Source organism: Oncorhynchus masou, chromosome 12 (assembly GCF_036934945.1).
Source record: "Oncorhynchus masou masou isolate Uvic2021 chromosome 12, UVic_Omas_1.1, whole genome shotgun sequence".
Taxonomy (NCBI): domain Eukaryota; kingdom Metazoa; phylum Chordata; class Actinopteri; order Salmoniformes; family Salmonidae; genus Oncorhynchus; species Oncorhynchus masou.
This window is the reverse complement of record NC_088223.1, coordinates 20,942,489-21,014,577: the sequence shown is the minus strand read 5'-3', so window position 1 is coordinate 21,014,577 and position 72,089 is coordinate 20,942,489. Positions and strand designations below refer to the sequence as shown.

At 41.2% G+C, this 72,089-nt stretch overlaps 2 protein-coding genes across 4 annotated transcripts; one reads left to right on the top strand and one right to left on the bottom strand.

Annotated features, from left to right (window-relative positions):
- The first annotated feature begins 40,013 nt into the window (after positions 1 to 40,013).
- Positions 40,014 to 63,343, top strand: ndrg1a (N-myc downstream regulated 1a). 2 transcript variants are annotated; one of them, XM_064979867.1, is made up of 16 exons: positions 40,014 to 40,150; positions 52,685 to 52,756; positions 52,927 to 52,962; positions 55,707 to 55,812; positions 56,168 to 56,288; positions 56,819 to 56,881; positions 57,755 to 57,815; positions 58,214 to 58,300; positions 58,494 to 58,538; positions 58,719 to 58,822; positions 59,213 to 59,275; positions 59,840 to 59,891; positions 60,354 to 60,401; positions 60,965 to 61,000; positions 61,299 to 61,350; positions 62,014 to 63,343. In XM_064979867.1, the coding sequence occupies exons 2-16, from the start codon at positions 52,700 to 52,702 to the stop codon at positions 62,226 to 62,228; spliced, it is 1,146 nt and encodes a 381-aa protein (XP_064835939.1). In that variant the 5' UTR covers positions 40,014 to 40,150; positions 52,685 to 52,699; the 3' UTR covers positions 62,229 to 63,343. The 2 variants fall into 2 exon arrangements, with proteins under 2 accessions (XP_064835939.1, XP_064835940.1); XM_064979868.1 differs by lacking the exons at positions 40,014 to 40,150; positions 52,685 to 52,756; positions 52,927 to 52,962 and adding an exon at positions 54,765 to 54,923.
- ccn4a (cellular communication network factor 4a) lies at positions 63,304 to 71,189 on the bottom strand. 2 transcript variants are annotated; one of them, XM_064979870.1, is made up of 5 exons: positions 70,932 to 71,189; positions 67,515 to 67,797; positions 66,801 to 67,055; positions 64,917 to 65,110; positions 63,304 to 64,755 (listed from the first exon to the last, which is right to left on the bottom strand). In XM_064979870.1, the coding sequence occupies exons 1-5, from the start codon at positions 70,977 to 70,979 to the stop codon at positions 64,450 to 64,452; spliced, it is 1,086 nt and encodes a 361-aa protein (XP_064835942.1). In that variant the 5' UTR covers positions 70,980 to 71,189; the 3' UTR covers positions 63,304 to 64,449. The 2 variants fall into 2 exon arrangements, with proteins under 2 accessions (XP_064835942.1, XP_064835943.1); XM_064979871.1 differs by lacking the exon at positions 70,932 to 71,189 and having other exon boundaries at positions 67,538 to 67,751.
- Positions 71,190 to 72,089: the final 900 nt, after the last annotated feature.

Sequence of the window (72,089 nt, the reverse complement as noted above, 5' to 3'; positions counted from 1 at the left end):
AAATAATTATATGTAATTAATATATTTTTAAAAATAGTCTGCTTTCATTTGAACTTCACATTAGTGGTCATGGGGCATTTACATGGAAATGACCCTTTGCACAGCATGACGTCAGACATTAGACTGTGGTGAAACCAGAGAAAACATGAACAGCCAAAATGTCCTGGAGCATGTGTTGTGTACATGTGTTGTGTACATGTGTTGTGTACATGTCTTGAGTACATGTGTTGAGTACATGTGTTGTGTACATGTGTTGTGTACATGTGTTGAGTACATGTGTTGTGTACATGTGTTGTGTACATGTGTTGTGTATATGTCTTGAGTACATGTGTTGAGTACATGTGTTGTGTACATGTGTTGTGTACATGTGTTGTGTACATGTGTTGAGTACATGTGTTGTGTACATGTGTTGTGTACATGTCTTGAGTACATGTGTTGAGTACATGTGTTGTGTACATGTGTTGTGTACATGTGTTGTGTACATGTGTTGAGTACATGTGTTGTGTACATGTGTTGTGTACATGTGTTGTGTATATGTCTTGAGTACATGTGTTGAGTACATGTGTTGTGTACATGTGTTGTGTATATGTCTTGAGTACATGTGTTGTGTACATGTGTTGTGTACATGTGTTGTGTACATGTGTTGAGTACATGTGTTGTGTACATGTGTTGTGTACATGTGTTGTGTATATGTCTTGAGTACATGTGTTGAGTACATGTGTTGTGTACATGTGTTGTGTACATGTGTTGTGTACATGTGTTGAGTACATGTGTTGTGTACATGTGTTGTGTACATGTCTTGAGTACATGTGTTGAGTACATGTGTTGTGTACATGTGTTGTGTACATGTGTTGTGTACATGTGTTGAGTACATGTGTTGTGTACATGTGTTGTGTACATGTGTTGTGTATATGTCTTGAGTACATGTGTTGAGTACATGTGTTGTGTACATGTGTTGTGTATATGTCTTGAGTACATGTGTTGTGTACATGTGTTGTGTACATGTGTTGTGTACATGTGTTGAGTACATGTGTTGTGTACATGTGTTGTGTACATGTGTTGTGTATATGTCTTGAGTACATGTGTTGAGTACATGTGTTGTGTACATGTGTTGTGTACATGTGTTGTGTACATGTGTTGAGTACATGTGTTGTGTACATGTGTTGTGTACATGTGTTGTGTATATGTCTTGAGTACATGTGTTGAGTACATGTGTTGTGTACATGTGTTGTGTATATGTCTTGAGTACATGTGTTGAGTACATGTGTTGTGTACATGTGTTGTGTAAAAATCTGTCGTTCTGCCCATGAACAGGCAGTTAACCCACAGTTCCTAGGCTGTCATTGAAAATAAGATTTTGTTCTTAACTGACTTGCCTGGTTAAATAAAGGTAAAATAAATAAATAAACATTTGTTGTGTACCGTCTGAAACCAAAGCGTTGTCAAAAATTTACAGAACCAAGTCCATTCCACCACCCCATCCTGTTACTACCTACCTACCTAGAAAAGCCTGCTGTTTCTCATATTACTCAATGTGACTTTGTTGAGCTTGCCTCGCTTAATGGACCAATAGAGTAGTCCCAAAACCCTGCTCATCTTCCATTCCAGACACACAAGATCAAACTAGCTCAACATATTTAAAAGATTTCAAATAGTATTTGATTTTGAACCAAGGTCTGAATCTGATACATTGGATAACAGCAATCTGGCCAATTTGAATGAATCCTGGTGATATGACAGCAGGGAGGTCTGACCCCACTGTGGGACGTTTCACTATGGCAACTTCTTGTCATCTTCATCCAATCTTTTCAACTTCCACATCCTTTCCAGCAAGCATAGAGTTGTCCCAATAATATGTCCTTTCTCCTGAAGTGTGCACACTTCACTAATTCCCACAAACCTAGAAGCATTAGATTGGTGGAGGCATGGGCTGGTGGGAGTTTCAACTATTTTTCTTATATCAGTCATTTCAAATCAGTGAATGGATGTGATATAGACCTAAATGAGGAAGGGAGGAAGGAGAGACGTTGACTCCGTAGTGTAAAACAGTCTCACAAACATGCAGCCAACCCAATGGTGGTGCACAAGGGGTTAACCCAGCCACCCATCCTCTGCATGTAACATTATATAAACAAAATGTTCTCATATTTTACAAAATGAATACACTGAAATGTCCTACAAAAATTAAGAACATTTTATAAATGGGGCCCAAAAACTGGCGTCACCTAACGAGAGCCTAGTTAAGACATTGCTTCCTCATCATCATCATCGCCACCACCATACCAGCCTGCTTTATACACAGCCCTAAAGGAGGTCCTCCCTAGTGTCCTGTTATCCCTGGTTATACACACAGAGAGTACCACTAACACCGCTGGGGACAAACTGTTTTTATTAGAGTCAGTGGCGCTAGGCTGGGGTTGGAGAAAGTACCATGTTTTGCCCACTAGATGCCCTTTCATCTATTTTGCTGGTTTCTTGTGTGTATTTAATGGATTACAACATTTTCTTTGCAACTTTGGGTAGAAAACAAATAGCTTTTGCTCATCGTGAAAATAAATGTTGGGGTCAACCACACAGGTCAAGCCAGTCCTCCATGAAAGGAATTCAGTTCGCAAATTGATGGACGTCATGACTCATGATGCCTAAGTCAATAAATTACATTCAATGGGAAAAGATATGCTGCAACGGGTAAACTGGTGAGAGACTCAGAGACAGAGACGCAGGCAGGCAAATTATTAGAACATTACTGGCATTTACAATTAATTAAACAGATGGATTTTGATGGGTATTTTTGTATTATTATGCTAATTAGATTTCCACGCGTACATTGACTCATACCATTACAAAACACTATACATTGTATGTTTGGGACTTTTACCATTGAAGACTATAACATTGAAATCATTAGAACTGCTATAGCCCAATGGTTTAGTAACTGACTTGCTTAGTTAAATAAATATTTTAAAAATTACTTGCTTAGTTAAATAAATATTTAAAAATATAAAATGCACAGGACTTGGAGATGACAATGGATATTTCTCTGTAGTTTTATTATAGTTTACTAATGTGATGAGTTCAAGCCGGTTCAAGCCCAACAGTAGTTCATTTCCTGTCCAACATTTACATCTCGTGATGAATTGTTAAATCACATTCAATCGAATGTTAGGATGGAGAACGCTATACAAAGCAGGATTGCCTAAACTATACACAGGAAAGAAAAAAAGCATTTTTTCAATTATAGGCTAAAGCTGTGAGTGGCAAGGCAGCACCTCACAGCATTCCCAATGTTACAGTCCTGTGAATGTCTAATACATATTTAGTGGATGCAAATGCAACAGAATCCCTTGTTATACAGAACACATTCGCTGGGACGATGGAAGAGATGAGTGAGGTGAACATAATTTCACTGAGGTCAGGCCCTTTGTATATAACGACATTTAAATACCAAAAAAAAGGTTGTGGAAAATAGCTGACCAACCAACTTAAATCATCCATTTGATAAAACTGTAGTTATTTAGGGATAATGGAAGAAAGAAAAAACCTGTTATGATATAATTTATAAAAATAAATTCTTAAAGAGTACAAAACATAATGACTACAACAAGACATGAGGTGATGAATCAAAAGGTTTTAAATCTTCCCTTTCCTTGATATTGCAGCCATTGAAACTTAGGTCTTACATTGAACTTTGTTTTTGTATAGATACCCAAATTATCATATAATTAGATTTGGACCATCCTACTTTTATTGCTAATTAGATTTGAACAAAGAACGAATCTGATTTATATGTCTACGAAATATAGCATCAACCTGTAATAAAAAACACCAGCTGGCTACAAATGTCCAAGTTATTCTTAGATGTTTTCTTTAAATGAGAGGTTCCAGCTGTATCAACAGACATTTATAAACGCATACATTGACATTGTCTAGGTTATAGATTAACAATATATACACAAATGTTACAAATTTAATCAGGGATGGGAGCATATGAATGCGTATAAGTAGCTTATTAAGTTGTTATAAACTTTAATGAGGCAAAAACGACTTAAAAGTGCATAATGTGAAGTGAAAAACATATTTTTCTCCATGTAAAATGGTGATCATCATAAGCATATGCAGGCACAGGGTACTACTACACGTACAGGTGTGCATTCCAGGTTAACTAGGCCTATAGGACCTTTTCATACCAGGATAAGGTGGTAAACAGCGGGGCGGGGCCCCGAGGAAATGGCCCTCAGACTTATCTTAGTTTCATTGATTCATTATATGGTTATTTTAAAACAATAATGGTCGAAATCATCAATGCAAGATCTATCCCTGAAGTTCAGGACATCTTCGTAAGCACGTCTTATAATTCACATGTCATTTGATAAAACAGTCAGTGGAGTCCACGTTGTTTTGTAATCATCGAGTCGGCTTTCAATATTGTTGGCTCAAATATACTATTTATTTTCTTTCATTCTACTCAAATAACTGTATTAGACCGTAATAGATCAATAAGCCTTACATGAGAAAAACGACTGTTTTTTAAAACCTTCCTTCTACATATAGCCAGTAGTCTAAATCGTTTGAAAATAATATACATTTGAAGTTAATTTAATATGTAATTTTGGTTTTGTAAGCCTATACGGAATAAATTTTAAACGTACTTACGTATCCAGTCTACTAAATATTTATCCAAGGGATTATCTAATGTGGCTAGACTACTACTTTCTACAAAACTGGAGCTTGAAGGCCCTACCTATAGTCCAAATAGTCTCCCTCATTTAGGTCTATCAGTTCCATTGTCCAGGGGTAAAAGGCTTACTGATGAGGCTACCTGTACCATTCACATGCAGCAAATCGTTTATCACAGGGCCATAACATTGAAACGTTTGGAAATCATAGTTTTGACCTAGCCCCGACCCATCCACAGATTATTTACATTTTTGTTCACAGTTTGTCTGTCTTTAGGGACAGGGGTCGAAACCAGAGGTACTCAACTCTTCTCCCACGAGGTCAGGAGCCTGCTGGTTTTCTGTTCTACCTGATAATATTGATGTATTTTTCTTAAATGTAACCTTTATTTAATCTAGGCAAGTCAGTTAAGAACAAATTCGTATTTACAATGACAGTGTCCTACATTGTCCTACAGTGTCCTACCCGTATTTACAATGACAGTGTCCTACCTGTCCTACAGTGTCCTACCTTTCCTAACATCAACATACAGTACCAGTCAAAGGTTTGGACACACCTACTCATTCAAGTTTTTCTTTGTTTTTACTATTTTCTACATTGTAGAATAGTGAAGACATCAAAACTATGAAATAACACATATGGAATCATGCAGTAACCAAAAAAGTATTCTCTCAACCAGTCACCTGGAATGCATAGTCCCAATAAGCGCAAACCAGATGGGATGGAGTATCACTGCAGAATGCTGTGGTAGTCGTGCTGGTTAAATGTGCCTTGAATTCTGAATATATCATTGTTAGTGTCACAAGCAAAGCACCCCCACACCATCACACCTCCTCCTCCATGCTTCATGGTGGGAACCATACATGCAGAGGTAATCTGTTCTCCTACTCTGCATCTCACAAAGACACGGCACTTGGAACCAAAAATTGCGAATTTGGACTCATCAGACCAAAGGACAGATTTCCACATTTATTTGGCCTGCAATTTCTTAGGCTGGTAACTAATGAACTTGTCCTCTGCAGCAGAGGTAACTCTGGGTCTTCCTTTCCTGTGGTGGTCCTCATGAGAGCCAGTTTCATCATAGAGCTTGATAGTTTTTGCGACTGCACTTGAAGAAACGTTCAAGGTTCTTGACATTTTCTGCATTGACTGAACTTCATGTCTTAAAGTAGTGACTGTCATTTCTCTTTGCTTATTTTAGCTGTTCTTGCAATAATATGGACTTGGTCTTTCACCATCATCTTCTGTATACTACCCCTATCTTGTCACAACACAAATGATTGGCTCAAACGCATTAATAAGGAAATAAATTCCACAAATGACAAAACACACCTGTTATTTGAAACCCATTCAGGTGACTACCTCATGAAGCTGGTTGAGAATCTCAAATATAAAATCGATTTGATTTGTTTAACACTTTTTGGTTACTACATGATTCCACGTGTTATTTCATAGTTTGATATATTCACTATTATTCTACAATGTAAAAATGAGAAGATGTGTCCAATCCTTTGACTGGTACACACCTACTCCCCTGCATCTCAGTTGGATTTATAAAACAGGGTGATTTATGGAGCCCAACTTGGCAATGTGGTCGTACATTCCTCTCCCCATGTTAACACTCAGAATCACTTAACACTGAGAACTACAGGACAGTGGAGTCTATATAGTGAGACAGTTTGTGAATCAGAGCTGTTCAGCAAAGGAGAGGGCTATCCTCTGGGTTTACATTTACATCATGTTACTAAACATATGTAGCTAAATATACTGTATATTTAAACATAATATCATTACTTAGGCCTACTACTATTGTATATGTCAAATATATATTAAACACCCCATGCATATATTTAATATGTCCTATGATTAAAGGCCTCAGTGTTCAATGTCTGGCTAATAGTAGTCTTTCTCTTTCCTCATCACATTGTCTTCAAGGTTAGAAGGGGGACATGGTGGTGAGTGATGTGACTGTGGATGTTGGAGTGTACACATTACTCTAAGAAGAATGGATTTTATACATTTGATTTATTTAGATAGTTTTCTGACTGTGACTGACCAATAAATTGCTTGGTTATGTATTTTAAAAGCCCAATAAAATCACACAGGAATGGTACAGAATCAATACACAATAGACACATAGCCAGGGCTGGTAGAGTATAGTTCTATGTCAAAGAAGGTTAAAGTCTTAGTGGAAGATTTATTAAGGTACTGCTACATGGGCCACTTTCAAAGAATTTGTTCTCAAAGGAAATACTCATATGCCTTCACCACCAGTTAGCTACAACTACACAGACAAAATAATTGCATTCATGAGTTTCATTGACAAATATCAATACATTTAAAAAAGGTCAGCCAAAGCAAAAATCTGATTCAAATGATTTTTTCCCGAATGCTGTAAGTACAGAAGTGGTTTGCTCAGACAGAGATGAATATAGTCAGTGACAACTGTGTGGAGTTTTGTTGTTGGGAGTTAAGGGTTTGTGATAGCAACTATTTATAATATTACAATATTATCGACACTATGTTCTAGGATTTCCTAGGATCTTCTATGAAGAACCCCTTATCTACTAATTACTCTTCTGTAGCTTGTGAGCCTAATTGATCAAAGCATGTTGCATGCATGTTCGTGAGAGTGTCAGCTTTACATAGATAACTTTTAATAGCTTTTAATTCTGATTCTACATACGTTTTGTCAACAACAAAAAAGACCCAGCCCCCTTGTCTCACCATCACCGCTCGAGCTCAGCTAATCACATGGTTGACCCAGACACACTAGACGAATCCAATGGTACAACCCGGAAGTCTGTAGCTCAACCACACAATGTTTACAAGGGGTTAAAAGTCTTAAATCATGCCAGGGCAACAGTGGGACACTACCGACTTATAATGGGGAACAATAAAGCATACAAAACGCATGAACAAGTACTGGACAATATCAGCATTTTGAGTAAACAGGCTGCACGATTGTCATATAACTGATTACTTAATAATAACGAAAATTAAATGTCGAACCCTGGTAAAATAAAAATAAGAAAATCCTAAAGAGAAGGACAAACTGTACATGTCCCCCCTCAGTGCTCCGCCCCGCCGTTTAACACCTTCTCTCAGTATGAAAAGGTCCTATAGGCCTAGTTAATGTAGAATGCACACCTTCTTTTGTCCTATTGTTCTAGCAGGACATATATCTAGAGGTCTGGAACTGCATCGTCCCAGGTTAACAGTTCCACTGAGCAAGGTCATGATATCAGTGCTCTGTGTGACACTTGGTGTGAGAAGAACTCTACAACGACAACGATGCAGAACGTAACAGAGAACATCATGGGAACTCTCCTACCTCCACAGGCTCCGTCCAAAGTTGTTCAGCGAAGTAAGAACCAACGTTATGGCAAGAAGAAGAGCACAACCTATCTGGGACTGATTGCTTATGTCATTCAGGACTCTCCAGACAAGATGCTAACATTTACTCAGGTAAAACCAATATATTTGAACACCCAGGGGGTAATTTCAATTGTGTTCTGAAAAGGAATTACTGGTCCTTAATTAATGACGAGTGCTAATATGGAGTGTTATCATTTGTAGTTGATGGACAAGTTGGGAGCTTTCCTCTCAGGAGACAGAAAAGGCATCGAGAACAACATCAGGGTCTGCTTATCATCCCACGATTGTTTTGTCAAGGTATGTCCACAATAATTATATCAACTGTATCAGACCGTACTTATTGTATCTTTCATTCAACCACCCTGAGATCAACAGACATTCATTTGTTTATCGTGTTTATCTATTTCAGGTTCCAGTCAGTCCAGATATGCCACACTCAAAAAAGAACTTCTGGAAATTCGACGAGAGTCAAATAACAGCGAAGATGGCAAGACGCCACTTCAAGGGCATACTGGACATGTTCCCCGAGTTGTCCACCAAAGTGCGAATGGAGGCAGAACAGATATCAGGGCGCTTTGCCGCTGTCTTCTCACCAAAACCAACCCTCGCCAGCCCTCAAATGCAGAATAATAATGAGGTGAACTTTAGCAGTCCTTTCTCCATCGAATCCATCTTGAACAGACACAGTCCTTCTCGTCTGAGCACAAGACCCGCTCCATTGTCGGTTGTGTCCAGCGCGCCAACGGATCAACCGCCATTGCAAGCGGAGAGAAGAGTTGGAACCACGAGGATGAGCCGGGCCTCTCCACTTGCGGAGATGAATCTTGTTCCCCGCGCAGGTGACGGTAATCCCAGCTACACGACAGTGGCAACCACAGTCCACGGAATCATTGGTGATGATGGTGGAAGGCGTATCAAGAACGTGCGCATGTGTGCTGAGCCCTCCTACCTGAAATACTCCAGACCCAACGCTGCTCCTCGTTCTGTCGACCCACCGCGTAACTGTTATTTGAAGTACCCTGTGCCCAGGTCCGCTTGTGATGCTTACCATTTTGGATTGTAACTAACTTTTTTTTTCATTTATTGTCATCGTGCACTGTTAAGTGTTGTGTATCTTTTCAATAAAGTCTATTTGGAAAATAAACTTATGTAATACAATTATTTTCATTGATATGATAACTGGGTAAATTAAAAAGCGCCCTGCTGGGCACAGACATCAGTTCGACCTCTATATTTGATTTACATTTGTTTGAGTTGTTGAATTCAAGGTGAAATCAGCAAAACATTTCACAATGTCTTTGAATTTAGGTTAAAAGTTTATTGAAAAAAAAAACCGAAATGTCATTGCATTGATGACTTTTCTCAAATCCAGTTAGTTTTACACGTTAATTCAACGTCATCACATAGATTTTTGGGGACGAAATGACGTGGAAACAACGTTGATTCAACCAGTTTCGGAACAGTGGGGCAGTACTGTATCCTCATGTTTCTTCCAGACACAAATCAAGAGATATCCATGGCTAAATAGACAATATTTATTCTATACACACTTTCTATCGAAAATCTAATGGCCTATGTTGAATTTTGAACTTGTATTTGAAGTTGCATATCAAGCACTGAATGCTGATTGGCTGACAGCCGTGGTACATCAGACCTATACCATGGGTATGACAAAATATTTATTTTTACTGCTATAATTACGTTGATAACCAGTTTATACTAGCAATAAGGCACCTAGGAGGTTTGTGGTATAAAGTATGGCCAATATACCACGGCTAAGGGCTGTATCCAGGCACTCCACGTTGCGTCCTGCTTTATAACAGCCCTTAGCCGTGGTATGTATTTTGGTCATATATCACACATCCTCGTGCCTTATTGCTTAATTATGCTCTCGAAGCCAGTGTTTGGAGGATATTTTGACCAATATTTGCCAAACCATGCCAATATACCCTCCAACATCGGCTTCGAGGTCATTAGCACTTTTATACCACGGGTTACCAACATATTCAAATAATTGACATATTTTCGTTAAAAACGTTATTTTGATGAATTTATTCATACTATTTCATCCTTCCACAATATATAGTCCCGACACAAATCTAGGGTTGCTAACCAAGCCGGCTGGTTGTTCGTTCTATAGGTTCGGTTGCTGGAGACGTGACGCAGTCGTTCAGTTTCTGTATCTATGGATGCGACCCACTCGTTTGTTCTAAATGTACCATTGCCATACTTGCTGGCAACGTTCTTATGCCTTACTTGCTAGTTAACCAACTACGGCTAATTTACAGTCAAAAGGTGCAGTCAGAATAACAACAAAGTAGCCGCATTTGCTTCAGCTGTTTCCAAGGGACATTTATTTGGAACATATACTGCAAAGGTTTCAAACTCATTCCACAGAGACCCTGGGAGTTTCGCTTCACCCTTGTACTTGATTGATGAATTAAGGTCACCAATTAGTAAGGAACTTCCAATACCTGGTTGTCTAGGGCTTCATTGAAAGGAAAAATCTAAAACCTGCAGACACGAGGCCCTCCATGGAATGAGTTGGACACCCCTGATATACTGCATGCATCAAGTAGGCCTATGCCTTTTAACCATTTCTTATACAAACATTCACATCAATAGATATGGCAAAGTTTTATTTTCCAAGTAAACTTGATTGAAAACATATATATATAAATAGAATAACACGTTTAACATGTTATTATATATATAACATGTAACATGTATATATATAACATGTATATATATATATATAAATGTTAAACATGTTAAACGTGTTATTCTATTTGTGTATTTGTGTGATATAGGATTTGTGCAATTTAGTTTTATTTGTGTTTTTTATGTTAGCAATAGGGTCATAGTGTAACAATTAAATTCTCTTTTTTATTTGTATTTATATAGTACAATTTATTTCTATTTGTCTTTGATACTTCTTTTTTATATTTTTTATATTTTTATCTTTTTAAGATTTATTTTTTAAATTTATGAGTCTTATTTTTGTATATATATATTTATAGTTATATAGTTTTAAATGTTATGATTATTTATTTGTGTTGTTCCAAATGTCTGAATAAAAAGAAGGTGCTGAAGGGAGCCATACAAGCTAGAAACGCCACGAACACCTTCGCTGAACACTTCAGCCAATATACGTGGATGGACACTTGTGAGGTAGGATAGTTCCCATGTTGTTGTCTGTTACGTTCTGCATCTTGTTCGTTGTAGAGTTCTTCTCACACCAAGTCACACACAGAGCACTGATAGCAGGACCTTCTCAGATGAACTGTGGACGTGGAATGATGGAGACACTTGACAATGAGCCTGATTGGACAGCTCGGAGTCCATATAAACACATGGATGGGTGGGAGAGGCAGACCAGGAAGAAGGAAGGAGGATGTGGTCAAAGCAAGACATCCACCCAGCCTAAATGGGTTGTTGATCAAAATAACTCGATAAATTCAACATTTGTTCTTTCCCGACATGATTTGATTTAAAACAAACTTTATTAGGATGAATTATAAAAGTAACGGTTCAGGTGGCGGGTGGTAGAGGATGTTGTTTTTCACTTATTCATTAGGCTATGAGGTTCTTTTAAAACAAAACAGATCAAAATGATCCTTCATTTTACTAATAACTGATTGCTAAACAGACAGCTGAAATGTTATTGATAGTTATTACACTATTCCATCTTGGTCAGGTCGTTATTGTAAAAGAGAACATAGTCTCAAGGACTTACCTGGTTAAATAAAATACAAATAAATAAATAGAGTTATGAAATAAAGGACTCGGGTTTTCACTGTCCACTGTTTGGCATTACATTGATCACAAATTAGATGTAAAAAAGTATACTAGACACATAATGAAGTTACATTTAATATGCAGATGTTGTATGTCAGCCTAATATTTATCATAATGCACTCTAAAAATTAGGGGTTCAACAAGGGTTCATCTAAGATCCTCAAAGTTCTTTGAAGAATCTTACGGTTCTTGGCACTGAAAATTGCCCCCAAAAGGTTCTTCAAGAACGCCATAGGAGGTGGGTATCATGAGGAACCTCCTGAGTTGGTGGGGGTTCTGCAGGAACCTAACTGCCCAACTGAAACATTTGGATTTGAATTTGAATGGACAGCAGGTGCAGAAACTTAACTGAAAAAGTGTAAATATCTCCTCAATGTAAGGAAAGGTTTGTCCCTTGCCTGATCTAAATTCATATTGTTTTATGATGATACCCTCAATATTTTCATATTTGTGCAAATATTTCTAAAACCGAAAAAGGCCACAATTCAATGGATATTGATCAACAAAGGAATCTTGGCTTGTGCTATGGGACAATACCAAATGTGTTTTCTGAGGTATCTGGTCTCCAGGGGTGTTTTGACTGTACTATGTGGGAGGTATCTGGTCTCAAGGGGTGTTTTGACTGTACTATGTGGGAGGTATCTGGTCTCCAGGGGTGTTTTGACTGTACTATGTGGGAGGTATCTGGTCTCCAGGGGTGTTTTGACTGTACTATGTGGGAGGTATCTGGTCTCCAGGGGTGTTTTGACTGTACTTTGTGGGAGGTATTTGAGGACAGCAGCTCTGATCTTGATGAACTTACAGATGTTGTTTCAGACTACGTAAACTTCTATGTTGAGTCAGTTATGCCTACGAGAATCTGTAAAATCTTCCCTAACAATAAGCCTTGGGTATCAAACATCTAAAATACCACTTGTGATAGGAAGACGGCAGTTTATGCTGAGGGTAATAGACAGGCTTTAAGAGATCAAAAGACAGATACTGGTGGACAAGGAGGCACACAAGCAAAGGGTGGAGAGGACCCTCTCCTCAGGAAATGCAAGGGTGGCCTGGCAAGGGATTAAATCCATGGCTAGTGCCTCCCACATAGGCAGGGGAAAAACCAGTGTTGACCTTGGGAGACATGAGGGCCAGAACATGGCTAATGAATGGAATGTTTTCTTCTCAAGATTTGAATCAGGCAACTTTACATCGGAGGTAAAACAAATGGAAGCATCATTACAAATGTTTGAGAGAGTTGTTGTTAAACAGTCTGATGTTTTAAAGTTGTTCAGGGGATATAACACACACAAAAGCCCAGGCCCAGACAAAATAAGTGGACATGTGTTGAAGCACTGTGCTGAACAACTGGCTGGTGTTTTTACAGACATTTTCCAATCCTCACTTGACCAGCAACACATGCTAGTATTGTGGAAAAACTCAATAATTATACCAATTCCTAAAGCATCTAATCCCTCCAGTGCTGAATGACTACCAACCTGTCGCTTTGACAGCCTTAGTAATGAAATGCCTTGAGAAACTTGTGAAAAGTCATATTCTCAGCGTCACCCAGAAACTTCTCGACCCATTTCAGTTTGCCTATCAGCCTAGCAGAGGAGTTGATGATGCCTTTCTTACCCTCCTTAACATGGTCTATAGACATCTAGAGTGTGCCAAATCCCATGTTAGGGTTCTGTTTGGTGACTTTTCTTCTGCCTTCAACAAAATTCAGCCCTGATTCTGGCACGGCGACTCATTTGGGACTTCTGTGGTCCTGTGTGGCTCAGTCGGTAGAGCATGGCGCTTGCAACGCCAAGCGTCGTGGGTTCGATTCCCGCTGGGGCCACCCATATGTAAAAGTAGTGGCCCCAGCCAACTTGTAAGTCGCTTTGGACAAAAGCGTCTGCTAAATGGGATATATATTATTATTATTATTATTATTATTTCTCCTTACATGGGGGGCTGGTTTTGTGGCTGTTGGACTTCCTGAGCCAACGCTCACAGCGAGTAAAAACAGGTCCCCAAGTTTCGGACATACGCAATATCAATACAGGCTCTCCTCAGGGAGGAGGCAGGGTAGCTTAGTGGTTAGAGTGTTGGACTAATAACCCAAAAGGTTGCTAGTTCAAATCCCTAAGCTGACAAGGTATAAAGCTGTTCTTCTGCCCCTGAACAAGGCAGTTAACCCACTGTTCTGAGGCTCTAATTGAAAGTAAGGATTTGTTCTTAACTGACTTGCCAAGGAAAATTAAGGTAAAATAAAACACTTGGTCCTCAAGACCAAACATCTTATTCTCCTAAAACAGTACAGTCCACATTAAAAGATCCCAGCTTTTTGAGAAACTACAGTCTCTGTACTTTTTGTCAATCAGGTCTGCACACTGAAGCTTATTGTCCAGAAGGACACCCAGGTATTTGTATTCCTCTACAATCTCTATATTCTGACCCCTGATAGATGTTGCATAGATGTTGCAAGTGTACAACTTCCTGCACTTTCTCAAAAAGCTGGGATCTTTTAATGTAGACTGCCAAACCAACAAACATCTATTTTACAAAAATTTCATTGAGAGTATTTTAACTTTTTGTATTGTTTGTTGGTTTGGCAATGAGAAAAAATCATCCAGAGAAATATGCTGAGAAAGATTATCACCACAGAAAGGTACTTGGAGTCAAACAGACAGGCTGGATGAGATCTTTAAGCCTCCCAAGGCTCACAAAATCATTTTAGACCCAAGCCACCCCCTGTACCCGGACTTTGAACTCCTCCCCTCTGGGCGCAGGTATAGGGCACCCCTCAGCCAGAAAAACAGAACTAGACAATAATTTGTGCCAAGTGTGATATCCCTCCTAAATGGCTTGGGCTGATGTTCCTATCGACTCAGTAAGACCAGCAGGCTAGTTTAAAAAAATAAATTGTATTGGTATGTAACTGTTATAAAAGTTTTATTGTCAATTTTGTTTTGTATTTAAACACTACGTTAAATGTGTACATGACACTGCAACAAAATTTCCCCATGGGGACAATAAAGTAAGTCAGTAAGTAAGTAAGTCAGTAAGTAAAGAGGTAAGATTATTTATGCTATAAGAACATGTTGATGGCTAGCTGTATTGGGTGCAGATGACTGGAATGCTCACTTTTGTGTCTTTGTCTGTCTGCAGGTATACAGATGAGGAGGCATACAAAGGTATGTCTATTGGTATTGGTATGCTATGCAGATCACATTTACCATCCTCCTCCCTTACAGTTTTTCTCGTTCACATTTACCACAAAAACCAAGGTATGCATACTGCTGTGTGCATGTTTTGTTAATCATCTGTATAATTCCTATTTTTCAGATTCACAGACTTCCCCCCCTACACCTCTGATGAATATAAAAGGAAACCTGCTTGATAAAAATGCACTGCAAAATCATTCTGGCTATAGACACAGAGAACATCAACACAACATCAACCCTGACCCATTGGACTTGGGACTCTGATGCGAGTTTACCTCATATTTGGAGGTTTTCTATGCCACGAAAATCATAATAAACACGGACAACTAAAATGTTGTGTTATTGTTGTATTTGTTATGTGTATTAGTATTATGATTAATAATAGGGGAAGGGGGTAGTTCAAAAACGAACCCCAATATGTTTCTCCAAAGGGTCTTTGAGGATCCATTGAAAGGGGTTCTTTAAAGAACTTATAGGGGTTCCCACACAGAATCCCTAAAGGATACTCCAGAACCCGTTTCTTTTTAGAGTGTAAAGTCTACTCGAATCCCAGAGATTATTTGATTTGGGTAGGCTATTTTCCACAAACAACTACTTTAATAGACGTGTTTGACTAAGAAGTCATTTGTTTCACCTGAGATTACAGTTAGTCTACGGTCTCAATGTTACAGGCACCCATTACAGAACCTTATCAAATATTTCCTCAATAAAGAGAGAAAGTAATGTATTACTCTGACCAGGTAGACTCCAGCTAATAACCTATAAAAAGATTCCACGTGATATTGATAATAAAACAATAACTAAAAAAGATACATAATGGCAAGTTAGAAACAATAAAAAAAATAAAAACATGTATGGATAATATAAGTGGTATAAACGGTTGCAAACTGTTTGTCTTGGCATCTTCCTTACCAGGCCCCTATCACCTGCTCCAATTATGTTTTACCGACACATCTTCCTACTAACCTCTTAAATGCCATTCTACAGGTCAGCCCATGGTCACCAGGTGTCAAAATAACAATGAAAAGGCTTTTCCATTAAAACATTTTACATAATAAACATTTTCCAAACATTTCTATATCTTTATCTCCAATAATAAGAATTTATATTTCAACCAATATCATTTATATACATTCAAATTCAATAATAAACCAACCAAAAACAAGTTAAATACATTTTATTTCATGCAAAACACTTTTTTTTTACTATCCTCTCTTGGCAGATAAGACATTGGTTACAAATATGTCCATCTGTTGGAGAATGTCTACAGATGAAATGATACTGGCAACAGTGGCAAGAACATATTCAAGAGCAAAAATGTACCTCATTTAATTCTGCTCTGTAATTCATTTCATGCAAATCGTCTATAGGTTTCAACTGTGATTGTCCAGCCAGGGCGAGGCAGCACTTCTCAACATTCAAATGTTAACGTCCTGTGAATGTCTAATGCATATTTAGTGGATGCAAATGCCACATAAGCCTTTGTTATACAGAACGCATTACCCGGGACAATGGAACAGATGAGTGAGGTGATTATCTTTAGAATGTGGTATAGGGCCGAACTTAAACATTCAAAATAAACTTTGTGTAGACTTCCCAAATGAAATAATCACGTATCACCAGTTATTTGAGTAAATACAATTTAACATGGACTACTCATTCTCAGGTGCTGTATACAAATACAGCTTTCATAGATTCCCTTGCCTTAACATGGAACCTCAGATCTTACATTGGGCCCATACACAATATAATTGTATTATGAAATTACATTTGGTCTTTACATTAATTTAAAATGTGCATTACCCTGTTATGCATTCCAACATTTGTTTTTGTAATATTACATCTTTATATCTGGAAAATGGACAACCAGAGTGTAACGGCTTTCGTCTGGTGGAAGAGAAGCGGACCAAAATGCAGCGTGGTGGTTATTCATGTTCTTTAATAAAAGGAACTAGACATGAAATAACGAACAACACAATGAACGACCGTGAAAACCTATACAGCCTATCTGGTGAACACAAACACAGAGACAGGAACAACCACCCACGAAATACTCAAAGAATATGGCTGCCTAAATATGGTTCCCAATCAGAGACAACGATAAACACCTGCCTCTGATTGAGAACCACTCCAGACAGCCATAGACTATGCTAGATACCCCCACTAAGCCACACACCCAATACCTAACAAAACCCCAAGACAAAACACACCACAATAAACCCATGTCACACCCTGGCCTGACCAAATAAATAAAGACAAACACAATAAATATACTTCGACCAGGGCGTGACACCTAGTAAGAAAATACATATGTGGGATTCAAAACGTTGAATATACTTGATTTCTCTTGGGTAGGTTTAGGAAAAGTGCATTGGCCTACAAAACGTCTTAGCACAAATAAGTAAACCTATCAGTCCCGAGAGACCAGCAAACATCGTCTTTTCATTTGTCTGACTTCCATTTATCTGCACGTCCAGCCCCTATGCTGTACTTAGCCTCGATATGAAGTGTTTTCCTGTTTCGTTTCAGGACAACCATGATTATGATGTACAACACAATAATTCAATTCACAAGTTTAATTGACAAATTTCAATCAATTAAAAGGCCAGCCAATGCAAAAACCTGATAAAAATGAATTTATATGAATGCTGTAAGTACAGAAATGGTTTGCTCAGAGGGATATGAATATCCAACTTGTCCAACTGTTTGGAATTTTGTTGTTGGGAGTTTTTAGTTTGTGACTATGTTCAGGATTTACTATGATCTTCTATGTAGAAGAACCGCTTACCTTCTAACGACTCATATGTAGCTTGGGTAGCCTCACTAATCATGGTACACGTGCATGTTCGTGAGAGCAACAGTTTTTCATAGATAGCGTTAAATTCTGACTTGACCGAAGTTTTTGTAAAAAAAAAAAAAAGACCCAGCCCCCATGCCCCTTCAGGTTCTGTTCTTGTCTCAAACACTGCTCTAGCTCAGCCCTGTTCATCACATCACAGACTAATGGTTGATGCCAATGGATGGAGAAGACCAAGACAAATCCAAAAGTTACATTCCTAAAGATGGCGCAAAGATGGGATGACCATACAAAACGCATTAACTAGTAATGGCCAATATCATCATTTTGAGTTCACAGGCTTGTGTGTTTGTCATATAATTGTTTACTTAATAACGAAAATTATAGTCGAACACTGAAACTAAAAATATCTTAAAGGGAAGGACAAACTGTACATGTCCCCCCTCAGCGCCCCTCCCCGCCGTTTAACACCTTCTCTCAGTATGAAAAGGTCCTATAGGCCTAGTTAATGTAGAATGCACACCTTCTTTTGTCCTATTGTTCTAGCAGGACATATATCTAGAGGTCTGGAACTGCATCGTCCCAGGTTAACAGTTCCACTGAGCAAGGTCCTGATATCAGTGCTCTGTGTGACACTTGGTGTGAGAAGAACTCTACAACGAAAAAGATGCAGAACGTAACAGAGAACATCATGGGAACTCTCCTACCTCCACAGGCTCCGTCCAAAGTTGTTCAGCGAAGTAAGAACCAACGTTATGGCAAGAAGAAGAGCACAACCTATCTGGGACTGATTGCTTATGTCATTCAGGACTCTCCAGACAAGATGCTAACATTTACTCAGGTAAAACCAATATATTTGATCACCCAGGGTGTAATTTCAATTGTGTTCTGAAAAGGAATTACTGGTCCTTAATTAATGACGAGTGCTAATATGGAGTGTTATCATTTGTAGTTGATGGACAAGTTGGGAGCTTTCCTCTCAGGAGACAGAAAAGGCATCGAGAACAACATCAGGGTCTGCTTATCATCCCACGATTGTTTTGTCAAGGTATGTCCACAATAATTATATCAACTGTATCAGACCGTACTTATTGTATCTTTCATTCAACCACCCTGAGATCAACAGACATTCATTTGTTTATCGTGTTTATCTATTTCAGGTTCCAGTCAGTCAAGATATGCCACACTCAAAAAAGAACTTCTGGAAATTCGACGAGAGTCAAATAACAGCGAAGATGGCAAGACGCCACTTCAAGGGCATACTGGACTTGTTCCCCGAGTTGTCCACCAAAGTGCGAATGGAGGCAGAACAGATATCAGGGCGCTTTGCCGCTGTCTTCTCACCAAAACCAACCCTTGCCAGCCCTCAAATGCAGAATAATAATGAGGTGAACTTCAGCAGTCCTTTCTCCATCGAATCCATCTTGAACAGAGACAGTCCTTCTCGACTGAATCCAAGACCCGCTCCATTGTCGGTTGTGTCCAGCGCGCCAACGGATCAACCGCCATTGCAAGCGGAGAGAAGAGTTGGAACCACGAGGATGAGCCGGGCCTCTCCACTTGCGGAGATGAATCTTGTTTCCCGCGCAGGTGACGGTTATCCCAGCTTCACGACAGTGGCAACCACAGTCCACGGAATCATTGGTGATGATGGTGGAAGGCGTATCAAGAACGTGCGTATGTGTGCTGAGCCCTCCTACCTGAAATACTCCAGACCCAACGCTGCTCCTCGTTTTGTCGACCCACCGCCTAACTGTTATTTGAAGTACCCTATGCCCAGGTACGCTTGTGCTGCTCACCATTTTGGATTGTAACTACCTTTTTTCCATCTATTTTCATTGTGCATTTTTAACTTGTATATATGTTTTCAATAAAGTCTACTTGTAAAATAAAATGATATCATCGAATTATTTACATTTATACGATAACTGCGCCCCACTGGGCACATACATCGACCTCTATTTGGTTGAGTTGTCAAATAACATGAATTCAACGTGAAATCAAGAAAACATTTCACAATGTCGTTGGATTTAGATTGAGTGAGACAAATAAAAAATGCCCTAGGGTGATAACTAAAATCCAGTTGGTTTTCCACGTTAATTCAACGCCAGTACATATATTTTTTGGGCTAAAATGATGCGGAAACAACGTCAATTCCCGTTTGCCCAGTACTGTATATTCTCGTGGTTTTTCCAGGCACCAATCAAGAGATATCCATGGCTTAATAGACAATATTTAGGTCTATACACTTTTTTTTCTATAGAAAATATAATGGCCTATGTTTTTGAATGTATGTTGTTGCACAGTTTGAACCTGTATTCGAAGAAAAATAGCCTAGGCCTATATCATATTAAATAACACAGGAAGCTAAACCACAACAAAGAAGGTGCACTGCACTCTAAATAATAAAATGTTCCCGGAGTATCCATTAGCGGTTCATCAAATGGAAACTGTTGGGGAACCCTTACAAGTTCTTAAAATAACAATTTTAATGGATCCTCGGAGAACCTTTTCAATAACCGTTCGGGGTTCATCAACTACCCCCCTCCCTCCCCTATTATTAATATTATTAATAACACACGTAACAAAAACAACAATAACACAATATTTTAGTTGTTAGTGTTTACTATGATTTATTGTGGCAAAGCAGAATACAAAAATCTAAATAGGAGGTAAACCCCAAGCAGGGCCCCAAGTCCAATGGGTATATCCTGAAAAATCATTCTGGCTATGGATATGGAGAACATCAACACATTAACATCAACATGTCAGAGGATATACCCATTGGACTTAGCCCCATGTACAATGAGTATATCCTCTGGCATGTTGATGTTAATATGTTGATGTTCTCCATATCCATAGCCAGAATGATTTTTCAGTGCATGGTGATCAAACAGGTTTCCTGTTATACTCATCAGAGGTGTAGGAATGGTCTGTGAATCTAAAAAAAAATATGTACAGATGATTAAGAAAACATGCACATGAGAGTATTTATACCCTGGTTCTTGTGGTAAATGTGAATGAAAAACCAGTTGATAATGGTTTTCATACACATGCCTTGTCCATAATGTAGAGGTCTATGGTATTTTCATTGAAGAGGTGAGGGAGAAGTACAAGTGGTAATACAAGTGGTCTGCATAACACACCAATACCAATTGACATACCTTTGTACACCTCCTCGTCTGTATCTGCACCCAATACAGTTAGCCTTCAACATATTCTTATAGCATACATATTCTTACCTCTTTGTTGATTGATATCCAATGAATTGTGTACATTTCCTGTTTGAGAAAGATTTTCACAAATATGAAAAGATAGATGGTATCATCATAAAACAATATGAATTTAGATCATACAATTTACATGTTTAATTTAAGTGCCTGCACCTGCTGTCCTTTCAAATCCAAATGTTTCAGTTGGGCAGCTCCTGCAATAACCCCCACCAACTAAGGAGGTTCCTCGATGAACCCTATGGGGTTCTTGCCGAAAACACTAAGGTTCTTCGAAGAACTTTGAGGATCTTAGAAGAACCCTTGTTGAACCTCTAATTTTTAGAGTGTGCTATGCAAATTCTGCACTTTTATGCATAAAGCCCCTGGCATATGTATTGGAAAAAGTCACAAGTTTAAATTTGTTCCACCTGAGTGAGCCCAATCATAAATGAGACCACTATGATGACACACCCAATGCATTTGATGGAATCATTTTGTCTTCTTCTAATGCCTCTTTAAGGGAAAGTAATCCAAAAGTAACTGAAGGTAATCAATCAGATTACGTTACTGAGTTTGGGTCATCCAAAAGTTATGTTGCTGATTTAAAATGTTTTGCAGGTAACTGTAACGGATCACATTTAGAAAGTAATTGAATGTGGGTATGACCGTTACATTACAAACTAAAAATCTTATTTTTTTAATAAATATTTAAACAATTCTATCAACCCATAGATGGAATCTGCTATAGGAGAAACTGCCACACTTTCTGCCCCCCAAGCGTTTTTGTTGTTTTGTTGATGAAGCAGAGGTGAGGAGTGTAACCCAGATTGGTAAAAAAACATTTGGAGTATAGTTCTGCTGTTTTATGGCGTGTGCAATGATGTCCAATAGGAAAAAGACAAGTGTTTGTTGTTTTACAGTAACTTCTTAGTTGTTTTAATACCGCAAATGTACCTGAAAGTTTTACCATCAAGGATTACAGCTTTAAAGCTTGATTCAATCGAAGGCCTAATACAATGTAGTTCTAGTTGGTTTGCCAAAATCATTTCCCCATTTTTAAAAATGGTTTATAATACTATTTCAGTAGGCATATTCGATCTTGACATGTGCAATTTGCCTGGTTTATGGCCTACACTGTAACTTCATGTAATATGATTAACCACTAGATGACAGTAGTACACATACTTGAACACTTCACAACCTTTAGCAAAGCCCTGACAGAGTAGGCTGTATATTTCAAAAGTCAGTTCAGTCACAAAGCAACTCCTTTGGTAAATATACCATTAAAAAACACATTGTAAATGAGCACTACTTGCTATGCTGCAGTGAATGATATGAATTGCATTCTTTTCAATAAACAATGTAGGTATGTATACACTGTATGAATTTGGAACCATAGACAGCAACTTGCTGGAATATTTGGGCAACCTCAATTCTGACCATTCTACTTTATCAGTGTTCTCTGTTGGCTCCAGTTATCAACACTGTTGAAGGGTTATGTAATTCAAAGTTGACTGAGCACCTGACCACCATCAAGGTTAGCAAATATGGAGTGAGTGAAATCCGTGTTTGCGATTCTATCTAGAGTTGTCTGTGCAGGGTGTATGCTATGTGGTCGGCACCTTGCCGCACTGCACCTAACTGACACATGGACTATAGGCCAGACTATTGTAGAGGGTAGAAGGGCATTGTGTGAGTGTGTGTGTGCCTTTGTGCTTGCAGTCTGTTAGGCTACTTCTGTGGCCCATTCAACTCAGCAAGGTGGCTGACTTGACCTGCAACCCCTTCCAGAAGAGCACTGAACTCTGTCGGGTCAATGCAAAAAGATACAAAGTTCAAGAACTGAAAGGTATGATGGAAACCACTCTAAATATATGCCCCTCTCCACTAGTGAGTGCCAATATAGCATACAGGCCTACACTGTTTGTTGTTCTGACACACCCACTGTTCAGAAGACAGTAGGTTTACTCACCCACAAACCCACATGCCACAGGTGACATGTATCATAAAGTCTACATCCTGCTGTAAAGTCACAATCCAGGATGTTGTGGATCTTAATAACTTTATCTGAGACTTTGGCGGCATGCCAAATGGCACTGTATTCCATACATAGTGCACTACTTTTGACTAGAGCCCTATGGGCCCTGATCAAAAGTAGTGCACTATATAGGGAATAGGGTGCCATTTGGGACAAAGCCTCTATCAGAGTCAGATGTGTATAGTACAACAGCATCTACGCTAACTGGCACATTGTCTGTTCACCTCATAGTCCACAGGAGGGCCTCAGTTGGTTTTATATCCATAAAGCCTTTAATATACCTATTGTGTCTTTGTCTTTCTTGTCTGTCTTACCTTTTAATATTTGTTAAGCACTTTGAATTGCATGTTCTGTAAGTAATGTGCTGTATAAATAAAGTTTGATTGGTTGATTGATACATCTCATGAAAGAGCAGCACAAGGTGATCCTGCCTTTCACTACATGTAGGATATCTTGTTCTATAAGAATGTCAGCTGTTTAATTTCAGAATCAGAACAAAAGGCAGCCAATGACTTTCAAACTATAGATGCCATTTAACAGATGCTTTAATCTAAATCGACTTAGTCATGCGTGTGTACATTTGGGGGGAATTGAACCCACTAACACAAATGATGGAACACTGAATGAGATGTTATGACACCTATTACCATCTTTGTTGAAGTTTATATTGTTACATCACATATTAGCGTTGCATTCCAGCCTGGTATAAGAGACTACCTACATATCAGTATGATGAACAGAGATCTGTAGATATGACATTAGACTATTGATAGTCTTAGCTGCCTCGAGTGAATGTGTGACTTTGGAGGGAGCTAGTCATGGGTCTGCAGTCCGGAGAGGAAGAAAGAGAAGATGATGGTGCTGTCAGTCAGTCAGCACTCTGTGTTCACAGCATACTTCTATTCTATGGATTACTGATGGCTGACCTAGATTGTGACCTCCCTCCCTCCCTCCCTCCCTCCCTCCCTCCCTCCCTCCCTCCCTCCCTCCCTCCCTCCCTCCCTCCCTCCCTCCCTCCCTCCCTCCCTCCCTCCGAGTGATCAACAGAGATTACACACAACAGAGACAACCTTGTTGTGGACTACGTCCCAAATGGCACCCTTTTTCCTGTATCTTGCACTATGTGGTCTTGCTAATGTGATACTGGACATTGTATCGTATTCATGAGATTTGTTTAAGTGTTTCCTGCCAGATGGTCTCTCTCTCTCTCTCTCTCTATCTCTCTCTCTCTCTCTCTCTCTCTCTCTCTCTCTCTCTCTATCTCTCCCACTCAGCTTTTTGTTCCAAATATTTACTTCCCATGCAAACACGATGATCATACCAATAGGATGTTTATAAGGTAAATATGATGACATGTCGTATCAAAAGTACATTTTAGCAAAACAAACATCCATTCCAGATGAATTGGATTAGAAAATAGCCATGGTTATTCCAACGGATTCCCTGGAATTGAACAATCACAGTAAATGGAAGCTATGATGATTAGATATGTAAACTGGCTCAGCCATTAATCTGTTTCCCTGCAATATATACTGTGCAGTTTATTTAATTTAATTTATTTCACTTTTATTTAACTAGGCAAGTCAGTTTAGAACAAATTCTTATTTACAATGACGGCCTACTAAAAGACAAAAGGCCTCCTGCAAGGACGGGGGCTGGGATTAAAAATAAAACATAAGATAAAAATATAGGACAAAACACACATCACGACAAGAGAGACTCCACAACATTACATAAAGAGAGACCTAAGACAACAACGTAGCAGGGTAACAACACATGAAAACACAACATGGTAGCAACACAACATGGCAGCAGCATAACATGGTAGCAGCACAAAACATGGTACAAACATTATTGGGCACAGACAACAGCTTGCAAAGCAGCCACAACTGTCAGTAAGAGTGTCCATGATTGAGTCTTTGAATGAAGAGATAAAACGGTCCAGTGTAAGTGTTTTTTGCAGCTCGTTCCAGTCACTAGTTTCATAGAACTGAAAAGACGAGCGACCCAGGGATGTGGGTGCTTTGGGGACCTTTAACAGAATGTGACTGGCAGAACGGGTGTTGTATGGAGGATGAGGGCTGCAGTAGATATCTCAGAGTGTGGGAGTGAGGCCTAAGAGGGCTTTATAAATAAGCATCAACAAGTGGGTCTTGTGACGGGTTTACAGAGATGTCACGGCCCCTCCTCTGCATTGCAGGGGCGGTTCCTCCTGCAGGCAGAGGAGGGTCGTTAGTGATTGGAGTCACCTGGGCTCAAAGTATTTAAACTGCTTCACTAATCTCTCTTGGCTCTCTGCTCCTCCAGGTAGGATCCTGTTTTGTTTGTTCCTTTGAAGTTTTGCATAGTTTTCACCCAGTCATTCACACATCCCTGCACTTTACATACACCTTACATTATGCTACTTTCACACCTCGTTAATCTTTCTTTGTTTAAAGTTAATAGTCTGGTTTATAATAAAGAATATTTTTGATTGGCCTATACCTGTTCGTGTCCCCTCATTTTTGCCACAGGCTATGAGCCGGCCTGTGACAAGTGGGGGCTCATTCGTGAGAAAGTTAATTGTACTTTAGTCTTACTTTAGTATTTTAGTTTACTTTAACATTTTGTTATAATTGGTTAAGGTTGTCTAGATTGTCTGTCTTATTGTTGATTTGTTTGTTTGTAATTTGGCTTATTTGATTATTATTTTGTAGGTAACTTGGGTTAGTTTAGTTCAGATTGACAAATTATTTTGTTTGAGGGGATGTTTTGGTTGGGCCAATATGGTTGAAGAGAGTTGTCTGTCCCGTGGAAGCCAAGGTCCAGACTGTGAAGCAGTTCTCACAGCCCTCCACAAAGAAAGAACTGATGTGCTTCCTGGGAATGGCGGGGTACTACCGTGCTTTCTGTCAACTTTTCAGTAGCAGTGTCCCCCCTGACCAATCTGTTGAAGGCCAAGGCTGAATGTATCTGGTCCACCAAGTGTCAAGAGGCATTTGATGCAGTTAAGGCTCTTGTGTTTGGCACCTGTATTGGCAGCACCACATTTTGGGAAACTTCAAATTGCAGGTAGACGCCAGTCAAATCATTGCTGGGGCTGTGCTTCTCCAGGAGAATGATAACAATGTTGAGTGTCCAGTCTGTTTCTTCTCCTGGAAATGTAATAAGTATCAGCAAAACTATTCTGTAATTGAGAATTAAGCTTCAGGTCTCATTTGGGCTTTACAGCACTTTGAGGTCTATGTTGGTTCTGGTTTGACCTCTTTAACTGTGTTCACTGACCACAACCCACTTATTTTTCTGAGGTCCCTGCAAAATCCCAACCAGCGCCTGATGCGTTGGGCTTTGTTCTTGCAACCATTCAACCTTGATATTAGACACATTAGTGGTAAGGATAATATCATTGCTGATGCTCTGTCCCGTGCTCCTTTAACCTAGTTTGTATCTTCTCTCTGCTGACCCCTACGGGCTGGCTGCGCTTTTCTCTTAAATTGCTCCCCAGGTACCAGGGCTGCTGAGTTGAGGGGTGGACAGTCAGTTGGGGGACACGGGGCTACTACTTGGAGCCGAGACTGGTATCCTTTTTCGTTGGTGAATTTTATTGTTTTGAATATGTTGGGCTGAAATTTGGGTTTAGGGTGGGACCCTCATTTTAACGGGTGTGAGGGGGGGGGGGGGGGTGTCACGGCCCCTCTGCATTTCAGGGGTGGTTGCTCCTGCAGGCAGAGGAGGGTCGTTAGTGATTGGAGCCACCTGGGCTCCAAGTATTTAAACTGCTTGACTAATCACTCCTGTCTCTCTCTCTGCTCCTCCAGGTAGGATCCTGTTTTGTTTGTTCCTTTGTAGTCATTCACACACAGATTCACGCATCGCTGCACTTTACATACACCTTACATTATGATACTTTCACACCTCATTGATTTTTCTTTGTTTAAATTTAATAGTCTGGTTTATAATAAAGAACCTTTTTGATTGGCCTAAACTTGTTCGTGTCCCCTCATTTTTGCCACAGGCTATGAGCCGGCCTGTGACAGAGATGAGCAGTTTACAGAGTAGTAGTGAGTTCAGTGGTGTGTACTGTAAGGAGCTTTGGTGGAAAATCTGATGGCAGAATGGTAAAAGAACATCTAGCCGCTCGAGAGCACTCTTACCTGCCAATCTACAAATTCCTTCTCTGTAATCTAGCATGGTGGTGGTCTTCTGAATCAGGGTTAGTTTGGCTGCTGGGCTGAAAGAGGAGCGATTACGATTACGAGCAAACCAAGACTTGACTTAATCTTAACCTGCAGCTTTGATATGTGCTGAGAGAAGGACAGTGTACCGCCTAGCCATACTCCCAAGTACTTGTATGAGGTGACTACCTCAAGCTCTAAACCCTCAGAGTTAGTAATCACACCAGTGGGGACACTGGCATTATTCTTAACAATTCACATTACCTTTGTTTTTGAGGTGTTCAGAACAAGGTTTAGGGCAGCGAAAGCTTGTGGGACACCAAGAAAGCTTTGTACAGCATTTAACACAAAATCCGGGGAGGGGCCAGCTGAGTATAAGACTGTGTAATCTGCAAATAAATTGATGAGAGCGCTTCCTACTGCCTGAGCTTTGTTGATGTAAATTGAGAAGAGGGTTACTCCCTTGGTGACAGGCAGTGGCTGAGACAGCAGATGTTCTGACTTTATACACTGCACTCTTTGAGAGGTAGTTAGCAAACCAGTCTACTGTGTCTAGTCTCCCGCATCAAAGTGGGATGCATGCCAGCAAAGCCACTACCACAACACTAAACAATACATCAATTGCACTATAGCAGTGATAGTCCTCAACTTTCTGTTCCTATGAAAGATGTCTGCAGAGTATGATACATTGATAAATTAGCTGCTAAACGCATGTTCTCAATGGTTGCATTACATCCCCTTGTTATGAATTTAGAAATTAGCTTCAACACATGGTAACAACCCCTTAGTGCAAGTACTATTCCGATTGCCTCGAGTGGTTGCACATGCTTGCAGGAGGATAATAAACACCAAACACACACTTTGCTACCCACCCAATAATAGTACTACAGTAAATACGCAGCAGTCACACTGCGCACATCTTTCACGTCAGGAAACGTCTTGTGATTCACACCACTTAGATAAGACGACCCAGCTGCCGTTCAGAGATAAATGGATGTCCCGTCACTGTTCATTTACATTCTAGCTTATGCCACTGCCATTTGCACTCGCCCAAAAAAAGGAAACGTATAAAAGGCCTACATTTGGTTTTAATGAACCAAATGTAGGCGTATGTGTTGCTCACACTTGTCAGTACCCAATACTGCATAGAGACTAATATCCAGTGCTGAAAGATGAAGAGAGCAGAATTGCAATTCTTCTAATTTGAATTATCGATTTGTTTAGGCTTTGACACAAATTGCTTTCAACAACATTAACCAGATAACATGTCTGTACGTCTATAAAAAGCCATTGCTAAGTGGCTTCTATCAATATTAACCACATTTACTGCTTGATTCATGACTTTTAATAACCCTACTTACAATGCTTAATGAATGATAGAAAATACAACCTTTAGTTTATAACACAACAATAAATGTATCCGTGTGTGTATGTATGCGCCCACCTGCACACGAAGGGGAGTAGAAAAACACTTCAAAGCATCTCATGACTGTAAGGTTAGGTTAATGAAATCATTAACAGATCTCTTCTGATATCCAGGCCAAATACTCAAGTGTCCACCGACTCTACATCAAACTATAATCATTAACCTCGGTCACAAGCAAGTTCGGGCAGTTTGTATGCATATTTACTGAATAACATGGAGCTTATAAAAGATAACTAAAACTTAATTGTTTACCTATTTTGAGGGGGAAGTTATTTTCAATGATTTAAGGGCTGTAGTGAAAACCAATAGATCAGGGGTCTCCAGCAGGTTGATCTCGAGCTATGGCGAGCTACCAGTAACCCACCTATGAGTAGCATCAGACACCTCAAATTCACAGCTACTGTCTAATTAACGCAAGTTTTACATTATCCCACCCCTGGTTAGCCACTATTGGCTTAAAAAACCAAACCTAACACAATATCTGCCAATTAATCTCCAGCAATATTGCCCCTGTCTGTGTGGTGCTTGCGTTTGTCTAATACATCTGTAGCCAGTTAATGTCATAATCATCTTGTGGGTTGACAGAAATGCTTTCACCAAAACCTTCTCAATTAAATGTTAACTGAAAAGGAGGTTAACCTGGCAGAAGTACACTATATATACAAAAATATGTGGACACCCCTTCAAATTAGTGGATTTGGCTATTTCAGCCACACCTGTTGATGACAGGGGTATACAACAGCACACAGCCATGCAATCTCCATAGACAAGCATTGGCAGTAGAATGGCCTTACTGAAGAGCTCAGTGACTTTCACTGGTATATTCCAAAAAGTCAGTTAATCAAATTTCTGCCCTGCTTGAGCTGCCCTGGTCAACTGTAAGTATTGTTATTGTGAAGTGTAAAAGTCTAGGAACGTGGCTCAGCCGCGAAGTGGTAGGCTACAGAATCTCACAGAGCGGGACCGCCGAGTTCTGAAGCACATAGCAAGTAAAAATCCTCTGTCCTCAGTTGCAACACTTACTACACACTGTTTCAAACTGCCTCTGGAAGCAACGTCAGCACAATAACTGTTCGTCGGGAGCTTCATGAAATGGGTTTCCATGGCAGAGCAGCAATGCCAAGCATCAGATGGAGTGGTGTAAAACTCGCTACCATTGGAGCAGTCCAACGGTTGAATATGGGTTTGGCGGCATGCCAGGAGAACGCTACCAGCCCAAATGCATAGTGCCATCTGTACAGTTTGGTGGAGTTTTTCATGGTTTGAGTTAGGCCCCTTAGTTCCAGTGAAGTAGAATCTTAATGCTACAGCATACAATGACATTTTAGATGATTCTGTGCTTCCAACTTTGTGGCAACAGTTTGGGAAAGGCCCTTTCCTGTTTCAGCATGACAATTCCCCCGTGGACAAAGTCAGGTCCATACAGAAATGGTTTGCCTGGTACAACATTTACAACACTAGTTAGATGTGGCCTACATCTGTATGCATCCCAAATGGCATCCTATCCTCTACATCAGGGGTGTCAAAGTCAAATGGACGGAGGGCCAAATAAAAAATTTAGCTACAAGCCGAGGGCCGGACTGTTCGAATGTTCATTGAAAATTTTTTAAATGACGCATATAGTCTAGTGAACCTAATTGAACCTACTGAAAACCTAACAAATATATTCCAATATGATCAGATAAATAAAGCAATATTTTCTTATGGCTCTGTCAGTAATCTTTAATTTTCAACAGACACAAAAGACAAATTTCCTTTATATAAAAATCCCCATAACATGAACATTAAATGAAAGAAACCGGTATTCAAGGCACCATCAGTAGCCTATATTTTCTATTTTAGCAAAAGTGGGCTAAATTTACTTCAAAGAAAAAAACAATAATAGCAATTTTCTATCATCCACTCAACTGAAATATTTTTAAAATATAATTGGATTGAAATACAATAAAATAAAGTGCAAAAATCTATTAATCAAAAACAACACTTTGTTTAAGGAGAAGTAACATGCAGTGAAAACAAATATTAAACTTTAACTTTTAAACTTGAACTGAGTAAAAACTCTAAATATGTGATTGCACAGTAATGTTCACTTGTTTGAGGTTGAGGGTGATACTTGGTGGTGTCCCATCTTTTCCACAAGTTCATCAATGTTCGGGGTAAGGCTCTGAGCTGAGGAAATCCTCAGAATTGAGTGGAGGTGTTCAGCAGTAAGTCGACTTCTGTGTGATGTTTTGTTCAGGTTCATCAAAGAAAAAAGTTGTTCACACAGGTATGTGCTGCCAAACATAGACAACGTTTGAGCAGCCTGGATGCGCAGCTGGGGCATTGTGTCGGGGAGGAAACGGGCGAACTCCGCAGCACCCACTGCCGCATATTTTGCCCTCAGTGCATCATTGCATTGGAGGTCAATCAACTCCATTTGGAGGTTTGGTGGTGAGCTTTCCACGTCAACAGCAAATGGGTTACCGAGCAGTTCCAACCTGCTTTTTTGTGCTTCAAAGTCAGCAAATCGGCGTCGAAAGTCAGCGGCAAGCATACCTATTTTATCAGCCAACTGTGCGCTCGGGAACGCACTGGTAGAGAGCTTCTCTTTCATGGTCTGGCAGCTGGGAAAGTGGCTCAGATTTTCTTTCCGCATCTGCGTCTCCCACAGAGTCAGTTTGGTTTTAAATGCCTTCACTGTACTGTACATATCAGAGATGACATGATCCCGACCCTGCAGCTGCAAGTTCATTGCATTCAGATGACTCGTAATGTCACACAGAAAAGCCATTTCACACAGAAACATTTCGTCTCGGAGTTGTGTTGTGTCTTTCCCTTTGCTGTCCAAGAACAGACAAATCTCCTCACGAAGCTCGAAACATCTTTGAAGCACCTTTCCCTGGCTTAGCCATCGCACCTCTGTGTGATAAGGCAAATCACCATGCTCCGTTTCTAACTCCGTCAGAAATGCCTTGAACTGGCGGTGATTCAAACCTTTGGCTCTGATAAAGTTAACTGTGCGCGTGATGATGCTCATTACATGCTCCATTTTCAAGGCTTTACCGCACAACGCTTCCTGGTGTATGATACAATGATAAGCTGTCAGCTCACCTGTCGCGTTTTCCTCTTGCATCTTTTCCCGTATCTTCGCCACCAGTCCGCTCCTGTGTCCACACATCGCAGGTGCTCCGTCGGTTGTCAAACCCACGAGTTTTTCCCAAGGCAGCTCCATCTCATTTACACATCTTGACACCTCTTCATACAAATCATGCCCCGTAGTTGTGCCATGCATAGGACGTAAAGCCAAAAACTCCTCTGTCACGCTTAGGCTGGAGTCCACTCCGCGGATGAAAATTGACAACTGGGCAATGTCAGAAATGTCGGTGCTCTCATCCACAGCCAAGGAATATGCAATGAAATCTTTTCCCTTTTTCACAAGCTGCTCTTTTAGATTGATGGACAACTGGTCTACTCTCTCGGCAATGGTGTTTCTGCTCAGACTCACATTTAAAAAGAGTTGCCTTTTTCTGGGCAAACTTCGTCACAAACTTTAATCATGCAGTTTTTGATGAAATCCCCCTCCGTAAATGGCCGGGCTGATTTAGCGATCTCTTCTGCCAAAATAAAACTGGCCTTGACAGCAGCCTGGCCTTGTGATTTGGCTTTTTTGAACAGAGCCTGTCGAGATTTGAGGCCTCGTTTTAATTCCTCTGCCTTTTGTAGCCTTTGTTCCATGTCCATATTCTTGTTTTTGTCCGCGTGTTTCGTTTCATAATGTCGTCTCAGATTATACTCTTTCAGTACCGCCACACTTTCTCCACACAGAAGACACACAGGTTTTCCAGCTACCTCCGTGAACATATACTCCGACTCCCACCTTGTTTGAAACCCCGGTTCTCAGTGTCCACCTTCCGTTTTGCCATTTTTGATGGGTATCTGAAAGTTAATTTTACTGTGATGCTGACGACTGCTGTGCCAATAAATATTGAAATGAAGCAGCCTACTGCTCGGTGCGTCACCGTTGCATTGTGGGAAATGTAGTATTGGTGCGTGTAAAAGATCTGCGGGCTGCCGGCTTGCTGCGGTCTGCGGGCCGGTTCTAATAATAAATCAAGATCATCCCAGGGGCCGTAAAAAACCTTCTCGCGGGCCGGATGTGGCCCGCGGGCCTTGACTCTGACATATGTGCTCTACATAGTGCACCACTGGCACCCTGCACAGCCAGAAGAGGACTGGCCACCCCACACAGCCTGGTTCCTCTCTAGGTTTCTTCCTAGGTTTTGGCTTTTCTACTGAGTTTTTCCTAGCCACCGTGCCACCTGCATTGCTTGCTGTTGGGGTTTTAGGCTGGGTTTCTGTACAGCACTTCGAGATATCAGCTGATGTATGAAGGGCTATATAAATAAATTAGATTTGATCTGTACCCTAAAAAGTAGTGCACTACAAAACGAAGGAGCTGATCATGGATTTCAGGAGACAGCAGAGTGAGCATGCCCCAGCCACATCAAAAGGGTCGCAGTGGAGAGGGTGAAAAGCTTCAACAACCGGAAATGGTCCATCCACACAGACGGTGTGGTGAAGATGGTGCAACAGTGCCTATTCAACCTCAGGAGACTGAAGAAATTTGGCTTGGCCCCTCAGCCACCCGAGCCAAGGCCTGTTCACTCCGCTACCATCTAGAAGGCGGAGACTGTACAGATACATCATAGTTGGGACCGAGAGACTGAAAAACAGCTTTTAGCTCCAGGACATCAGACTGTTAAATAGTCACCAATAACATTTGATTTGATTTAAATAGGGTACCAAGTAGGACATGAACATACTTGATCTAATTTTTAATCTCAACTGCAATTACTGTAGTGTCTGCAAACCACTACAGTAATTAATATAGTATATACTACTCTTTTTACTACTGTATTTATACTATCGTCGTACACTAGAGTATTTTTTTAATGCCGGAATGCTAAGTACCATCAATGGCCTGGCCAGCAATTACGATGCGCACCATACTTGCCTAACTGTCATGTGACAAGTACACACCAGCTGCATCATTCTATCTCTGAATGCTGATTCGATCCAGTCAAAATAGATATTGTCATGACAACGCCACAGACTTATGAATACACTATACTGTAAGTGGCATTGTAAAAAAGTATCTGCTAAATGGCATATTATTACTGAATATCCATCCTTCCTCTGAACAGTGCTACAGACTAAAAACTTACATACAGGGAGGTAAGGATTTTGGCCGCTGGCTAGTAGACTGCAATTTTTACTAGCCCGTGTCCAAAATCTGTGCCAGTCGATATATGAAAAGACAACATTTACTAACCGGGTAGCTAGTTGGACATGTTTTCTACTAGCCGGTCTGAAAGGTACGAGCCATGAGCTCGTGGGCTAGCTTAATTTCCCATGTTCTCTCTACTCTAACTTGTTTCCCTATCTTCCAGGAGCTTGGGGTAAGGGGAGAAAGGTTCACTCTTACATATCCAATAGATTTGATCACACCACAAAGAGAGGTCAGGTGAGGTGGGACAAACAGGACTTGAATTGTATTTATAGTGAAGATCAGGGCAGTAGAGCAATGCATGAACCCAGCGTGCTCACAAATCAAACAGGACCCTAAACTCTATGACCCTCAAATGGTAGGGCGGCAGGTAGCCTAGCGGTTAAGAGCATTGGACTAGTAACTGAAAGGTCGCTGATTCGAATCCCAAAGCTGACTATGTGAAAAATCTGATGTGCCCTTGAGCAAGGCACTAATTGCTCCTGTAAGTCACACTTGACAAATGTGTGTGAGGGGGAAAATAGAATGTGGAAAAATATTGATGATGATTATGAAACAAATACATTTCCAATCAGCACGTCCTACACCCCTCATAACCTGAGTCCCAATGCCCTAGACTCTTGCTCACATACATAGCACACTTACATGTCAGACACCAGATAGTGTGTGAGGAACCCTGGTCTTCTTTCATCTGCATATGCATGAACGCACACACATGGTTGCTGGTAGAGAACTTTCTGACTTCTCTCACAAACACCATAATCAGCCAGGTAGAAGTCCACTATTCTTATCAAGTGTTGAGACACTCTTTGACCCAAATACACTGTCCTAAATCTCCTATTAACTACTCACGTCCTGCACGATATCAAACATCAAATCTACTGAGAATTACCATAATTCAAGACTGAAGTTACAAGTAACAAGGTCAGTACAGGTGGATCAAAGCAGGGACAGAGACTGAAAAACAGCTTTTTATCTCAAGGCCATCAGACTGTTATACAGCCACCACTAGCACAGAGAGGCTGCTGCCTACATACAGACTTGAAATCATTGGCCACTTCAATAAATGGAACACTAGTCACTTCAGTAATGCCACGATAATAATGTTTACATATCTCGCTTTACTTACAGTTGAAGTCGGAAGTTTACATACACCTTAGCCAAATTTATTTAAACTCAGTTTTTTTTTACAATTCCTGAGATTTAATCCTAGTAAAGTCCCTGTTTTATGTCAGTCAGGATCCCCACTTTATTTTAAGAAAGTGAAATGTCAGAATAATAGTCGGGAGAATGATTTTTCAGCTTTTATTTATATCATCACATTCCCAGTGGGTCAGAAGTTTACATGCTACCAAATACTAATTGAGTGTATTGCCTTTAAATTGTTTAACTTGGGTCAAATGTTTCGGGTAGCCTTCCACAAGCTTCCCACAATAAGTTGGGTGAATTTTGGCCCATTCTTCCTGGCAAAGCTGGTGTAACTGAGTCAGTTTTGTAGGTCTCCTTGCTCACACACGCTTTTTCAGGTCTGCCTACACATTTATAATAGGATTGAGGTTAGGGCTTTGTGATGGTCACTCCAATACCTTGACTTTGTTGTCCTTAAGCCATTTTGCCACAACTTTGGAAATATGCTTGGGGTCATTGTCCATTTGGAAGACTCATTTGCGACCAAGCTTTAACTTCCTGACTGATGTCTTGAGATGTTGCTTCAATATATCCACATAATTTTCCTGTCTCATGATGCCATCTATTTTGTGAAGTGCACCAGTCCATCCTGTAGCAAAGCACCCCCACAACATGATGCTGCCACCCCCATGCTTCACGGTTGGGATGGTGTGCTATGGCTGGCAAGCCTCCCTCTTTTTCCTCCAAATGTAACAATGGTCATTATGGCCAAACAATTCCATTTTTGTTTAATCAGTACAGAGGACATTTCTCCAAAAAGTATGATCTTTGTCCCCATGTGCAAACCGTAGTCTGGCTTTATATGCCGGTTTTTGAGCAGTGGCTTCTTCCTTGCTGAGTGGCCTTTCAAGTTATGTCGATATAGGACTTGTTTTATTGTGGATATAGATACTTTTGTACCTGTTTCCTCCAGCATCTTCACAAAGTCCTTTGGTGTTGTTCTGGGATTGATTTGCAATTTTTGCACCAATGTAAGTTAATCTCTAGGAGACAGAATGCGTCTCCTTCCTGAGCGGTATGATGGCTGCCTGGTCCCATGGTGTTTATACTTGCGTACTATTGTTTGTACAGATGAATGTGGTACCTGCAGGCGTTTGGAAATTGCTTCCAAGGATGAACCAGACTTGTGGAGATCTAAAAAAAAATTCTGGCGTCTTGGCTGATTTCTTTTGATTTTCCCATGATGTCAAGCAAAGAGGTGCTGAATTTGAAGGTAGGCCTTGAAATACATCCACAGGTATACCTCCAATTGACTCAAATGATGTCAATTAGCCTAACAGAAGCATCATTAAGCCATGCCATAATATTCTGGAATTTTCCAGGTTGTTTAAAGGCACAGTCAACTTAGTGTATGTAAACTTCTGACCCACTGGAATTGTGATACAGTGAATTATGAGTGATATTATTTGTCTGTGAACAATTGTTGGAAAAATGACTAGTAGATGTCCTAACCGACTTGCCAAAACTATAGTTTGTTAACAAGAAATTTGTGGAGTGGTTGAAAAATGAGTTTTAATGACTCCAACCTAAGTGTAAGTAAACTTCCAACCTCAACTGTATCTCATATGTACACTACCGTTCAAAAGTTTGGAGTCAACTGCACTATCAATTTAGGAGTCTACAATTTCACCATGTTCAACCTGCAGATCGATGTGCCTCACAGAGTAGAGTCTAATATTCGCAACAGCAGATATACATTTGAGGAGATAGCATGGGCAAAGTTTCCTATGTCTTGTGGGGCATTCTGGGCGATTTTGGGACAAGGAGCGCTCTCTTTCAAGGAGTGAATGGGAGTCTATAGGGCACTAGTTCAAAAACCAAACACAAGCACTATTTTTGTCAACAAGAAGTACAACATTACAAATCTTTTCAGAGATGTGAGATAAATAACTTGCTATCTGTAGTACAGTATAGCTGTGGAATCGTGACATTACATACTTTCGAGGAAAATCTGCACGTTTCTCGACATATACACTGACTTTGAGAAAGGATTGCTTGACGATTAGCTTAGCCACTGCATGACGTAGCATGACAACAAATATGGGATTGGTCAACAGTCTGCTGTGTGGGACGTTATAAGTTTCTTCATTCATTGGATTCCTATCTCCTTTCTATAATGTCTCTGGCAACATGCAATGCACCCTGGACTAAAGGGGCAGACAAATAGGAAAAATGTGCTAGACACTCAGTTAAATTACAAATTTCCAGGTAGGAATATCGCTAAAATATGATCAATGGCTCATTCGAGAGAAGACATCCCCCCGAGTTATGACATCGACCATTCTTGACATCTGCCATGTATGATAGAGATTTCCGTGATCTGAAAGTCATATTCCTAAACTCCCAGTGTAGTGAGAGCGACTTTATCACGGTTCTACGTCATACCGGATGGATTTCTACCTGCCTGAATGCCAATAACTCAGTTACACATGATCACATGAAATGACCCAGGGAATCGATAGAATATCACTCAGATGCACAAAAGCAATATAACATTCAAAATGGTGGAACCTTTTCTTTAATATTGTGAAACATGATTTGATAGATTGCAAGAATGTTTTCTGTGTAGTATAAATTTAATGTTCCTGAATGGGAAACTACAGTTGTGTAATGGATCTATTGTTATTTGCTCTTATTCAGTTTGTTGGTCTATTACTTAGTTACTTAGTGATTAGCACAATGGTTATATTTTCTATCTAATGCTTCCATTGTATTCCAAGTGTTCCTATTGAGGGCCTCACATTACATACCCACAGTGAAGGCATTATATTGCCCCACAGACACACAGTCATGCAATCCAACAGTTTATTGACGAACCACAACATTGCCGTTATCTGTCAAAGTGTTACCATTGGTACTAATAAGTGTGAATGATTGTTTACACAGTATCTCTCTGCACAAAGAAGACACATCAATTATGAACCAATGCAGTATAACTGTAGAAGCGTACCTCTCCCTAGATCATGTATGCGTCCCAAACAGCACCCTATTCCATACGTAGTGAACTATTTTTGAGCAGAGTTCATATAGTCTAGCACCACATAGGGAATAGGGTACCATGTGGTCCTGGTCAAAAGTAGTGCACCACATAGGGAATAGGGTACCATGTGGTCCTGGTCAAAAGTAGTGCACCACATAGGGAATAGGGTACCATGTGGCCCTGGTCAAAAGTAGTGCACCACATAGGGAATAGGGTACCATGTGGCCCTGATCAAACGTAGTGCACCACATAGGGAATAGGGTACCATGTGGTCCTGGTCAAAAGTAGTGCACCACATAGGGAACCATGTGGCCCTGGTCAAAAGTAGTGCACCACATAGGGAATAGGGTACCATGTGGCCTTGGTCAAAAGTAGTGCACCACATAGGGAATAGGGTGCCATGTGGCCCTGGTCAAAAGTAATCAGTGTTGGGGAAAAGTGAACTACATGTTCAATTCATAAAATAAACTACATTTTGCAGTAGCTTGGTGGTAGTTAAAAACAAATGACAATCTTGGTATTGTTTTCAGTAGTAAATGACTTTGCCATGTAGCGGTGTAGATTACTACTGGAACTGCACACTGCTTTTTTAAACTAAAATAATATTTGGGCGAAGTAGGCAAGAATATCCCTTTTTTGGTATCAGACCTGCCTAATTCTCACTTAAAACATTGTTTTTGTGTTTTAAAACAGATAAATGACAAAATTCTGTTAACAAGAGTGATCTGTTCTTGCACTTTTATATTCTATGACATTTCAGATTTAGATAGGATACTTTTTCATTAAGTAGTTTGGATGAAGTGAATGACTTTTTCAAAGTAACTAAGTAAACTACAATTTTCTTAAGCGTAGTTTTAGTGTAGCTTAACTTCTTGCAGTGGGAAATAATTGGTAGCTTGGTAAACTCTCATTTCAGAGTAGGTTCCTCAACACTGAAAGTACTGCAGTATGTAGGAAATAGGGTGCCATTCAATAGATCACAAGAAAACTGAAGTCAATGACGTTGGTTCGTATTGACTGAGCAACACAGAGACAAAGCACTATTTGTAGAGCATCCCTAATACCATATCCAGAGCACTATTTGTAGAGGATCCCTAATACCATATCCAGAAATACTGAAGGAAGGGGAACGGCTTCCCTTGATGCAGACTTCTCTCTGGGTAGCTCTGGTCAAGGGCGTAAGTGTGTGATCCTTAGTGAAGGAACATGCACTAAAAAGCCTGGACCAGAGCTACTCTGGAAAATTCAAACCCAAGGTTGCTTGCCTTCATTCCTTCTCTTCCTCCTCCTCCTCTTCTCATGCCTGATGTTAACTATTGCTTAAAGTGTGTGCTTAAAAATTGCCCTTGGCAGGTTGACAGGCAGTCAGAGGGAGTGAAGAATACCTCCCTGACTCCCTTTCTCTTTAAGATACAACATAGATTACTTAGTTTTGGCACGGCTTTGTATAAATACCACAGGGTTGCCAAGATTCCAGTACACACCCAGCCACTGTCTAGTGAAAGCGTAACCTACTAATATCCCAGTAATGACCACCTAAGCATGAAGCATGGACTGTTGACAAACTAGCAAGCGTTGCTGAAATAAATCCACATCAAAAGTAACCCTCTTGGATGCCAAACAAGTTGCAAAATTAGTAAATGTAATAATTGCACTAAAAATGCTAAAATGTCCGGATAATTACATGTAGTTAGAGGTGAGAAGTGGGCATCAATGGATGTAGGCTGCTTCACTACAACTGTACTACTGACACACTTCAATCAGCAGCCTCAGTGTCATCCCTTTTCTCATTCAACCGCTGGGAACAGTATAGCAGAATTACCAAATGCAGTGATATTGCCCAATAGCAAGTGGAGAAGGGGAAGGGGGCTGGGCTGTCTCCTAATGCTTTATAAACGCCCTGATACACCTTCCCTCAGATGCAAGTAACTAGTAAATATAACCAAACCTTAGTGAATAAATATTACTGATTTGCAAACAATTTAAAGTGTTTAACTACTTTGTGTGGGTGATCAACAGTGGACAATCAAACTTAACAGGTGAGTGTTTTTGAATCGATCTCTGGATATTACAGCGCAATTCAATTGACCTAAATACAGGTCCTTTAAACTCTCCAGATGTTAGTACCAGCCCAGTGTAGCTATTGCGTCAAACCAGCATATTCACGCACCACTAGCGTCATTATGCCAAACAGGAAGTTTTTTGTTTTGTTTACATTTTTGAACAAATCAGTTTGGTATTTGATCATATTACCCCCTTTTTTTCTCTCCCAATTACATGATATCCAATTGCGATCGTGCCTCACTCATCGCTGCAACCCCTGCGTTCGTGTGTTAGTGGGTAGTGATGGGAACCGAGGTTTCAGAAGGGTTTGGGATTTTCACCAAATTTTGCCGATAAAGCTATTCATTAGGCTACATGGAGCTTTTTTTTAAATACAATGCAGATTAGTGACATATGCTGGCCAGCAATGAAAAGCAGCGTTTGTTCATATAAAAGTATTTTCCTTAAAGTTGATCAAATCTCCGTGCCGCAGTGGTTAGTCTCGGGTTTTAGTAGCCTATTGTCAGTTACTGTTACAGGTTCGCGCCTTCTATCGTGCTTCTTTTTTGCTGTCACTGTGAATCTATTGCATTATTCATTCTAGAAGCTTATACTAAATAAAACACATGTGCAGAAAGTGTCAAAACAAATGTCATATTTATTTGCATTCGCCAGCGTTATGATCTTTGAAACCCGACTCTACCTGCTGAGCGACCATGCAGGAGAAGCTCTTTGAAAAAATCAAATCTGAACAAAAATATGAACACAACATGGAAAGTGTTGGTGTCATTTTACATGAACTGAAATAAAAGATCCCAGAAATGTTCCAAATGCACAACAAGCTTATTCCACTCAAATGTTGTGCCCAAATTTGTTTACACCCCTGTTCGTGAGCATTTCTCCTTTGCCAAAATAATCCATCCACCTGACAGGTGTGGCATATCAAGAAGTTGATATGCCACACCTGCATGATCATTACACAGGTGCACCTTGTGCTGGGGACATTAAAAGGCCATTCTAAAATGTGCAGTTTTGTCTCACAACAATGCCACAAATGTATCAAGCTTTGAGGGAAGTGCAATTGGCATGCTGACTACAGGAATGTCCACCAGAATTGTTGCCAGATAATGTAATGTTAATATATATATATACCAAACCCCTCTCCAACGCCTTGTTAGAGAATTTGACAGTGTGTCAAACTGGCCTCACAACTGCAGACCACGTGTAACCACTCCAGCCCAGGACCTCCATTTCTGGCTTCTTCACCTGCAGGATCATCTGAGATCAACTACCCAGACAGCTGATGAAACTGTGGGTTTGCACAACTGAAGATTTCTGCACAAATTTCAGAAACCATTTCGGGGAAGCTCATATGTGTGCTCGTCCACCTCACCAGGATCTTGACCTGACAACAGTTTGGCTTCAGTGGGCAAATGCTGACCTTCGATGGCCACTGGCACACTGGAGAATATGTTCTTTACGTCTGAATAGTTGTTTCAACTGTAACGGCCAGATTGCAGACAAATGCAATTGTGTTCATTGTCTTTAGCTTATGCCAGCCGATACCATAACCCCTCTGTTCACAACGTTGACATCAGCAAACCGCTCACCCACACAACGCCATACACTTTTATCAATGTTAATTTGAAAGCACAGGGATACCGTGAGGAGATCCTGAGGACCATCTGCCGCCACCACCTCATGTTTGAGTGTGGTACCGTGTGGCTCAGTTGGTAGAGCATGGCACTTTCCATGCCCGGGTTGTGGGTGTGATTCCCGCAGGGGACCAGTACCAATAAAAATGTGTGCACTCGCTACTGTAAGTCGCTCTGGATAAGAGCATCTCCTAAATGACTAAACATTTTTTACAAATAAAATAATGCAAGGCCCCATGTCACAAGGATCTGTACACAATTCCTGGAAGCTGAAAATGTCCCAGTTCTTCGATGGCCTGCATACTCACCAGACATGGTACCCATTGAGCATGTTTGGGATGCTCTGGATCTAGGTGTATGGCAGGGTGTTCCAGTTCCAGACGTTATCCAGCCACTTCACACAGCCGTTGAAGAGGAGTGGGACAACATTACACAGGCCACAATCAACAGCCTGATCCACTCTATGCGAAGGAGATGTCCTGCTGCCTGAGGCAAATTGTTCTCTAACCAAATACTGACTGGTTTGTGATCCACAGCAGTACTTTTTTTAAAGGAATCTGTGTCCACCAGATGCATATCTGTATTCCCAGTCATGTGAAATCCATAGATTAGAGCCTAATGAATTTATTTCAATTTACTGATTTCCCTATATGAACTGTAACTCTGGAAAATATTTGAAATTGTTGCATATTTAGTTTATTTTTGTTTAGTGTACATTGTAAGTACATTGTAAGTACTCGTTGTTTGAAAGCAGCTTGGAATCGGAGAAAGCACCAGAACCACAACGTAATCCGTAGGATCTTGCTTCTGATGTCATTGATCATGTGATGTTACTTTGAAACGAGCGTAGTTACTGCGTATGTACCGATCTAGGCCAAAGGCTGGCAGATGGCAATATTGAGTCTTTTTCATCTTACCGTCTAAACGCATAGCAAATCAAATGCAATTTTATTGGTCACAAACACATTTAGCAGATGTTATTACGAGTGTAGCGAAATGCTTATGTTCCTGGCTCCAACAGTGCATTAGTATCTAACAATTTACAACAATATACACAAATCTAAAAGAATGGAATTAAGAAATGGATAGTTTTAGATTGAGCAATGTCGGAGTGGCATTGACTAAAATACAGTAGAATAGAATAGAATACAGTATGTACATAATAGATGAGTAAAACAGTACGTAAACATTATTAAAGTGACCTGTGTTCCATTATTAAAGTGGCCAGTGATTCCAAGTCTATGGATATAGGGCAGCAGCCTCTAAAGTGCAGGGTTGCGTAACCAGGTGGAAGCCGGCTAGTGATGGCTATTTAACAGTCTGAAGGCCTTGAGATAGAAGCTGTTTTTCAGTCTCTCGGTCCCAGCTTTGATGCACCTGTACTGACCTCACCTTCTGGATGATAGTGGGGTGAACAGGCCGTGGCTTGGGTGACTGATGTCCTTAATGATCGTTCTGGCCTTCCTGTGACATCGGGTGCTGTAGGTGTCTTGGAGGGCAGGTAGTTTTCCCCCGGTGATGTATTGGACTGCCCGTACCACCCTCTGGAGAGCCCTGTGGTTGCGGGTGGTGCAGTTGCCGTACCAGGACGGTGATACAGCCTAACAGGATGCTCTCAATTGTGCATCTGTAAAAGTTTTAGGGTTTTAGGGGCCAAGCCAAATTTCTTCAGCCACCTGAGGTTGAAAAGGAGCTGTTTCACCTTCTTCACCACACTGTCTGTGTGAGTGGACCATTTCAGATTGTCAGTGATGTGTATGCCGAGGTACTTGAAATCTTTCAATCTTCTCCACTGTGGTCCCGTCCGATGTGGATAGGGGCATGCTCCCTCTGCTGTTTCCTGAAGCCCATGATCAGCTCCTTTGTTTTGTTGACGTTGATTGAGAGGTTGTTTTCATGACACCACACTCTGAGGGCCCTCACCTCCTCCCTGTATGCTGTCTCATCATTGTTGGTAATCAGACCTACTACTTTTGTGTCATCTGCAAACTTGATGATTTGAGTTGGAGGCGTGCGTGGTCACGCAGTCGTGGGTGAACAGGGAGTACAGGAGGGGGCTGAGAACGCACCCTTGTGGGGCCCCTGTATTGAGGATCAGCGAAGTGAATGTTTTGTTGCCCACCTTCACCACCTGAGGGCGGCCCGTCTGGAATTCCAGGACCCAGTTGTGACCAATAAAACTATTTGATTTGAACTTGGAGGGTACTATAGTGTTGAAGGCTGAGCTTTAGTCAATGAACAGCATTTTAACATAGGTATTCCACTTGTCCAGATTGTATAGGGCAGTGTGCAGTGCAATGGCGATTGCATCGTGAGTCTCTGATCCACCACTATGTAGAGGACACCATTCTGTATACTTCTGGCCCTTCTTTGGACACTGTTAACAATCCTCCAGGCGAGCTTCAATGCCATACAACACTCCTTCCATGGCCTCCAATTGCTCTTAAACACAAGTAAAACTAAATGCATGCTCTTCAACCGATCGCTACCTGCCCGCCCTGTCCAACATCACTACTCTGGATGGCTCTGACTTAGAATATGTGGACAACTACAAATATCTAGGTGTCTGGTTAGACTGTAAAATCTCCTTCCAGACTCACATCAAACATAGCCAATCCAAAGTTAAATCTAGAATTGGCTTCCTATTTCGCAACAAAGTATACTTCACTCATGCTGCCAAACATACCCTTGTTAAAACTGACCATCCTACCAATCCTCGACTTCGGCGATGTCATTTACAACATAGACTGCATCCACTTTATTGAGTAGGGTATTGGAGGCTATCACAGTGCCATCTGTTTTGTCACCAAAGCCCCATATACTACCCACCACTGCGACCTGTACACTCTCGTTGGCTGGCCCTCGCTTCATACTCGTCGCCAAACCCACTGGCTCCAGGTCATCTACAAGACCCTGCTAGATAAAGTCCCCCCTTATCTCAGCTCGCTGGTCACCATAGCAGCACCCACCTGTAGCACTTGCGCTAGCAGGTATATCTCTCTGGTCACCCCCAAAACCAATTCTTCCTTTGTTCGACTCTCCTTCCTCTGCTGCCAATGACTGGAACAAACTACAAAAATCTCTGAAACTGGAAACACTTATCTACCTCACTAGCGTTAGGCACCAGCTGTCAGAGCAGCTCACAGATTACTGCACCTGTACATAGCCCATCTATAATTTAGCCCTAACAACTTCCTCTTCCCCTACTGTATTTATTTATTTTGCTCCTTTGACCTTTTTTGACCTTTTTTTGCCTTTACCTCCCCTATCTCACCTCACTTGCTCACATTGTATATAGACTTATTTTTCTACTGTATTATTGACTGTTTGTTTTACTCCATGTGTAACTCTGTGTTGTTGTATGTGTCGAACTGCTTTACTTTATCTTGGCCAGGTCGCAATTGTAAATGAGAACTTGTTCTCAACTTGCCTACCTGGTTAAATAAAGGTGAAATAAAATAAAAATTGTCTGTGGATCTATTGGGGCGGTAAGCGAATTGAAGTGGGTCTAGGGTATCAGGTAAGGTAGAGGTGATTATGATCCTTAACTAGCCTCAAAGTACATCATAATGACAAGTGAGTGCTACAGGGCGATAGTTTTGAGTTCAGTTACCTTAGCTGTCTTGTGTACACGGACAATGGTGGACATCTTAAAGTAAGTGGACAGCAGACTGGGACAGGGAAAGATTTTATATGTCCGTAAACCCTCCAGCCAGCTGGTCTGCACATTCTCTGAGGACACGGCTAGGGATGCGGTCTGGGCAGGCAGCCTTGTGAGGGTTAACACTCTTAAATGCCTTATTCACGTCAGCCACGGAGAACGTGAGCCCACAGTCCTTGGAGCGGGCAATGTCGGTGGCACTGTGTTATCCTCAAAGCGGGCACAGAAGGTGTTTAGCTTGTCCGGGAGCAAGTGTCGGTGTCTATCGGCATTGGTGTCTGCGACCTGACTGGTATTCCCTTTGTAATCCGTGATTGGCAGTAGACCCTGCCACATACTTTTCGTGTCTGAACTGTTGAATTGCGACTCCACTTTGTCTCTATACTGCCGTTTTGCCCTTTTGATTGCCTTACGGAGAGAATAACTACACTGTTTGTATTCAACCACATTCCTAGTCACCTTGCCATGGTTAAATGCGGTTGTTTGCGCTTTCAGTTTTGCGCAAATGCTGCTGTCTATCCACGGTTTCTGGTTTGGGTAGGTTTTAATAGCCACAGTGGGAACAACAATGCTTAAACATTTCCTGATGAGCTCAGTCACTTTGTCCGTGTATGGTTCCCAATGTTATTCTCAGAGGCAACCCGGAACATATCCCAGTTCGCAGTTGATCAAACTATCTTGAAACACGGATTCCGATTGGTCAGACGAGCGCTGAATAGACCGTAGCATGGGTACTTCCTATATGCAGCCTACATACTGGTATCCTCCTGTGGACCGGTTCGTACCGAAAACGTTATCCATTCAGGCTGCAAACGGTCAATGGCGAGAAGGTGGGAAAATATGCCTACTTTCTTTATGAAACACTGTTTTCCACCACGCTAAAGTGGCTAATATCTAGGAATGCTAGTCCCGGATGTTGTGTATCGTGTTCAGCCAGTCTGTCACGTCCTAACCATAGAAAGCCTTTATTTTCTATGGTGGAGTAGGTCAAGGCGTGACTGGGGGGTGTTCTAGTTCTATGTGTAGTCTAGTTTTTGTATTTCTATGTTGGCTTGGTATGGTTCCCAATCACAGGCAGCTGTCTATCGTTGTCTCTGATTGGGGATCATATTTCGGCAGCCTTTTCCCACCTGTTGACTGTGGGATCTTGTTTTTGTAATGTTGCTTTTGAGCCCTACAAGGCTGTAAGTTCGTTTGTTTGTTTCTCTTTATTGTTTTGTTGCTGGTTCACATTTTAAATAAATTATGATGAACCCAAATCACGCTGCGCCTTGGTCTACCCATTTTGACGAGCGTTACAGTCTGGCTAAACCAGAGCTCCTTTTTTTACCCCTTTTTTTCTCCCCAATTGGTAGTAGTTGCAGTCTTGTCTCATCGCTGCAACTCCCGTACAGACTCGGGAGAGGCGAAGGTCGAGAGCCATGCATCCTCCGAAACACAATACCCATCCAACCGGAAGCCAGCCGCACCAACGTGTCAGAGGAAACACTGTACACCTGGCAACCTGGTCAGTGTGCACCGGCCTGCCACAGGAGCCGCTCGTACATGATTAGACAAGGATATCCCTGCCGGCCAAACCCAGACGACGCTGGGATAATTGTGCACTGCTCCATGGGCCTCCCAGTTGCGGCCGGCTGCGACAGAGCCTGGGCTCGAACCCAGAATCTCTGGTGGCTCAACTCCTCAAAGGTATCTCTGGTTAGAGGCCTCCCAGGGGGTGCAGTGGCTCAGATCAGCCACTGCACCACCCGGGAGGCCTCTAACCAGAGATACGTTTGAGGAGTTGGGGGAAACTCCATTGGTCATTAATTAATTAACATAAATTTTGTGAACAAGAAGTACAACATTGCAAATACTTTCCCTAGATTTGAGATAATTAACTTGTTCTCTGTAATATCACTTTGGAATTGTGACAAGATGTACTTCTTAAGGAAAATAGGCAGATTCTCAGTGCCTTGACTTTGAGATTGGTCGATAGTCTGCTGGGTGGGGGATCTTACGTTTCTCCATTAACAAATCAGATTTCTATCTCCTCCTTTCTCTAATATCTCTGTCTGAATGCAGGGCACAACATCAGGAAGTAGCATTAGCCACTAGAATGGTGGTGGGAAATTATTTTTCATAAAGAAAGTACGCATTTTCCCCAGTTTTCCGCCTTCTTACCGTTAAATCAAGTTAAGGTGGAAATTGACCCCCTTGCAGCCTGAATGGAGAATGTTTTAGGGACAGACAGGTCCACGGGGGATACGAGTGTATTGCCAACTGTACACAATGCGTGTAGATGGTAAGATTAAACCATCAATACCATATCAATATTGCCATCTGCTGGCCTTTGGGCTAAGCGACCCTCAGACCAAACCAGATGGGATGGTGTATCACTGCAGAATGCTGTGGTGGCCATGTTGGTTAAGTGTGACTTGAATCCTAAAAAGATCACCAACAGTGTCACCAGCAAAGCACCCCCAAACTATCACACCTCCTCCTTAATGCTTCACGGTGGGAACCACACATGTGGAGATAATCCGTTCACCTACTCTGTGTCTCACAAAGACACTGTGGATGGAACCAAATATCTCAAATTTGAACTCATCAGACCAAAAGACAGATTTCCAGAGGTCCAATGTCCATTGCTCATGTTTCTTGGCCCTTTGCAAGTTTCCTCTTCTCATTGGTGTCCTTCAGTAGTGGTTTCTTTGCAGCAAATCGATCACGAAGGCCTGATTTTTCAAGCAGTCTCCTCGGGACAATTGATGTTGAGATGTGTCTGTTACTTGAACTCTGAAGCATTTATTAGGGCTGCAATTTCTGAGGCTGTTAACTCTAATGAACATCCTCTGCAGCAAAGGTAACTTACTTTCCTATGGCGCTCCTAATGAGAGCCAGTTTCATCATAGTGCTTCATTGTTTTTGTGCCTGCACCCTTTGCTTATTTAAGCTGTTCTTGCCATAATATGGACTTGGTCTTTCACCAAACATGGCTATCTTCTGTATACCCCCCTACATTGTCACAACACAACTGATTGGCTGAAACACATTAAGAAGGAAAGAAATTCCACAAATGAACTTTTAACAAGGCACACCTGTTAATTGAAATGCATTCCAGGTGACTACCTCATGAATCTGGTTGAGAGAATGCCAAGAGTGTGCAAAGCTGTCATCAAGGCAAAGGGTGGCTGCTTTGAAGAATATATATTTTATATATATTATAATTTTTATTTGTTTTAACTCTTTTTTTTCTTACTACATGAGTCAACATGTGTTATTTCCTGGTTTTGATATCTTCACTATTTTATTCTACAATGTAGAAAATTGTAAAAAATAAAGAAAAATCCTTGAATGAGTATGTGTCTAAACGTCTGACTGCTACTGTAGATACAGTGCCTTGCAAAAGTATTCACCCCCATTGACGTTTTTCCTATTTTGTTGCATTAAAACCTGAAATCTAAATGGATTTTTAGTTGGATTTCATGTAATGGACATACACAAAATAGTCCAAATTGGTGAAATGAAAAAAAAAAACTTATTTAAAAAACCCACAAACCATGCAAGGAAGGCATTAGTCAGAAAGGCAACAAAGATAACCCTGAAGGAGCTGCAAAGCTCCACAGCGGAGATTGGAGTATCTGTCCATAGGACCACTTTAAGCCGTACACTCCACAGAGCTGGGCTTTACCGAAGAGTGTCCAGAAAAAAAGCAATTTCTTAAATAAAAAAATAAGCAAACATGTTTGGTGTTTGCCAAAAGTCATGTGGGAGACTCCCCAATCATATGGAAAAAGGTACTCTGGTCAGATGAGACTAAAATTGAGCTTTTTGGCCATCAAGGAAAACACCATGTCTGGTGCAAACCCAACACCTTGCATCACCTCAAGAACACCATCCCCACAGTGAAGCATGGTGGTGGCACCATCATACTGTTGGGATGTTTTTCATCGGCAGGGACTGAGAAACTGGTCAGAATTGAAGAAATGATCGATGGCACTAAATACCAGTAAATTCTTGAGGAATCCTGTTTCAGTCTTCCAGAGATTTGAGACAGGGGTGGGGATGGAGGTTCACCTTCCAGCAGGACAATGACCCTAAGCATACTGCTAAAGCAACACTCAAGTGGTTTAAGGGGAAACAATTAAATGTCTTGGAATGGCCTAGTCAAAGCCCAGACCTCAATCCAATTGAGAATCTGTGGCATGACTTAAAGATTGTGGTACACCAGCGGAACCAATCCAACTTGAAGGAGTTGGAGCAGTTTTGCCTTGAAGTATTGACTTTGGGGGGGTGAATAGTTATGCATTTTCAAGTTGGCTTTTTTAGTCTTATTTCTTGTTTTGTTTTCACAAGAGAAAATATTTTGCATCTTCAATGTGGTAGGCATTTTGTATAAGTCAAATGATACAACCCCCCCCCCAAAATGAATTTTTATTCCAGGTTGTAAGGCAACATAATAGGAAAAATGCCAAGGGGGTGAATACTTTTGCAAGCCACTGTATATAGCAAGGAAGAGTGATAATTTCCTTAGACACCGGGAAGGAGGGGGCAGAGAAGGAGAGCAAGAGTGAACATGTTCTGTACTCGTGAGGCATTACTGATGTCCTGAGAGGATTTATTTTTTATACCGCCAGGTAAAAGATTAGCTTAGGAGAGTCAAAAGGGCATCCTGGCTTGTAAACAACATTTGGCCTAGTTGTCTCAAACTGCCTATTCAGCACCAAGACTATCTACAGGTCTGGAAACTGGTTTGGGTTTAATGGTGTTTGGTTTACTTGGCCATAGTTTGAAACCAAAACAGAAGGTTTGAAAATACAGACGTGGGTTTCAAGATTATGACTAGCCTCTTTAACACCAGTAGGATTAACTGCGCTGCTATAAATACAAAAGTTTTTTTATCAACATTTACAGATTATGTTGGCTTGTGTACCTTCTCTCGCATGGTTGGATTGAATAGAATGTTGGAATTTCAGTGGGAAACGGCAAACAGTTTCTCCAACGAAGGGTTTGGAAGGCATCATGTCTTTGAAAAAACACATTTGAAAAATGTTTTGATACGCCTCTTCCTCTCTGCACTAGTGTGAGGCTTGGCAGAGGCTTCTGTTATGGTCTGCCTCCCACATTGCACTCTGTTCCCTATGTAGTGCTCTAGGCCGACTAGCGTGCCATTTGTGATGTAGCCGTAGAGTCCGGATGCTGTTCTGATGGAAGCCTGCCCAGACACCCAAAACTCTGTGTTAAATTAATCGCTTCCTTTTAAAAATTACCCTGGAGAGGCACATCTCAAACCTGTACATAGATCAGATCCAAAGGATATTGTTATGGCTGTACAGCGGAGAGAGTGAGACACAGGAATATGGTGTGAGGCAGGAAGCGAGAAAGAGAGTACTGTGTTTGTGTGTGAAGGGAGCTATGGAAGCTGTGCATTGTCAGTAGCTTCTTGTGTGTTGGCCCAGCCCAGTAAGCCCACCACAGAGGAAGAGCCTGACTCCTTTACCAGCCTCGCCTGCCTGCCCGCCCTGCCTTGACTGCTTCTCCTGCCTTGGCCTTGCTGGACACAAAGGCCCTGTCTGTTTACCATCTGATTTGATTTGCATGCACAGCAGAGCCCACACAATCCCACCAAATTAACATCATGGTTCACAGCAGCATGATCTCTAGACAGCAGCTTGATTGAATTTTTCGCCCACTCCCTACCTCTGTCAAAATACCCGGCGACTCTCATTTGAGTTCATTCTGGTTTAAAATGCTTTGAAAACTGTAGCTGTAGCTAGGGCCTGGTCTATTTCTAGTCTTAAAACAGTGTCATACATCAATCCCTACAAGAGGGCAACATGGATGTTGTGTTTTAGTCATCTGTCATTCCTTTGTGTAAAAATCAGGTGGTCATAGCTAACTATGTGCAGTGGAAGGTTGGCAAACAACTCCTGGTAAACAACTCCTGGAAACCACCTGTCAAACACTTGAGGAGTTCCCTTCTTCAAGTTGTTTTGGAGATGTTTAGATCCGTAGAAGTATCATACAAAGGTTGGGAAGGAAAGCATGGTACCTATACGATCCAGACCTGGGTTCAAATACTATATATTTAAAAAAACATTTTTTTAATAACTTTTCAATTATTTCGAAGTAGGTTTTTAGATATTTATTTGAAAAGACAAGTGGTTGAATATTGAATATATCAGAAAATACTCAAATGCACTGTTGAACGAGAGTCTTGTTTTCTCAGTGTTAAGTTTGGCGATGTCATTTACAAAATAGCCTCCAAATACCCTACTCAATAAATTGGATGCAGTCTATCACAGTGCCATCTGTTTTGACACTAAAGCCCCATATACTACCCACCACTGCGACCTGTACGCTCTCGTTGGCTGGCCCTCGCTTCATACTCGTCGCCAAACCCACTGGCTCCAGGTCATCGACAAGACCCTGCTAGGTAAAGTCCCCCATTATCTCAGCTCGCTGGTCACCATTGCATTACCCACCTGTAGCACGCGCTCCAGCAGGTATATCTCTCTAGACACCCCCAAAACCTATTCTTTCTTTGGCCGCCTCTCCTTCCAGTTCTCTGCTGCCAATGACTGGAACCAACTACAAAAATCTCTGAAACTGGAAACACTTATCTCCCTCACTAGCTTTAAGCACCAGCTGTCAGAGCAGCTCACAGATTACTGCACCTGTACATAGCCCATCTATAATTTAGCCCAAACAACTACCTCTCCCCCTACTGTATTTATTTATTTATTTTGCTCCTTTGCACCCCATTATTTCTCTCTACTTTGCACATTCTTCCACTACAAATCTACCTTTCCAGTGTTTTACTTGCTATATTGTATTTACTTTGCCACCATGGCCTTTTTTTTGCCTTTACCTCCCTTATCTCACCTCATTTGCTCACATTGTATATAGACTTATTTTTCTATTGTATTATTGACTATGTTTTACTCCATGTGTAACTCTGTGTTGTATGTGTCGAACTGCTTTGCTTTATCTTGGCCAGGTCGCAATTGTAAATGAGAACTTGTTCTCAACTTGCCTACCTGGTTAAATAAAGGTGAAATAAAAAATGAACGTAATAACATGATATCAAAACAAAATGTACAGGGATCAGGAAGGTATGTGTGTTTTGTTATATGAAACTTCCTCTCAAACACAGAGGAACGCTCCACCACTGGTTGAAGCAGTCTGCGTAAATTAACAGTCCTCTCTGTCTCTGTCTCTGTCTCTCTCAGCTTCAACTGAAAGACATGGATGACATCCAAGTTTTACCAAAAGCACCCCTGCTTGTTGACAGGGAATTGCCAGTAAGTAAACTCATGATCATTTGTATGATCATACATTTGATTTGCATGTACTATAGACAATGGTTTATTTGTCTGAGCAAAATGTTGTTTCAACTTTGTTATATAACAACTGAAAAGCAAAAAAAAAGCAAAACTTCACTCTCTATAACCATTGTCTCTGTCATTTCTAGGGGTTGAGAGCAGCTGTTGCGCAACTTGTGATAAAGGTATGTCCCTATGGTGCACACGTAGATATCCATCAAAATCTACAAATGTTGACATAATCCACAGGTTTCAGTGTAGAGTAGTCAGATTAATGTCCACATGGATTAGGTTGGGATATTTCAGTGATGTGAAAGGAAAATTATTGATGAATCATCTTGCAGTACTTAGGTGTTTCTGGTGGAAGTTTTGCATACATTTAGGTCTCTTTGATACTGACAGATGACGTTAGATGACTACTGCACTAATGTTTTATCTGTAGCCCTTTGTGTAATCTAAAGACGGGAAAGGTATCTTTTAATTTTGAGCACACTGTAGTATGAATGTGTATGTTGACTTGACATACAGCCAGCAGCATACCTACTGCATACCAACAACATACATCCAGGACCGTGGACTGCACCACTGGGAACCCACTACCTAACAATCAATGCTTTCATTCTTAACTTGTCAAAGTACCTTATAAACATCCTACCACATGCCAATATCCTGAAACTGATTATACTGCATGTCGACCTGAGAAGTTTCAGAGGTGGCAGAGGGATTTTGCCTGCAGCTAACCATCTCGTGCAAACCGACCCTCACGCCTGCTGGGATTAGTCAACTCAGGTTTCCAGGGCAAGCGTTTAATATCACTTTGTGTCTTAGAGCCCTACTGACGTAGGTAGAGGAGGGACACCTCAGCCACCTGTCCCTTTCCCAGGCTGCCTCCCCTCCCCCTTAAGCTCAAGCACACAAGTTACACATGTATCCCTCCTCCTCCTCCTTTCTCCTCTCCCCCCTCCTCTAGCTAGCTCAATGAGATTAGCTCAGCATGTGTCTATATCAAACTGCCACCAAATAAGCCGCGGTTACCTAGACGACACTGCCGTCAGATGTTTACCTCAGGTCATGTACATAGGTTATGTGAACCTGGAGGGAAGCCTTGGTTTAACTGGATTTCACTACATCGTTGACTCTTATTGCGTCCCAAATGGCAACATATTCCCTACGCAGTGTACTACTTTTGACCAGAGCCCAAATTCATTTGGTAAAAATGTGTGCACTCTGTAGGGGATAGGTTGCCATTTGGGACAGAACTCCTCAGGGTCTTAACCTGGACCTAACTACCTTCCTTGTAAGAGTTGTTTTGGTCAGTGTATGGGGTTTATGATGTCAGGATTCCTCCCCTACTCCAGTGGCAATATTATTTTATTGGTAACCACCCTTACTTGCAGTATCAGTAGGCTCGGCCTATGAAATTGAACGTGCCGCAAACAAAATTGCACCTAGGAGCGAATAGTCTATCTTATCTTTGGAATAGTAAACTAAAGATAATCTCTCCACACTGATAACATTGAGATATGAAACAATGTATTTGCACGGTATCTCATAACGATACTGAGTTAGTTTTCAATCTATTGAAACATTGCCACACAGACATACCTAACAGAATGACTTAAAACACCATAAAGGGTTCAGATGTGATTATGCCAGTGCTATTACAAAAAATGTCTTTATTTTTCTCTTTCTTGACTGCCTGATATGTCATCAAATGAGGATATTTTGGCAACTGGGTTAAGTTATTCATTGCTCTTTTATACTGTATTCCCTCTGATCTGATGGCTTGCTTACTCTTCACTTTGCACTAGTCCTCATTAAATATCCCATGCTGTCCCACTTTCGGACATTGTGCTGATCCAATTTAGGGATCTCTTCAGCTAGAATTATCTTGTTTTGACCACCTTGCAAAGCACCATGGGAGGCCAGGGCTTATGCAGAGTAGTAAGTACCAGGGGTATAAAACACAACCCTCAGACAAGTCCCCTCATAAAGACCTTTACAGAAGCTTACCTTCAATTGGATCTATAGCTCAGAGCACTACCTCCGTTTACTACTCAGTACAGGTGACCAAAAGCCACTAGGAAACATGGTTCTTGAGGGGGATTCGGACATGGAGAGTGTTGTTGCTGAGATTGAAACCTCTGTAAGTACTGTTGGATCTCTGTCTGTTATGGAGTAGTTGGTGCGCTTTGATAGGCCGTCTTGGGCTTGTTTACCTTTATCTTTTCTTCTGTACTATTGTGAGATTGAAATAAACAATCTGATTGTGAAAAACATGGTGGACTGAAAGTTCTTTGGAAGTAATACGCATCAGTCAGAAATCATGTGGAATTGAATCCTATTGTTGGTCATTGTTAAAACCTTTTTGCCAGATGCTCTGGTTGATGACTCCTTGAGAAGCAGAATGTACTGAAGATACTGAATGCAGAAAGCCTAACTGCTTTTGCATGAGCCTTTACATTTTGTTTCACTGGAAGTTGGATTAATTTGTTTTCAATAGAACTTTCTGATGAAGCCTTCACTTTTTGGTAATTGGTCATGTTTTTATTATTTAACTAGGCAAGTCAGTTGAGAACAAATTCTTATTTACAATAACGGCCTAACAGGGAACAGTGGGTTAACTGACTTGTTCAGGGGCAAGACTGACAGATTTTTACCTTGTCAGCTCAGGGATTTGATCCAGAAACCTTTCAGTTACTGGCCCAACGCTCTAACCACTAGGCTACCTGCTGCCCCTTATTCAGAGCGAACTTTAAGTCTGTTTGGATGTGTTCTGATTGCAATGTGTTGTGTTGGAGAAAATACATGCAGCCCAAGTTAAAATCAAGTGATTCTGAAGGGCAATTTTTTGTTGTTGTTATGTTTGAATATTTAATATAGTGCTGTGGTATCCCTATTTGCTAACCGTGGTTTATTCCATCTTTAGGAGCACGATGTAGAGACTCCCCATGGAAGGATCCACTGCACCATGAAGGGGATACCCAAAGGAGACCGGCCCGTCATCCTCACCTTCCATGACATTGGACTGAACCGTAAGCCCCATTTGCTTCATTCATCCCATCCTAGTTAATGGATTTGATGTCACCCCTCAATGTAAGACTAATGTCCCCATGCACTTTGGTATTGTTACGTTTAAGAATGAGAACGTCTATTCGTTGACTATAACGGTTAGTCAACATCATGAAAAGTGAATTTACTTTATTTGTAAAAGATAATTGATTCTCAATGACTTACCTGGCTGAATAAAGATGAACATTTAAATAAATAGATACATTTGAAAGTTGAGAAGAAGCACACAATGGCCACCGTGATAGACATTTGACATCCACAAATCATATGAGATCCAGCCTCATCACTAACATCCTGTACCGGATCTCCATGTTTCAGACAAGACGTGCTTTGACTCCATGTTCCAGCATGAGGACATGCAGGAGATCATGCAGCACTTTGCTGTGTGCCACGTCGATGCCCCTGGGCAGCAGGAGGGGGCCAACACTTTCTCTACTGGGTGAGCCCAGTCGCCTAGCCTTATCTTATATGTTGTTGATTGGATAGGACAGATGTAAAGAGGAAAGGTGGAGGAGAGTGGGTTGAAATGGCACTGGGCCGTATTTAAACCCATGCTGCCGCTGTATGAGTTCTGGAGGCAGTGACTTAGACCACTTGACCACCCTAGACCTCGCCGCCTTTGCACCAAATGTATGCCAGCCTGTTCGTCTGTCACCCTTTGACCTCTGTACTGTAGCATCTAGATCTGTTGTGGCCCATTTACACAGATCTCTTGATAAATCATTTGCATGTTAGGTGAATATAATTTTTTACCTGATTGCTCTGGTGCTTCGTTTTTATGATCGTCTGCATCTTGAGTCCAGATCCCCATAGATCTGAATAGGAGAGATGATCAAAGTAAAGAAAGGATATGAGAAAGCAGTATGAGGCTGTTGATGGAATAGAGATATGGAGGGCAGTGATAAGAAGCATTGTAAAGTGTTGATAATGGAAGTACTTTAACCCTGACGGTTGTTGTTTTGTCTCCAGGTACGAGTACCCCTCCATGGATCAGCTGTCTGAGTCCCTCCCCCTGGTCCTCAAGCATTTTGGGTAAGTCCAAACAAGGACTTTATAAGATTTAGAAATTGATCCAATATTTTCATTATGAAATATATTTCTCCTCATACATTTGAACCCCAGTCCATAGGGCTCAAATGCTGACCAGACCGCGCATGTTGCTTTTGTCCACCCACACCAGATGCGATCAGGACACGTAGCTTGAAATATCAAAATTAACTCAGAACCAACTATATTAGTTTGGGGACAGGTTGAAAAGCATTAAACATGTATGGCAATTTAGCTAGCTAGCTTGCTGTTGCTAGCTAATTTGTCCTGGGATATAATCATTGGGTTGTTATTTGACCTGAAATGCACAAGGTCCTCTAATCTGACAATTAATCCACACATAAGGGTAAACCGAGTTCGTTTATAGTAATCTCTCCTCCTTCAGGCTTCTTCTTCTTTGGACTTTATATGGTGGTTGGCAACCAACTTTAAGGTGCATTACCACAACTGACAGGGGTGTGGACCTCAGTTCATCTTTCATTCACCCACGTGGGTATATGCTCCTAAAAACCAATGAGGAGATGGGAGAGGCAGGACTTGCAGTGTGTCAAGGTTCACAAGTAGAACCAAGTTCTATTTTAGTGCTTGGCTACGCTAATGCACGTGAGCAGTGTGGGGGCAATGATTGAATAACATGTATGTGCTCGCGACGCGAGCGGTGTGGTCAGCATGTCATGCTACTTACCTTTCAGGATCTATTTTCATAGTGTCTCAGATTAGAGGTGCTGTTTTGCCTTCTAGGTCATAATGAAGAGAACTCCTATTTTGAGATGCTTTATGAATAAAGACTATGATGCCTTAGACCCTCATCCATTGGCTCAAAAATTCTGATGATATTCTGTTTGTTAATAACCACAGCCTGAAAAGCATCATTGGAATAGCCGTCGGAGCTGGAGCCTACATCCTGGCGAGATTCGCTGTGAGTTTGATGCCCTCCTCCCTTCCCCTTTCAATTACGTTTAAATTTGGTTCATTATGAAGAGTTTTAATCAAATCGGGATTAGAAGTTATAGTAGATTAATGTTCCCAGTGATGCTGTGCTGATTTTGGGTGTAGAGTCCTGTTTATTGCTTTAGCCTGCTGCTGAGAGTCTGGAAATGTTGTAGACCAAAACACCCGGCCCTGTAGGGACTCCGTCTCAATATGCTGAAACCCAGATGATGGAGGGAGACGAATGTTTTAACTCCTAACTGACGAAACGTTGATCTTTCAATGAGTATAGTGAATGAAAATGACCCCTATGAGGTTTCAATGAGCACTGTTTGTATAGTTTCACCATTATGAAGTCATTGACCAAATGTTTGTTTCTGTTTTTAGCTGGACTACCCAGCATTGGTGGAAGGCCTGGTTCTGGTTAACATCAACCATTGTGCTGAGGGGTGGATGGACTGGGCTGCAAACAAGGTACTATACTGGACCATCTCCACACAACCACAGATCCACAACAACCCATCAACTTTAATGATTTATATAGCCCTTTTTAGATTGTCAACATTGTCACGTAGCTTGTTTATACAGTATTAACGTAGCTATGTATATGATTGCTATTTGACCCATGGAAAAAAATATACAAATCATCTTTTCAATCTCTTTTCAGGTCACTGCTTTGCCCGAAATGCTCATCGGCCATCTCTTCGGAAAGGTGAGTAGTGGGCACCCAAATAGACAGTGATTGAAACTGCAAATCACGTCAGCATAATCCCATTGAATCTATTCCAATTATGGGCTACATGGATATAGGACAGTTCGTGGCAGGCGTACATGTTGCAGTACTCTCACTAGGTCACAGAGTCTGAGTAGGTGTTTATTTCTGTCTCCGTAGGAGGAAATATCCAACAACCATGACCTTATCGCCACCTACCGCCATCACATCATGAACGACATGAACCAGTACAACCTGCACCACTTTGTCAAGGCTTACAACAGGTAAATACACTGGGCTCCTGCAGAGAATAATCATACAAATGGTAGCCATGAGTTCATCCGACTATGGGGGAAGTAGATAAAGGGCTTAATCAAGTCTTACAACATGTAAATACACTAGACTCCTCACTGCGAAGAATAACACAGATTACCATGAACATCCTTTGACCCCACATAAATATCTATATATTTAATATACATAATCACATTTTACAGAGGACGCCTGTATATTCATTGTAGAAATATACTGTATCTTATCTATGTATTTCTAATATTTCAATATATGTTATTACATATCTATAATAGATAAACATATATATGTAATATTATATTAGTAAAATGTCAGTATGTTCAGTTTGGGCCTCACTGATATCCCACCCTTTTCCCTTTCAGCCGGCGGGATCTGGAGATTGAGAGGCCCATTCCTGGTGGGAAAATCTCCGTCAGAACCCTGAAGTGAGTTCCAAACCTTCAGACATTTTGGCATACCTCAATCATCCCACATGGCTTATTGCTAGAGCCATGAGTTTTCCCTGACCTAGAAATTCTGGGCACTAGTTATAGCCTGATCTGGTGGTTACTCGGTCTGGGAAAAACTCCTGGCTCTGTTGTACTATAACCACAGATGGATATAATGACAAGATGCTAGTCTCCGCCCTAACAATGGGATTCGTTGACCAAAGAGCGGAACGGCGGGCTGTCAAGCTCCTTCCTGTTCCTCTCTTTGGATTGGTGGATACATCTCGTTATTTGAATACTTTCTTGAATATTTGATGATGGGTGTTGACGTCAATAGCCTGTATTCAATGGAGAGTGAGATGCTATGCTAGCCTCATGAATATGCATAGACCGTCAACAGGGACAACTCCGATATAAAGTGTTTTTTCTCAAAGTTGCCGGGATGTCACATGCATCACACTTATATCAGTACAGTTGTCACAACCTAAGCATTACCAAACTTCTATTAAATCAAATAAGGCTTGCGTATTAAAATAGCAATAAAAAATGTTTTGCTTTCAGGTGTCCTTCTCTGTTGGTGGTAGGAGACAGCTCTCCGGCTGTTGACGCTGTGGTAAGTCCAAATGCACACTGTAATCCTAACGGCCATAAACAAATCATTAACAGTAATACCTCTGGTCTTTAGTCCCGAGGTTCCTCAGAACATGTGTTGTCCTTTCATCTAAGTCAGGGCTCTCCATCCCTGTTCCAGGAGGGCTACCGCCCTGTAGGTTTTCGCTCCAACCCTAATCTAGCGCACCTAGCCTGAATCAGGTTAGTTAAAGCTGGGGTTGGAGTGAAAACCTACTGGAGGGTAGCCCTCCTGTAACAGGGTTGGAGAGCCCTGACCTACCCAACAAGATATTATCAAAGGTTAAAATGTTTAGGATTTAAACATGGGACAAAAAAGGGAAAGAAATCATACACCACAAAAGCTATTCTAGCAATAAAATATTACTCCCCCAGTTACCTATTTATTTCTCTACTAGGGTAAATATTTAGTCCCTCAATTAGACTCTGTACTGTGCATCTACAGGTAGAGTGCAATACTAAGCTGGACCCGACAAAGACCACACTTCTCAAGGTGAGTGGCCCCCTACAATCTACCTCCTGCTAATAATAGGTTATAATATTGGCTAGGCAGTCTGATGAGCATCCAGGAGCTCAGCAACTACCTGGTGACTGATTTACTAGCGCTGCCTTGAACCCCTGAGACCGCAGGTTGAGGCTATGCTGCTGTACCCAGCCTCCAGGGTCTGTTCATTAAGCACGTAATGGAAAACGTTTTGCAATGGAAAACTTGAGTTTCTTATTGGACCAAGTCCAGATTGTGCCCTCCCTGTTTGAGTTTGTTTACCTCTGTTTGGTTCCTGATAAACATGACCCAGGTCACAATCCTTCCTGTCTGGCCTACCTATGATGTGCACGCCCCTGGCTGTGACCTAATGCGTTCTGTAAAGCTCTGAAATGGGCACGTTTTACAGACGCTAAACTGTTAACTGTCCAGAGGCTGATGGAAAACACTTGTTTCACATTGAGGAAGTGTTAGATGGGAGGTTGTTTTGTGTAATGGGGGGTGACTAATGTCGTACTGCTGCTGACCTGATACCTTAACTCTGCCCTCTTGAATGTGTTTATTTTTTCCAGATGGCGGATTGCGGAGGCCTGCCCATGGTTGACCAGGTGCGTTTCTAATTTGTTAACATGTCCACGCAGGTGAGGTGGGGTGGCAAAGGGATAATCATTAGGGAGTTAATACAACGGCAGCTTGACTTAAGAGCATTAGTGACAGTAGCAATGAGGCACATACGTCAGGTCTGGAGAGCTAATACCCAGCTCAGCACCTGCTGCTACAACAGCTGTCATACATATGCCTCTCATTATCAGTTTGTAGGATAGGACATGAATCTGCCTGTTATGTCATTATGTGGATAATACCAGGGAAACAAGTTGCTAACTTTCTCCTTTGCTCACCCAACAGCCTGCAAAGCTGACAGAGGCCTTCAAGTACTTCATTCAGGGAATGGGCTACAGTAAGTACACACTCCAACACACACACTCTGTGTACCCAACGCTGACCAGTAATTACATTAACCTAAGTCATTAATTAATTATGTATAAACATAAAAGTCTGGTTACCCTATTACTGTTTGCAAAAGAAATGTGGGTGTTCACGTCAACCTGTAAGGAGTTTGCCTGCCACCTGGTGGGTGAGATTAGTAACTGCACCTTCAGATAACAACAGGATTTTTTAATATATATTTTTTTAAATATTTCACCTTTATTTAACCAGGTAGGCAAGTTGAGAACAAGTTCTCATTTACAATTGCGACCTGGCCAAGATAAAGCAAAGCAGTTCGACACATACAACAACACAGAGTTACACATGGAGTAAAACAAACATACAGTCAATAATACAGTAGAAACAAGTCTATATACGATGTGAGCAAATGACGGGAGGTAAAGGCAAAAAAAGGCCATGGTGGCAAAGTAAATACAATATAGCAAGTAAAACACTGGAATGATAGATTTGCAGTGGAAGAATGTGCAAAGTAGAAATAAAAATAATGTGGATGCCAGTTAACCTGTTTTATAATGATTATGAAATATAGTGCCCACATTCAGTATTCAGTTAACCATGAACACAGTGTGAATGGATCTTTAACCTTGTCTCCTCTTCCTCCTCCTTTCCTCAGTGCCCGCCGCCAGCATGACCAGACTGGTCCGCTCTCGCACTGCATCCGGCTCCAGCATCCACTCCATGGATGGCAACAGGAGCCGGTCTCACACTAATGAGGGAAACAGGAGCAGGTCACACACCAACGAGAAGCGTGGCCGTTCCCACACGGACAGTATGGAAGGCACAGCAAACAGCAGCACTGCGCTCAAGTCCACCGAAGTGTCCTGCTAGATGACCCTTATATGACACTCAACCTTTAACCTCTGCACCCTGGTTCCTGCTGTGCTGCCACTAACCACACCTACAAACACACATACACAACTAGAGAATGTCTCTATGCCAAAGAGTTATGCGAAGAGGTTGTGTGTGTGTAAGGCTATGCAAGCATATACTACTGCATTATGAAGGAAATTCCTTAGAGGGAAAAACGTATTCTGAAATAAACAGATCCCTTCCCATCTGCCGCGTCAGGTGGAATATCTAGTTGTTAGTGGCAACGCAGCAGAGTGACACAGCGCAACGGAGAATGTGGGAGAAAGCTGTGGCTGCAGAACCAGTACTTAGTACAGCAGTTTGTCATCAAGACTGTTTTTTTTGTCTATAGTTCTTTATTACATATGACACAGCTTTCTCAAATGTGTACCTGACTATAAATGACTTTCTAATTGTTCATGGTTAACTTTTCAATGTTCTGATTAATGTACTGTGGGATACAGGAGAGGCGTAAGAATAGGTAGGCAAGTGGATAAAAAATAAATATATATGCAGTCTTTTTTATCTTCTCAAATTGCTATTAGTCTTTGAAACTTTGGAAAGGAGGGAATTGAAAAGTATCATGTACATACAAACACATTCCTGTAATGATTCCTCTCTTTTAGGACGTCTGTTTCGTCTGGAGTTAACATTCTTCTGGATCTATTGTAGAACATTTCATGAGGTTATCCTTTCATTGATCAAACAATCACATACTGTTGCTTTATTAACAGATCATGGCTTCAGGCACAATTGTTCTTTTGGATATTTCTTCTTGTGTAAATGGTTATTTCTATGCAATCCCGGCAAACAAAGATAATGTGCCATGGAAACCCTCTGACTTACTAAGGCTGCTTTGTTGTGATGGATTTGAGAAAGTCAAGCCGATCCACATGATGTAATAGAAAGATCCGAGTTAGCCATAGAGCTTCTCAAAAACCCTCTCCCACTCTTACGTGCGCTACAGCAACACTTGCCGGCTATGTAGAACACCGGCCGACGTCGCTTTATGAAGATGCATAACTGCCTAATGCTGTAGATGAGAAGCATTAAATATAGCATAACAATTTGTATTTATTAAAAACATAACTTTTTGTCCTGGTGTTGTCGTCATTTTGAATGGTTGTAAGATCAAATGATACCACAGGATCTTTAACCACATAGCACATGCATTCTATAGTAGCATCTCACATCATCTCATACTCATTGATTTGATCGCGTGGTTCTGAATTGAACAATCTTTACATGAGTATGAACGAGATTTCATGAAACTTGTTACTGTGAATATAAAAATACCTGTATGACAAACAATTTGTTCAATCATTTAGTATTCAAAATGTACTTCAATAAATTATAACTTTTTCACACACTTGGTTTACTTGTAAGTCAATAAACTATTTCCGAATGCAACCATATACAGACCATAAAGACGAGCTTAAAACAAACAAAAAAACAATTTTCCAATAGGAAAAAAAGCAAAAGAAAGATCCCCTTCTAAGAAAATGCTTTGTCTGAAATCCAATCCAATGGATGATCTAGAGACTGAATGCCATCTCTGTGAATGCTGGGGAAATTGCCTTTAAAAGGCGGACTGTCTGCTGTATGGAGCGTTGTTCTAAAACGTGCCTTAGATTGAATACCAGCCTCTATGTATAAAATACATTTACATATAACAGAGATTCTAAAAGTCTGACAAACCAAAAAACATTGAGAAAAGGAAAAGTAGGTGAAAATAGGGGTAGATGGAGGCTTAGGCCGAGGTTCAATTAGATCAGGTATTAACCAGCGATAGCAGACACCTGCATAGTGGAAGGTTCAGAGGTCGAAATGCAAATCGGTGAGCAGCTACACATGCGACCATTGTCACAAATCCACACCCGCCACACTCCTGTTAGAAGTTCAGAAGGAGAAAGTGTAGGCTCTATAGAAATAATGACACTCAAATTTAAAATCATTAAACTAAATAATACACATTTCTATCATCATAATTGAGGTGTACATTCCTGTGACTGTTCATGTGCCTGCGTGCAGCCGATGGCAATGTCCGCTTTAGGTGTAATACCGGGAGCCACTTGTGGATTGACAGCTCTAAAGCAGTTCCACCTCTAACACCATCAAAACAACTGCTATGCGGATGTTGGCTAAGCAGATCTGATTGAATAGAGACCATAATAAGAGCATGGCTTATTATTGAAATGTCTCAGTTCACGATCTCAGGGTAGCCATAGTAATTCTCCAGCTCGGCGAAGATGTCATTGGGGTTCTTGCAGCTGAGGTTACAGAAGCAGGCGTTGATCCACATGACTTGCCAGGTGAACACGGCACCGTTGGGACACATAAACTCCACATCGATGGTCTTGGACTTGTAGGGAATGCAGCAGCGATGGTCTGTGGCCACGCAGACCCCACAGTATTTAGGCCTGTAAGACTTCTTACTGACACAGCCTGAGATGGTAAAGTTTTTGGGCTGCTCTTCTCTGTAGATGTTCATACAATTCTTCCCTGGCTGAGAGATAAGAGAGGTCTTTTTTGCAATGTGAACTCTTCAATATAGATATCATAACAAACAAACATTTGACCTCTTTGCAATGCGTACAAGTATGCATATGTGTCCGTGACCATATATGTGGGTAAACGTGTATGCATACACATACTCTGTACATGTACCTTGATGTGCTTGGTGAGGTCCACCTCACAGGGCCGTATGTTGCAGAGGCGGGACTCTTTTACCATCTCACACCTGTCATTAGCATTAGAGACACGCAGGGACAGACCTCGACCACAAGTCTTAGAGCAGATACTCCAGGAGGTTGTCTGGATCACACAGTTCCTGCTCTGGCCCTTCGCCTCAACAGTAAGAGCTATGTCAACAGAGACAGGCAGAGAGAAAGAGAGAAAGAGAGAGAGAGAGACTACAATTTAATATGGGCAGTGACAGAAGTGCTTTTTAGACATTATTCATCAAAACTGGACCTAATACACTACATGACCAAAAGTATGCTGATACCTGCTCGTCGAACCTCTCATTCCAAAATCATGGGCATTAATACGGAGTTGGTCCTCCCTTTGCTGCTATAACAGCCTCTACTCTTCTGGGAAGGCTTTCCACTAGATGTTGGAACATTGCTGCGGGGACTTGATTCCATTCAGCCACAAGAGCATTAGTGATGTCTGGTACTGATGTTGGGCAATTAGGCCTGGCTCGCAGTTGGTGCTCCAATTCTTCCCAAAGGTGTTCGATGAGGTTGAGGTCAGGGCTCTGCGCAGGCCTGTCAAGTTCTTCCACACCGATCTCGACAAACCATTTCTGTATGGACCTCGCTTTGTGCACGGGGGAATTGTCATGCTGGAACAGGAAAGGGCCTTCCACAAACTGTGCTTCCACAAAGGGCCTTCCACAAAGTTGGAAGCACAGAATCCAACTTTGTGGAAGGCCCTTTGTGGAAGCACAGAATCTTCTAGAATGTCATTGCATGCTGTAGCATTAAGATTTTCCTTCACTGGAACTAAGGGTTCTAGCACAAAAAAATGAAAACCTACCCCAGACCATTATTCATCCTCCACCAAACGTTACAGTTGGCACTATGCATTGGGGCAGGTAGTGTTCTCCTGGCATCCGACAAACCCAGATTTGTCCATTGGACTGCCAGATAGTGAAGCGTGATTTATTATTCCAGAGAACGCGTTTCCACTGCTCCAGAGTCCAATGGCGGCAAGCTTTACACCACTCCAGCTGACGCTTGGCATTGCGCAAGGTGATCTTAGGCTTGAGTGCAGCTGCTCAGTTATGGAAACTCATTTCATGTAACGCCCAACGAAAATATTTTGTGCTGATGCTGCTTGCAGAGGCAGTTTGGAACTAGTTAGTGAGTGTTGCAACCAAGGACAGATGGTTTTTACGTGCTTCAGCACTCAGCGGTCCCGTTCTGTGAGCTTGTGTGGCCTACCACTTAGCAGCTGAGCCATTGTTGCTCCTAGACGTTTCCACTTTACAATAACAGCAGTTACAGTTGACCGGTGCTGCTCTAGCAGGGCAGAAATTTGACGAATTGACTCGTTGGAAAGGTCACTGAGCTCTTCAGTAAGGCTATTCTACTGTCAATGTTTGTTTATGGAAATTGCATGGCTGTGTGCTCGACTTTATACACCTGTCAGCTCTTCAGGAACAGGGTTGGAGTTAACCAATAGGACGGTAGCTCTCTGGGAACAGGGTTGGAGTTAACCTATAGGACGGTACTATGAAGCAATGTCCTCAAACTATTTTGCTTCACAGTTCTCAAAGAATTGTTCAATATTACCATGGTTATTAGTGTTACAAGATTCTCAATACACGAGACTCTATCCATGTAATGACTGGAATGGTATTGAACACATGGACTATTTCTTCATCACTAATGGTAAATATGTTTGAAACGGTTCCATTTATTCCATTCCAGCCATTACAATGAGCCTGTACTCCTATTTGAAGTGACACCAGCCACCACTGATTAATTGATTGACTGACTGATTGCTTGATCAATTGTTTGATTGATTGATGGATCTGTGTCCTACCTTCCACTGCATGTCTTGGAGCAGTCTTCCTCCCCTTCTTGGGCTCGTCACAGATCCACTGTTCACAGCAGCGTCCTGGGATCTTGACCCTCCTTGAGTTCTGGCACCACACCCGGGGGGGCTGGGAGTCCGTACACAGGGACACGCACCCGATGGCCCCGTTCACACACAGACACTGGTATTTACAGCTGGGTTTGAAGCTCTGCCCATTCCGGTAGATCACACCGTCATGCTCGCAGCCCACGCCAACCATATCTGGCAAAGAAGGTCAGGACAGCAGTCTTACATCACAGAGAGATACACAGTGAATAAGGTAATGATAACAATGTAATGTAGCAGACAATGTTTTTAGTGTTATCTGAACAAAAACAAACAGGTCATGACATTGGGTAATAAGGTTTCACAATCAATCTTTTGGTATTTTTTTCATTATTCCACTGCTGATACAGTCCCAAAATGTTTTGTATATCAGCAATCAGGTTTTCAAGATATAGGACTTGCAAGAAGCAAATTGTAACTTGCCACATCATCATGATAATATGGCAAGTTACAATTTGATATCTTGAAAACCAGATTGCTGACATGCAAAATATTTTGGGACTGTATCAGCACTGAACTAATGAAACAAATACCAAAATATAGTTTGAGTGGATTATTCCTTTAATCATGACGTGTCTTTAGTAGGTTAGAGTACGTGTGGTAAATGACACTTACATGCACACACTCCTTTTTCGTACCTAGGCTTGTCTGAGCTGTAATCGCAGTACAATCCCTTATGGTAGTCGCAAGTGTCTGCCTCGTTGCACTCCTCCCCCACCTGCCTGGCGCAGGCCTTGCAGCAGTCACAGCCATCCATGAGCAAGCTCACCCCTGAAGGGCAGGAATGGGGGACCAGGGGGCACTCACAGGGCCAGTGGCAGTACTGGGTCCGGTTGTATGGCTCTAGGTCTGTGGATTCTGCTAGGGGCAGCATGGCAGTGGAAGTCTGGGAGTAGGCCTAGATGAGAGGGACAGGGAGGAGTTAGTGTTACACACTTTGATATACATAATACATATTTTAGTATTCTATGGTCAAACGCTATGACTTTTGATAACACAATAAACCATGTAAGTAGAGAACAGACATTCCTAAAGCATCAAAGATGTACAGTATGTTATCTGTGTAGGTTTCCATGTCTAGGACGATTTAAAATAGCAATCAGTGGAAGCTGCTGAGGGGACGATGGCTCATAATAATGTCTGGAACGGAGTAGATGGAAACCATGTATTTGATACCGTTCCTCCCATTCCACTCCAGCCATTACCACAAGCCCGTCCTCCCCAATTAAGGTTGCACCAACCTCCTGTGAAGCACATGTACTTGTTAGCACGTGGATCACCTGTATCACAATCACAACAGTTACAGGGGAATAATAGGCTGTTTGCCCCAAGGATCAAAGCCGTAATTAGCTTCATGTCCTTAATCTTTTTTATTTCCAACATGTCCTATATCGGCCTAAGACCCAAATCCCCTATTTGGCTAGATAAGTGTTGCAAGTCCTGAATGTGCCTAAAGGTCTGGCTGGCCTTCTTGTTCGGATTGTACAACAACAACAAGGATGATTAACAGGGTAAGAATATGAAATCCAAATGATATCATCAATATGATGCTGATCAGTCAAAGTACTTTTTGTTCCCCTGTCTACACAATATTCTGCCTGTAGGCCATTTTTCATAGTTTCTTTGAAAATATAAAAGTATTTTCACAGCTGACGTGACAATACAATAAAACGTGTCCAACATTTCACCCCATGAATATTGCCTGTACAAACTGTATATATTTATGCCAAGATCAGAAACCCAATTTTTGTGTGTGATCAAATGAAAAGCAGCCCTTTTTTTAAAGCACTCAAAACAGATGTGCCGTCTGAACAAGCCACGAGGAAGAGTTTTACAACCAAACAAATGGGGGTTGGTCTCGGATCCAGACTGTTTAAGTCCCTACAGAGGAAACTGGTTCGTCCGCTGGCTCAGACTGGCTCAGTATTTATAACTCCAAAAATGATTCTCAGTCTTGGCTTCACATTATAAGAGCAGGACTCCCTCGTATGAGTCACGACACAAAGTGTTCCATAACCCATTATTACACATGGAGTAGCCAGATCGCCTAATGGGCTACTTTAAAATGTCATATTTTGTGAACGAGACACTACTTTTTATGCCTAATGTCTGAGGGCCAAACTTTCATTTCTGATGTCTGAACATTAAACAAACAGATTTTTTGTAGGCAACTTTTTGGGGCTGGTTTCCCAGACACAGATTAGGCCTTTTTAGTCCAGGACTAGGCTTAATCTGTGTCCAGGAAACCGTCTCAATGAAAACAATTGTAAATAATGTTGATGCTGTCATAACAGCAACCGCTGCCTCCAGTATGGGCCGACCAACAGTGCTAAATGAACTTTTCTTGGAGATTCCTGTATTACTGCAGGGTCTTATTCTGTACTAAACCTCTCTAATTACATTTCAGCCTCAACATGTTTATATTAATATCATAAAAGCCAAAGAGCTTCTGATCCAGGTAGGTTATACAGACACAATTAATCTGCGATTAATTAAATGTGAAAAAGACCCCTTAATCGTGTTATTTTTGTTTTCCTAAGCTTGTTCTTGGCAGCCCATCAGTTGCCTTCACATTTTTCTAATATAATTATAGTAATAAATAGTAAATCCATTGAGCGCATAGGATGTTTAATGCAGATAAATGAGATTTAATCATGGGTGTACCACAGAGCCAGTACCCAGGGGATCTGCCGCTGAAGCTAGGTCAGCAGTCATCAGGCTCAGTCATTACACAACAACATCAGAGAACACGCTTACGTCCCAGATGGCACCCTATTCCCTATATAGTACACTCTTTCGGAATAGGGTGTCATTTGGGATTCAGCCAACGTGTCACTTTCAGCTTTAAAGGGCTTTCTGGGGGTGTTTCACAAGGTAATGAAAAAGACACAGACAACAACTGATCATGACAATAACAGTCTATCGTCTCCATGTAGCTTTTTAATCTAAAAATGAAGGGAAATTGGAAGAGAACAATTTGTTTTCTTAAAATCCATATATATACATATTGCATAACATGAATTTGAACTGGGTTTTCTGTTGAGATGAGAAGCTTTGTGCTTGGCGGTTTATGTACATGTATACAAAGCTTTATTGTTCCTTACCCCCATCATATCTAGACAGCCAAAATTGGTATTGAGATTAATGTGAATACCATCACCTGTTCAGACTTATAACCCCTTGACCTTTTCTGTGACCTTTGTGTAACCATGTGACCAATGTGACCTCAAGCAGACATATAACATCAACATCAAACGCTGTTTGGGCATCTGGGAATGAAAAAAGTGATACATGGTTTATCAAATATCTTGATTGACTTCTAATGTGACCTTGACAATACTGCCATAAAGGTCAGATAAGAAACTTGGAACTTTCTTTCCTCAGATGTGGAGTGTTCAACTGATTTGACCTTTAACCCCTGCCAAACCTGGGTGAAATGACCAATGTTGTGTCACACATGCAGTCTGTTGTCAGGTTGAGAAAGTGCAAGCTGAATGTTGAGGGTAGACCATGAGCACAACTCTGGCCAAATCAACAGAGCATCATAGACTCTCACCTTCATCTCTTTGTGTAAGCAGTTGTTTTTTCTCTCCCAATTTGATGCAGTGTGAGTGAAAAAACTTCAGTTTAAGGCCAGACATTTTGAGACTGTTTGAGCAGTTTTAACGTGTGAAGTATTGAATTAATGATAAACCTTTCCTAACTTGGCAGATTAAACTATTAAACCACATTAAACTAGAAACATAGTATTTGATATTGATTCCATGCTATTACAGTACTGTCCAAGAAGTCCTTGTATCTGGAGTAAAATGCAAAACATGACTCCACATAACCATATGGTGGCAGTAAAGTACAACTAACAAATGGAGGGATAACTTGTGAATACACGGTGAATTTATCGGAAGCATCAATAATACTATTCTATTCCAAAGAAATCATGAATCAGATCTGGCACATCAGAAATAAATAGATTTGGTAAATAAGGCTTAAACGAAGTGTTGAAAAAAAAGTATTATAATGGCACTTTCTCACCTGTTGAATCCCTGCTGCTATAAGAATCCACTTTAGCAGCCAGCTCATCACTGGTTAGGAATTGTAAATTCATTGAACCCAGAATTATTCCTTTACTAAAAACAAAATATTTCGCACTCCACAAGTCCCAGGCAATCTTCTTCTAGTTGTCATCTCCTCCGCGAGGACCACTGTCTGGGACTGGGACTGGTGATGTTATTAAAGCTCGTGCCTGCTGACGTCAGGTTTCTGGCAGCGCGCTCTGCTTTTTCCCTCTCCTCCACTCTCACCCGCTGCTCCTCACGCGCGACAGCCCGCCCTGAAATTGAGCTGGCTTGTCTATAAACTGAGCAATGTGTATCCCAGCTATTAGCCAGTTAACTATACATATATATATATATAGTTAAGTCCGGAAGTTTACATACACTTAGGTTGGAGTCATTAGAACTCGTTTTTCAACCACTCCACAAATGTCTTTTTAACAAACTAGTTCTGGCAAGTCGGTTAGGACATTTACTTGGTGCATGACACAATACATTTTTCCAATGATTGTTTACAGACAGATTATTTCACTTATAGTCACAATTCCAGTGGGTCAGAAGTTTACATACACTAAGTTGACTGTGCCTTGAAACAGCTTGGAAAATTCCAGAAATGGCTTTAGAAGCTTCTGTTAGGCTAATTGACATCATTTGAGTCAATTGGAGGTGTACCTGTCGATGCATTTCAAGGTATACCTTCAAACCCAGAGCCTCTTTGCTTGACATCATGGGAAAATCAAAAGAAATCAGCCAAGACCTCAGAAAATAAATTGTAGACCTCAACATGTCTGGTTCATCCTTGGAAGCAATTTCCAACCACCTGAAGGTACCACGTTCATCTGTACAAACAATAGTACACAAGTATAAACACCATGGGACCACGCAGCCGTCATATCACTCAGGAAGGAGACGTGTTCTGTCTCCTAGAGATGAACGTACTTTGGAGCAAAAAGTGCAAATCAATCCCAGAACAACAGCAAAGGACCTTGTGAAGATGCTCGAGGAAACAGGTACAAAAGTATCTATATCCACAGTAAAATGAGTCCTATATCGACATAACCTGAAAGGCAAGGAAGAAGCCACTGCTACAAAACTGCAATAAAAAAGCCAGACTACGGTTTACAACTGGACATGGGGA

What these genes read in the sequence shown, in the direction of transcription:
- ccn4a (XM_064979870.1), bottom strand. Translation starts at nt 70,979, where the DNA reads ATGAGCTGGCTGCTAAAGTGGATTCTTATAGCAGCAGGGATTCAACAG. An exon ending in CGAAAAAGGAGTGTGTGCAT is followed by an intron (nt 67,056 to 67,514) that starts GTAAGTGTCATT and finishes CTTCTTTGCCAG; the next exon opens with ATATGGTTGGCGTGGGCTGC. An exon ending in TCCAAGACATGCAGTGGAAG is followed by an intron (nt 65,111 to 66,800) that starts GTAGGACACAGA and finishes CTGTTGACATAG; the next exon opens with CTCTTACTGTTGAGGCGAAG.
- ndrg1a (XM_064979867.1), top strand. Translation starts at nt 52,700, where the DNA reads ATGGATGACATCCAAGTTTTACCAAAAGCACCCCTGCTTGTTGACAGG. An exon ending in TCGGCCATCTCTTCGGAAAG is followed by an intron (nt 58,539 to 58,718) that starts GTGAGTAGTGGG and finishes CTGTCTCCGTAG; the next exon opens with GAGGAAATATCCAACAACCA. An exon ending in CATTCAGGGAATGGGCTACA is followed by an intron (nt 61,351 to 62,013) that starts GTAAGTACACAC and finishes TCCTTTCCTCAG; the next exon opens with TGCCCGCCGCCAGCATGACC.